Below are 69,102 nucleotides of genomic sequence, written 5' to 3'. Positions count from 1 at the left end.
ATATGGCTCGGACCATCATGAATTGATCGCCTATGCGCACAAATAACAGGGTTAGATCCTTTGTACTTTTTAATAGAATTGAAATGGAGCGAGCGCGCTCAAAAGAGGGTTTGGAAAGAATCGCACGATCAGGTCTCTGTACGGGGAGTTGATCAGTTTATAAGTGTGAGGAAAAGTCTCATCATTTGAGCTAATTTTTGGACGAGACAGCTCCGAAAACCATCCCATAGTCTTGAGCCCCGGCCCCTGTTTGGTGGGGTTCAAGCGTCGAAACACGGCAAACGACCGAATATTCCATGGGCGGGGATTCAATCAAAAATAAAAGAGAGCGAGCAAACGACGACGAGGTCCTTCTAGAATATTCCCAGCAATTGTATATCAAAAGGGTTCGCGTTTTTTTTGCACTTCCATGAATATTTAAGTACTCCTAATTAAGCACGGTGCAACTATAATATATGTCAAGCCCGATTCGCATCCCGGATGATATGGAATGGAAGCCTTCGTTCGCGTGTCGGGGACCGCGGGCGACAGGACCCTCTTTGTTCCATAACGCGAATGATGTTCCCCCCAGCAACTCGCTAAACGACAACACCCCACGCCCTTCGCGCGGGGGGGGCCCTGCCCGATTCCCGCAACGAAAGAGAAGAAGGCAACAAGGGAACAGCAATCGCTGTCCGTTCGCGTACACCACGTAGGTTGGCTAGTGGCTGCCCTGCATGTGCATGTGCATGTGCATGTGCATGTGGTGGTGAATTTTCTAAAGGGGAAAAGGGAAAATTGAGAAATAACCCCTCCGGAAATCGACTGGAATTTCCGTCTCTTCTCTGCTTGGTCGAGAACTTGGGTCCCCTCCGGAAGGGGAAAAAACGTATTAAAAAAAAGTTCTAAACCTATTATATTAATATCAAATTAATTATAAACTTTGTTTGATATTAATTTAATCATAAATTTTTTTTTATGTAAAGCCAATTCAGTCCTGTAGGCTAATTTTAGCCGGATATTATCGATGTAAACGCCGACCCACTTACGTGGCACGACCGACGATATCGTGGATAACTTTTAATGTTTTTTGGAATTTTTATTTATTTATTTATTTTTCTTTTTTTTTTCCTCCCCTCGCTTCTTCCTCCAACTTGCCCACCGACTAGAGGCCGGGGCTGACAAGGTCGCCCTCGTCGCTAGCGAGCCTCGCCATGGCCAGGCGAGGCTCGACTTGGCCCTCGTGGCCATCCGGCGAGGGCGAGCCTCGCTCGTGGTCGGTCGTTGAGGTCCGGTGACAGACCGGAGGAAGAAGGGAGGGTAGGAAAAATGAAAAAAGAAAAAGAAAGGAATAAAGAAATAAAAAATTCAAAAAATATTATTAAAAGCTAGCCGTCCGGCGTCCACATTAGCAATATCCGGCTAAAATTAGCTGGAATGACTGAATTGGCATTACGTCAAAATATTCATGACTAAATTGGCACAAATGCAATAAGTTTAAGACTTTCGCGAGACTTTTTCCCCCCTCCCAAATGCACTTCAGCCAAACGTTCAGCACTTTCGGTACACCCTTCCCTGTAAAACCAAATGCCTCCAAGACACCAATTAAGTCAACTAAAAACAAAACTTACCTGTCTCAAAAATTAATAAAAATTACTCGCTCCAAATTATTTCGAAATCGTAAGGACACTATTTCAGCATCATCAATCAATCGCGTATCCCTCGCTTGTAAAACAAAACAAAGAAATAGAAAATTGCCCTTCAACTTCTAACTTGGGGAAATGTGGTGTCTGATGCACGATACACAACACAACTTGCCGTTGCGGGACCACGTCTTCGACAGAACCCTACCAAAATTCACATGCTCTGAAGAGTCATTTTCGCAAATCACCCTCATCATGAGAAGCGGACAAGTTCCACCACGCCTTCCTCCTCCTTTGGAGTTACGTCTCCCTCTCCCTTTTCTGATTTGTAGGTGAGGATCGACATCGTTTTGTTCATGGGAAAACATGGGGGGCTGGTGTGGTCCTGATCTTCTTTTTCACTAATCTCTCGTCTTCTAGTTCTATAGCCACAGCTTTTTTTTCACGTGTTGGGTCCTGCCTGGTTGAGATTTTTTCATGGCGATTGCAGTGTCATCTGTTGATTTTTAGAACGACAAGCTAGAAGAAGCGTGAGGGCCAGAACGATTCCTGCTAAAGCAGTCAGTCCAATCTCCCGTTGCTTTCCATTGGCGCTCAGGCTCTAATAGACGGCCACAAGGGACGTGCCTCTTGGCTCTAGCCTTGAGTCAGGTCGTGTGTGGGCCGTACTTGTCGCGGTCGGTGCCTCGATGTCGCCCATGCGACGATCATGTAGCGGCAGGGGCATTATGCATGTCCGATTGTCCGCATATCCGTTCTATTACACATAATTATAATTGAAATCGTGGGAGCGTTCGCCCGTGTGATCGTTGCGTTACGCTTTGGTTTATCCAAAAGCAAGACATACGGTGCCAGTTTGATTGCATGTCCGCCTATCCGGCTCTAAAAATGTCATGAAGCCTGATACGAGCAAAGGGATGGATACTTGTATGGGATTTTAGAGAAGCTTGGAAGCTTTAAAAGCATTTTATAGGTATGCGTAAGGGAATGCACAAACAAAAAGAATAAACTAAGATGTGAGTGCGGATTGATACACGCCATTTGTTTGACCCTACCACCCGAGTGCAAAAGCTCTCATGTCTGAGCTAGGTTGATGGTACATTTTATGAGCCCGAGATTTATTCACAAGGCTTTCTCGCCCTTTTAAGAAAAAAGAACGTACGAGAACCGGGTGTATCTTAATTTCCTATTAATAGATACTATTGTATTTCCGAATAAAAATGCCTTATACCTCCACCAAAATGAAGTACATGGAAAATGTTAAGAGGATAAGTGGGGTCGATAAACTCACCTAACTGCTCTTACTCTAGCATAAATGCGATATCAAAATACTATTATTAACAGTTCAAATGAACAGAAGAGATACAGCCTGCCTCAGGATAAAGACTTTGGAATATATAATAAATTATAGTTATAGTGGAATGCAATTATTGAGCTCCATGTGCGTCACCATAGCGGGTCAAAAGAAGAATAGTCTCACAGTCAATTTCATCCACAGCCGCAATCCCCCGCCATGTAAAGACAATAATAGAGTGTGAATCATAAGGAAGTGCTTAGTTAATCTTTGCCACAAGCCTTAGGTTTGATCTTACACTTTAGATGACATGGACCGCCGCATGGTACCGGCCATTTTGATGATAAGAGGAAAGGAAAAATAGGTGCCTCAATGTGTCGGTGTGTTTTTTGGTTAGTGGCAAGGCGATTGATTCTCCGAGTCTTGATTTTCGCGAGATGGCCCTTTTGTACTTTCTAAATCGACCGGGAAGACCCATTTGCTAGGTTGTAAAATTGATATCGTCGATGCTTGAAATGGATGGAACTAGCGGAAACCTCTGGTAAGAGAATATGGCTCGAACCACCACGAATTGATCGCCTATGAGCACAAATAACAGGGTTAGGGTGTCCGAATCTGTGATGATTGGCCGTTCAATGCTTATCGACTGGTTGAGGGTCGCTCAACCCCATTGGCTTAGTAGTCCCGTGTGCCTGATGACCGTGCTTGCAAGATTTCGCAAACAGCCAAAGAGTCTCTCCACTCGAGACATGTCGTAATTATGTAATGCATCACAAGCCATTCAAACTATCCGGAAGTTCGGTCACAATGGAAACCGAACTCCCGACCTTGTGAAAGACAGATGACCCATTCATAGCGAGATAAACCGGTATAAACCTACCAGTTCGATCACGCATGCTAGATCACAACACTAAATATCAACTTCAAAACACGAAAGAGTAGCTGCTTGGGAATTCCAATGACAACTCTATATTTGGAACGAAGCTTTCAATGTCAACAAACATCTTATAATCACCAATCCTCAGAACACGCAAGGGGACTATCCCATGCAAAGACGCAAGAGATCCATCACTTCGCATTCGAATTCTCCAAATCACCCGGCAAAACCTATGCGACTTTTGCGAAAGCTTTGGGTTTCTGTCTTGTCTCTTTCGTAATTACGATTATTAGCATACCGATGTGGAAAAGGGATCGACGATTGTTCACTAAAACGTGCAAGCAATGACAATTGATTCGAGCCATTTCAAGTAATGAGCAGTCAAAGGTCGTATCCAGACGTGCGGGTCAATTCACCGTTAATCTCTTCGTTGACGTCGGACCGAGCACGACTTTTGCTCCCACGTTTCATGGTCGATTTCGCACGCGACCGATGCAGTTGATTTCGTGTTTTGACCAAACTTTCAAAAGGCTAGACGAACCCTCACCTGAAATTAACGAAGCATGTCGTGGACTCCGACGAACGCTGGCTATATCGACGTATAGATTAAATAAGGAGCGAGCGCGAAAACATGACTTGATTTTAGGTCGTCGGTCGATTAAGAACCCGAGGCCCTGTTCGGGATTAATCAAGAACTCAAGAAAGGGTTCCCAAAGAGCCGCGCGACCAGCTCTCGAGCTCGCCCGTCCGGCGGGATCCGAGTGATTGGAACGCAGCGCATGCGGCAAACGACCGAATATTCCACGGGGCGGGGATTCAATCGGGATAAAAGAGCGAACATACGACAATGACCTCCTTCTAGAACATACCCAACATGTGGATACGAGAGGGTCCACGTTCTTTTGCACTTCCATGAATATTGAAATACTTCTGAGGATGGTGTAGTTATAATAATATCGAAAGCTTCGATTCGCATCCGGATGATATGGAACGGAAGCCTTAGCTTGCGTGTCGGGGGACGGGGGACGACAAAACCCTTTTTTGTATCTTTCGTAATGCTTTACGTTATTGCTCCCCAAGCAACTCCCTAAACGACAAAACCCCACGCACGTTCTCGCAATGAACGGGAAGGCAGCAAGGTCAATTACTGTCCGCTCGCGCACGCCACGTAGGTTGGCAACTTGGCATGCGTGCTGAGCGAATTGGAAGAAAAATCGAGTCGTGTTCGGGGTGATCGAGTTGCTCGATCAAGAAGATCGGTCGCATCTCGATTTCTTTCGTCGGCAGCAAAGATTAGGTTTTGTGGTTTCGGGACATGTATCGAGGAAAAAGTGTCGCGTTGTTCCCGTCGGTCCGTTGGCGACGAACCAAACCGGCCGTCACTAGACTCTTTTCTTTTTTGAAGTGATCAGTGAATTTTTAGTACATGTTCAATTCAATCCCTGAACTATATGAAAATGTTCAATGCAGTCCTTTCCATTAATTTAAGTTCAGGGACTACATTGAACATTTTCATATAGTTCAGGGACTAAATTGAACATGTACCAAAAGTTCAGGGATGACATTGAACAAATTAAAAGTTCAGGGACCACATTGAACATTAACTTAAAGTTCAGGGACTACATTAAACAAATTAAAAGTTTAGGGACCAAATTGCACATTGGGCCAAAGTTCTGAGACTGTTTATGTCATATCCCTTATTTTTTTGAAGTGATTAGTGATGCTGCGGCTTTCGGATCCGGCTATGAAGAGCTCGACGTGTTTAGGGTTAGGGATTCGTCTGTTGTGGCGATAGGATAGCTTACGAACAACTATCGATGAAGTCTATCGATTTTCACATGTTTACTTAGGTTCACGCGACTATGAAGGGAGTTTAACTCCTCTCAACTTTGAGTCTCTTCTCATGCCCTAGTCCTCGTCCGCGGCCTTTTGCTTTTCGCGAGTCGCTTCCTAATTGGTTTGACGAATTAGGCATTTGTTTACCTAATATAAGTATGTGCCACGGGAACAATCACTTAATAGGATCTGGATTCAATCACATCACTCCATTCAGCCTCATTTTGCCAAAAATGTTCTTACACTTGTGAAACAATAATATTTGCGCGCTTAGCATCCTAATTCGAAAAATCCCTTTCTTTTCCCTTGCCGGTTTGCACCTCCCGCGCTCCGTTGCGCCTCCTCGCCACGCCTCCCATTGCCACCACCTCCATCCGTAATCTCTCTCTCTCTCTCTCTCTCTCTCCCCGCACAAGTGTGTGGGAGAGAGAGAAGCGATAAAGGTACAATTACTCACTTCCAATTGAAAATTTTACAAGTTTTGAATCATATATTTAATAAGACCTAACAAGTATGCCAAGGACACTCTTTCGGCATCATCGATCAATCTCATATCACTCACTTGTAAAACAAAACGAAGAATAGAAAATTGCCCTTCAATTTCAAACTTGGGGAAATGTGGCATTCGAGGCACGATATGCAACACATCTTACCGTTGCGGGACCCCATCTTTTGTCGAAACCCTACCAAAATTCACATGGTAGCGAGTCATTTTCACAAATCGCCCTCATCATGAGAAGCAGGCAAGTTCCACCATGCTTCCTTCTCCTTTGGAGCTATGTCTTCCTCTCCCTTTTCTGATTTGTAAGTGACGATCGACATCGTTTGTTCATGGGAAAACATGGGTGGTGTGGTGTGGTCCTGATCGTAGCCCAGATCGATTGCTTCGTTTTCACTACTCCCTCAACTTCTAGTTCCAGCCACAGCTTTTTTCACACGTTGGGTCCTGCCTGGTTGAGATTTTTTTATGGTGATCGCAGCGTCATTCGTTGATTTTTAGAGCGACAAGAAGAAGCGTGAGGGCCGGAACAATTTCTGCTTGGCTGTCAGTCCAATCTCATGTTGCTTTCCATTAGTGGTTTCACGTAGTCACATGTATCATGTTTTTGAAAGTTTTGGAACTTGATTGCACTTTCGTGACAAGTTTTAGCATTCGATTGCACTTTTTGAAAGTTTTAGCACTCGATTGCACTCTCATAACGAGTTTTAGGGCTTGATTGCAATTTCTAAAAATTTTAGGATTCGATTGTACTATCGTGATAAGTTTTCGCGCTTGTAGTGCACTTATCCCAAAAAGAAATTGCCGGGGGACGAGAGACACAGAAAGAGAGAGAGAGAGGGAAACTGAGCCCACCGGGCCGTGAAGATCCGGGCTTTTTCCATGTCGATTCGCGTCGTTGGGGATGACGGATCAGGACGACGTCGAGAGCCCACACGGCGGCGAGGACCTGCGGTACTCCGAAGCCCATCTCTCAACTCGAAAGATCAGCCTGGCCTCTCGCCGGCGTGGATACGTCCTTCGGTGTCGTGGGGTGTTGTGGGGAGGGTCGTGAATGTCGAGCTTGAGGATGTGCCGTGCAGTGGGCCTTCCTCCTCCTCCTCCTCCTCCTCCTCTGCACCTCAACGGCAACTCCTCTTCGAGCGCGAGCGACAGCGTCGACATGGTTTGCTCCCCTCTGGCTCTCTCTTTCTCTCTGTAGCTCTGTGCCCGTGCGCGCGCGCGCGCGTTGTGTAGTATTGTACTGCATGTGCATGTGCATGTGCATGTGCATGTGGAGGTGATATTTGGGTGGTTTTTTGGTTGCCAGGCGAAGCCGAGCGTGGCGGGGCACAAGTGGCGTCTGGTGATAGCGTACGACGGCACCCGCTACGCAGGTCCCCATTTTCTTGCCTCCGAAGTGTTTGATGTTTTGTCTCAGTGATAGTTAGTGTCGATATATATTGCTTATGGCGTGTGTCTGTGTTGTTCTCGCTGACTGGCTGTTGGCTCCCCGTGCACTTTTTTATTTTGTGTGACCGTGCGACTGGAGCAATTGTACAAGGTTTTGGCTTTCTTCTTGCTTTGATCATAGTGAACAATCTGGGTATAATTGGCTGTCCTTCGATGTTGTTCCGGGTGTAGTTTGGAGGGTATAAGCAATCACGTGGAATAAAGTTATGGCACTTTTATGCTGAGATATCTAGTTTCGCCATCCTGAAGATTCGATTTTGTGCTAGCACACCCAGTTGAGCTCATTGAAAACTTTCAAGAAACAGAATCGGCAGGAAAAGTGGGAAGCTTTGAGGAACTAAAATGAGGATGCTATTAATTTCTCCATTTCCGCGAAGCCTAAGCTTTTAAAAGCGTTGTTGACAATTTTTCCATATTCTTTCATTAAATTGGAGGAGCCATCAACCTATATTTTACATTTCGATGCTTTAGCAGTTAATCACCGTTATACTTTTATTTTAGGTGATAAAAAATCTTGGTGTGGGAATATTTCTGTGTGGAGTTGGTTTCATGTTTTTAGATGTTGATGTTAGAACGCATCCATCGCAATGTTGTTAAATTCTACACCAAGTAGTATCCTTTTGGGGTAATCGAGAATTTACGCAGGAAATCATGCGACTGTGCGAGCTCCGCATATTAACACCTATAAACTGTAAAATTTTAGCATTTTCTGAGATGGCTATTTAGCTCGTTAAGTAGATCTCCTTCAAGAGATAACTCAACATTTGAATTCTTGCATTCTGTCTCTCCAACTTAAGAGAGAAACTTTAAAAAGTATCTAAAAGCCTGATAAATATTCTACGACAATAACTCTGAGAAAACTATGGCAAACAACAAATTCGCAATTGTGGTAATGGAAAACAAAGCTTAAAAATGCCAAAGACCATAGATATGTCGTCATTTTTTAAAAGCTAGTGAATAGGTTTGGAAAGAGAAAGCACCACTGCAAGACGACGCTGCTGATTGTGTCGAGCAGACAAAGGGGATGGCAATTCGTTGACAGCCTATGTCTTTGCTTGTTACAGCAGTCTCAGTCAGCCTCTCATGATCTTACCAGTCGCCACTAGGAGAATATGTTATTTTGATTAACATGCCCTAATCTGTCAATGTTGCCCTAAGAATGGTCTCAAGCATGTAAGGGTGTTGATTCATAAGAAATTGGGCCTAACTTTAGTCAAATGTTACTGAGAAAGCCTAATTTGAAGCCAAGCAATTTTGATCGTGCTCAATCCTTCCAGATCCCATAACCTTGCTCTTGATTCTTGTCAATTCCAACTAACATATAATTCTGAAGCTACTAGGCTTTTTCATGGCTAGTTGAATGTAGGATTGGACAGCCTTACAATGAGATCTGTAATTTTGGCTAACATGATAGCCCATGAGAACCTTTTAGTCAGTTATACGCATTCTTACTTGACTATATCAGTGAGTGAACTTGATCTTTCCCTCGGTGATTCTTTCACTTATGGTACTGTTACTTTACTATCAGGCTGGCAATATCAGCAATCTCCACCCACCATACAATGTATCATGGAAAAAGCTTTGACTCAAATCACAAAGGTGGAAAGGGAGGATCTCCATCTGGTTGGTGCAGGCAGAACAGATGCAGGAGTTCATGCCTGGGGTCAGGTCAGGCATTCTTGTGTTAATGAAGTTTAAACACGATCCACCCATCAAAGTTCAAGGACAAACTTTCTGGCAATTGATTTTTCAGGTAGCACACTTTGTTACACCTTTTAATTATGACAGCTTGGATACCCTCCATGCTGCTCTTAATGGTCTTCTTCCATCTGATATCCGTGTAAGAGAGATTAGCCCTGCAGTCCCTGAATTTCATGCCAGATTTTCCGTGAGAAGCAAGATTTATCACTACAAAATATACGATGATACTGTCATGGACCCGTTTCAGCGGTATTATGCTTATCACAGTGCTTACAGGCTAAACCCAGAAGCGATGAAAGAAGCTGCTAAATATTTTATTGGAAGACATGATTTTTCTGCTTTTGCAAATGCATCACACAATGACCGAGCACCAAATCCTGTAAAAAATATATTCAGTTTTGATGTCATTGAAAAGGTAATATATAGTTATCTCATTTAGATTTCTGCTGAGCCGGTTGGGTATCAATTATCCGAGAAAGCATTTGTATCTCTTTACAGCAGTTTTGTGCCCCGTTATCATTTCTTTTACCTTTTCATTTTTCAGGATAGTTATTAATCTGTGAATATTTTGTTAGGGAGCTCTTTTACAGATAGAGGTTGAAGGTACTGGATTTATGTATAGACAAGTGCGAAACATGGTAAATGAAAGTGCTCCCTATTCCAGATTTAAATATTTTGTTCTAGTACATTCGCCATATAGCTGAATCTGTGAAACGGTTCAATAGAATTGAAGGACAATGACCATAAGTTCAGCAATTTATACAAATAAAGAGTAGCTAAAATTAGCTTTGTTCATGGAGGTTGGGATGTGCATTTCTGAGTCCTTATTATTGATTGCATGTGAAGGTCGCTCTGCTTATACAAATTGGAAGGGAAGCAATACCTCCTGGTATCGTTCCCATGATTTTAGCATCTCGGGACCGGAAGGAGTTAGCCAAATATTCGTTGTCTGCCCCACCTCATGGGCTCTGTCTTGTAGCTGTCAACTACATCGAACAGCATATGCAGCTTCCATCAGGTTGCCCTCCTAAGAGTTTGGGAAGGAGTCGTACCGTGAGCAGGTGCAAGCTTCCGTGCTACTAGAGGAGCCAGATTTTTTGTTCGATTGCTGGTTTAATCGGTGACAAGCAGACGGTGATTCGTGCGTCAAAATGAAAATTTGAGGTCTTGTCAGTTTGATGCCAGATGTTGACGATTGAAAGATGATCTCCTGTAGGTCTTTGGATATGGCCTTGGGGATGCTTGATTACGTACAGGTTTGACAGTTATCATTCCGACCGCCAAGTTCCGAAGTTGTGACCGTTTGCTAGGATTAACTTTGCTTCACATTCAAGTTCCTCAATCATTGCTACTGGGGATTCTGAAAGCAAACAATGTCGAGCGATGACTTCTGATTTATTCTAGAATTCTGTTCATGTAATTGAGAGAAAGAGGGAGAGAGAGAGAGTTTGATATTGTATCTGTACAAGAATGCCATCCTATTATGTATCAGAACAGAGATATTCAGTTCATCAATATCATTGTGCATGGTGGAGGAGGAATGTGGTTCTTTTTTTCATTTACCAAGATATGGAATTTCTATAGGCTTCATTGCATCCGTTGAGATTTATCTTGGACTTGCCACTCGACTGTGATTACATGATATTAGGATTTTCTACTTTGTCAAAGATTGAAATCGGTTCTGCACAGGTGTGAAGAAAGTGGCCAGGGACGTCAGTATCGTGGCGGTGGTTATAAATAGGCGTTGTTGGCGATCTGCAAATGTGAGGCCACTCATTTCCTCCACAAAAGCCCTTGTTTCGAGTCCTGACAGAGAAGGTAAAAGGTGGTGGAGCGAGAGTTCAAGCAATTACAGTTTCTGAAGTTTGACAATAAATTCGTTTTTTCACATTAGGAAAGAGCAAATTAGCTTTTGACCAAGATTGAGGCACTTGTGAGGCATTCTCTTCCCCTGGCCATGAGCCTGATATGAATCATTCTTATATTCAGCTATAAGATCAACCTCGAGCTGACAATGGATATCTCCGAGCAAATGCTTCTAGGTTGGACTCAGCATCATCATGTTCATTTCATGTTGCAGAAAATCACCATGAATGAAACAGGAGCTATCCCATAAGTGCTACAACCATCTAATGCAAGAGGAAAAGCAATCACTATAGTTAGGTCTCAAAAAACCGAAGTTCCACCATGAACTCCTGTTGCTTCGGAGCGTACCAAGCAACAGCCTTGGCAGAACCAAGAACCTGTAGAGCGTATTCAATGGCAAACACCGAATCATCAACACGTACAGGTCGGTCCCGGTCCTTCAAGTCAACTGAGACCCTCGAATCAACTCTGACACTGAAAGGTCCACCAATCTAGGAAAAGCAAGTAGAAGGTGTCAAAAACAATATAAAGTTACTAAGTGTGGTTTCAAAAACGGTCGAGATTGTTATTAGTTGATTTCTTCAGGATTGTAATAACAAACTTCCCACAAACATTTACAAATAGAAGGTGTCAAAAGCAATGTAAAGTTGCAAAGGGTGGTTGTAATAGGTGACAGCTTTCTCATTAAGCGGTCGAGACTGTGCTTAGGTTGTATACTTCAAGATTGTGATACCAAGGTTCCTCCAAACATTTTCCTTGAACTATCTTAAGCTAACTCATTGGAAAGAACTAATTGCGACCAAGAACATTTAAATACCTTTTTTTTTATCCAGAACCAGGACTAGATCTAATGGACCCCTCCGCCCAAGTATTCACTCTCATATAAGAGGAGTTATCTCTTGTACAGACTTTTGCCCCCCTTCAATACACATTTAAGACTTCACACAGCACATCTAAAAATAAATTCACTCCTAACTAAATGAACAAGTCAAGAATTTTGTAAAAATAAGCCCCTCCTCTACGCCGCTGACAAAGTGTCCAAACACAAAGTGTCTGTTTTCCCAAGCAGAAGATGACAGACGACGAGAAAAAGGTATGGGAAAGAAGATGACAAAAGTATTGGAAGTACAAAAAAATCTTCATGGTCAATTTCAGCTATCTTGCATACTAATGGCTAAATAGTTCATAAAAGGAATGCATGTACCTGCTGCTGAAGAGAAAGGGTTGCATTAGGACAAATTGCCTGGAGTGTCTCTAGGTTTGGCCTTTGAGAATTTAGAAGATCTTGAGCTAAAAGCACAGCACCAGTTAGAAACTTGGAACCAGAAGGAAAGTCTAGGCAGGCGTGGAAACGGGTAAGATCTAAGAAAAGCCTCTGGAAGTTGCCGAGCTGAGCAGTAAATGCAACAGCTGCAAAAACATCGCCTCTGAGGGCGGATTTAATTGCAGGAGCATTAAAGCAGATTCCCGTATTATTCTGTGATATATCTGCTACATGTGACTTTACCGCATTATCCCCGAAGGAGGCTGTCGCGGCAGCACCTGTTAGAATACAAAACCAAGTCTTAAGAAATAGAATACAACTTCAATCAACAAACAAAGAAGATAACCTGATCATAAAAAGATAGAAGATATAACTCCAAAACGCTAATTTGGTCCCAAATCTAACATATGGCATGACTATACTCCACATATAACTTGCCCTTATTGGATGAATAATATGGAGAACGGACGTAAGATAAACAGAACTACCTCAACTTAACATGCCACAAATATCTGACCCAAGGCCTGACAGAAGTTGGATGAAAATGGTTTTTGAACTGCATGTGAAGTACAAGGACTTCGGTTGGGTAAAAAAAAAACTATGGAGGGGTCACCTTGCGAATGACCCAAAGAAAAATGCTTGTGCAACGTCACCTTGCAAATGATTTGAAAAATATGGCAAATGCCAACATTTTTTTCTGAAGAACATAAACATCACTAATTCATACAATTCTTTAAAGAAAAAAAGTGCACTCCACACCAACTTGATATTGCAGGTAATCAATCTCACTCACTCCTCTTTTGCAAAGGGGAAAGATCAAACTGACAGAACATAAAGAAAGGACAGATGATCAGATAAGTCTGATTTAACAGGCTAAAGACAGTATCTCACCAACAATTCCTGATGCAGTAACGTGGGGATTTGAGAGGAACACATCATATGGTTGCACTAGCTTCAACTTTGGGGCTTTACTTCTCCATAAATCAATGTTCTTCTTGAAAGAATAGGCACCTTTAAGGGCCGTTCCAGGAAGAAGTGTAGCAGGTACTTCGCGAGTAGGTATTATTTCATTATTTTCACAGTGCCTCAATGAGCCCGAGTTATGGTGCATCGATAGATGATAACTGGAACCAGAGTCAGAAGCAATAGATGCGAGATCACAAGCAATTGAAAGCGGGACATCCCAGTAAGTACCATCCTTACTAACAAAAAGTCCTGGGGAGAATGCCTCTACCAGCAAATTGTGATGTGGAAACTGCAAACAAAATGTACTACCACCTCAGATTGCCTTGTATTTAAAGTATATTACGCATTCCACAATAATTTTGGCACTTCCCATAACCTTAAAATATGAAATGATCTACTACTCACAAGTCAAGAAAATATAATTTCCATTTATAATAGAGAGTTCTATTTGACAACTAAAATCTCTAAATAAATGACTAAGTTGCTCATTAAACTTGCCTTGTGATGAAAAACTGCCTTCCTGCGAGGCGTCCTCTCGTCACCATACTCTTCTAAGCTAACAAGCAGTGTATCTTCAGGTGTTAACAGCATCTCTGAGCAAAAATTCAACGCGTACAAAGATTTATCCCGTAGATGCCTCCCAATGCCTCGCCACCAAGTGGAGTCCTGCTCTTGCAATAGCCCCTTTTCTTTAACAGACGATACAAACTTCTGAAGATTGAACTGACCTAATAAAGTAGCAAACCTGCATAGCTTTAAGTTCCGAAACATCAGTCAACACAAACATCTGACCGCCGAAATCATCACCAAGCAACAAGACGCCATCAAGATTGACACAAGAAGCACAGGTGATACCTTGCAAGTAAATTACATGAAATTGGTGGCATGCAATTAGATTACATATTGACCTGTTCGGACGCTAGAATCTTTCTCCTCTTCTGATTTGTGAAAAACCTAAAATGACCATATCCTTACTATCGCATCCAAAACATCAGTGGATCAGGTTAGGGGGACGGAGGAAATGATTTATGCGTGGTTCAGGCGTGTAGCAGAATATTTGAAGGACCCAAAATTTAATCACCTAAAGGGACCTAATTGTCATAGAAAAAGGGACTACTTGAAATTGGTACCTGGCATAAAAAAAGAACCACTTGGAAACTAACATCCGTTTGCAAAAACTAGTTAAAACTTCGAATCATGGAACCTATGATCCCATCACAAATGCAGCTCAACTCACTACATAATCCAATCAAACATGAAGCTACAAAAGTAACCACGGATTCCCAGTAGCAATTCCTGAAAAGAAGCTCACTTTCACCACAAGCACTACCCAAATATGCCCACGGAAAACGAGGCGACAACAAACGACCACAATCTTTGCTCCATTTCATTACCAATTGAAACAGGATAAGACGCATATCATCAGCAAGAAAGAAAGAAAATATTACCAGTTCTCCCCAAAGGGAATGGTGAGAACCCTCTGGAGAGAGAGCCCGGACCCGCCGCGACCCGGGTCGCCGGCGAAAGAGGGGATGAAGGGGGCGGTCATGAAACGCTGCATGAAGTCGATCTGCTTGGGCCGGGAGAGCCGGGTCCCCCTGGATAGGCCCAGGGGGAGCGGGTTCCCGGGCACGGGTCGGGCCAGCCCGTCGAGGGTGGCGGGCGTGGAGACGTCGAGGTCCCAGAAGCCGCCGTCCGTGGCCCACCGGAGCTTCTTCACGGCCGTCGTCATCGCCGCGATGGGGGGGGGGGGGGGTGTGGATCCTTATCTTCTTCCGGCTCTTGAGGAGGTTGGTGAAGGAGAAGAAGAAGAAGAAGAAGAAGAAGAAGGCGAGGAGGAAGAAGTGTGGGTGAGGGGAGCGCTCGTACGCGCACTCACACTCTCACAGGGAAAAGGGGCATCTTGGTCCTTCCTTCCTCGTCTCGCTGCCATTTGAATTTGGTTTGCGGTAAATGGATTCTTGAAACCGAACCCAAGAAGAACAAGAAGAGCAAAGTTTCTTACAGTGCAACTTTGTTATTAAGGTTTTGGCAAAGTTTTTCAGACACCCTCTGCACAGTACGTGAATAGCACCAAACGTATCGTGTGCAGATTAACATGATCTTTTTGTCAAAAACGAACCCGTTTGGCTAATCTTCAGATTTATTTATACGCATCTAAACACAATTTTATGCTGGAGCCCATGTAAAAAATGCGTGGAAGTATCATTTCGTACGATCTTTTACATGAGAACATCCTATTTAGATATCAAAGTTCTAATACGACTGATAACACACTCGATACTTATGATGGACCTAATTCGATACAACACGGTTGTGACACGAGGCACGAATCTCCACCGACCAGTGACGTATGGTAAATATGATTGTACGGTCTAGAGGCAACCGACCAGTGCTTCGGGATGCCCGCGACATCCGCTCCGGCTTACCTTGAACTAGACGCCGGCGCAAACTTCTGTAGGCGATTTTTCTTACGGCGGATGAGCATGGACAGCAGTAGGATTTTACTTGGATTCTGTCGAGGTTTTAGGTCCCTAATGACCTTTTGAACACTTCTACTGTTAACCCCTGTAAATTGGAGTCTGTACCCTTTTTGACCCACATGTTTATAGGGGTTTCGATGTAAATGTACACTTTTGAATCAGTACTTAGTACGAAAGGAGGGGCTCCCACTCTTGCCGCCGACACTTGCAAGCAAAAGGAAATAAGCAAAACGTTTATCAGACGACTACACATTTTTCACCCATTAACATGTTATTTTTTTTGTCAAAACAACACGTTTGGTTAATCTTTAGACTAATTTACACGCATCTAAGCACAATTTTATATGATCATACACGGACTTCATAATATAAATGTGTTAGACGTATTGTCTCGTATAATCTTTTGAAAAAAAAAAACGTCGTATTTGGATATTAAAGTTTCGATACAACTAATAAACATGTGGTACTTAGGATGGATTTAACTTGATACAATATAGTTGCGACACAAGGCACGGATCGCGCCCCCCGCCCCCCCATGAAATATTTTAAATATGACTGTAGAGCCTAGAGGCGATCGACCATTGTGTCGGAGTACTCGCAATATCCGCTCAAGATTCCGTCGAGGTTTTGAGGCGCCTAATGACCTTTCGAGCACTTTTACTGTAGCCTCTGCAATTGTCTGTAACCTTTTACCCACTTGTTTTCCCAAGTGTTTCGATATAGATGTACACTTTTGAATCGGTGCTCAGTACGAGAGGAGTCGTACTGCCGACACTTAGAAGGACATAAGCAAATATGAGCACTTTTCGAGCTCCTTTGTGTGATTTCAATTTTTCGCGATCTCCTAAGTTTTCTTCGCATTTTAGATTCATGTGAATTCGTGCCTACGACGCTCCGGTCTAACTGCGAAGGTCCCATATGCAGTCGCACCCGTGTCGGATTCCGAGACACTCGGGTCAACACCCAGAGTTAACGTTTGATCTCGGTGACGAGCTCGCCCTGTGAGCAGTATGTGAAAGTGCATGTCGAGCTACTTGCTCGACTTTCCCATTCATGCAAAAGATGGGTAAACCATTTGAAATTGATGGAAGAAATTTTCGCTATGGCAGATGGCTCGAGTGTAAGTGGTGGTGAACTGGTAATGAGAATCGAGATTTTACTTGTATGACTTCTCGGCCAATTAGGATTTGAGTAATCTTCAAATTTCAGGTCATCCGTTCAATTCATATCGGCGACTTTCGACTATGGAGAAGAACCTCGTTTGATTATGGCCAAAGCATGCTTAATTTCGTGATTACGACCCCAATCTAGCAGTAAACGTCATTGACAGTGAGATTAGGATTTTATAATGCCCATTTCAAAAGATCTATAACTCAATTGATAAAAATAATATGTATAGGACTCAATCAACTAATGGTCCACACCGTTTAGGACTCTTGTTACATTTTTTTTTTTTTTTAAATTTGAACTATGGAGCACGACCTATGCAAAAAGGGAATTTGCGTAGAAATCCTAAACCCTGTGTATGTTAGGTCATAAAATCTTCAATTAAATCCCTATTCCTTTTTGTCAAAGAAGCAATCAAGTCATTCCGAATCAAACTCCCTCCATTTTACCTTGGTGGCACTGTCTTAGGTAGCCACACAAGCTTTCGAAAGTCCGTGATTTGATTGCACCAATTAAAAAGATCGAGGACTGAATTCTGTACAAGATTAATGACTACTAGTGCACTTTGCTAATGCAAAAAATGTCACTTCAATGCTGGAAGCAGAACAAGAAGCCTGGCCGGGACGAGGCAGTGGGCATAGGAGCTGCAAGGACACATGATGCAACAGACAAATGTAGAAGAGAGGCCGTCTTTTGGCCTCTTACTTAGTATCAGATTCCTTCTTCACCTAATCGATTTTATATATTTTGACATACGACAACATGCAGATAGTGATAAACTTTTGAAGTTTAGTCTCACCATCGAATCTGCATAAAATCAACTTAGTTTGATCCTATGGAACGAGACAAGGTTAGTACCTATTCTTCTTCCTTTGACCGAAGGAAGGAGAATCTTGATTTTAAAAGAGGGCATGGCTATCACTTTGTGGGGCTGATGATGATCACAGATCACTTTGTTTATTCCAATCTACGATGTTTGTTCCAACATGAGTCCAAATGTTTGAATTTTTTAACAGTACAAGAGTCTCTCTCAGAATGGAGTAGGTAGCATATGATCTGCATCAACCAATAAATATCTCCCGGTCTCAGATTGTTTCGAGTATGAAATGTTCATGGTTGTAGAGTTAGCTATTATCATATGACCCAGCGAGACGTAAATGATAATGATGTGTTCGTTGGCAAGTGGTTGTCACGCCACTTCACAAGGTTGAATTTTAGCAGAGAAAAAAGTAATGCCATCTCTTTGGCTCAAGAAGTTTGCCAAAAAATTCATCTAGTACTGGCTCGAGATTTATCGATGTGATTTGGAGGATCTATGTCGTCGAGATACTTTGATTTCTGAGCGTAATCATCTCAATTATAAGTCTGGACCACCCTCTCGGATAACCAAGAAAATGAAAGAACAATTTAAAAAATAAACTGCATTATCACTGTGATAGCTTCACAATGTCTCTCTGCTGAAGTTCAACCGTCCACTATAAAGTTCACATCACGCTGTTGATAGCATCACATGATGCTCTGGTGAGTCTAGTTTTGTTGCATTGCTGAAGTAGTTTCTCTCTCTCTGTCACTATAAGTTTCCGTGAAGCAAGAGCCGAGTACGCTGATACTCTCTGTAGCAGAAATGCACACTATGGACATCCTTGTTAAACTTCTAGAGATCCTTTTCCTCGAGTTCGGTCGATCTTGAATTTCTGAATCTCTTTGTTCTCTGATACATACACTCTAAACTTTCGATCAGGCATTACTGATTGTCTTAGTGTCAGTCCTGATCTAAGTGCATGATTTCCTCTGTTTTCTTGTATCAAACCACATTTTGTGCCTACAAGCAGTTTATTAGTGGTGACCAAATATACCTCAATCCTTCTAAAGTTTCGACCCTCTTCCTTGGTTACTGATTTGGCACCATCGTGCTTCTGAGAAGAGTTCACTTCCGCAGATTTCAAGGTAAACCCAGTTTTGTATTAAGGCATGAACCACCCTGGTAGCTTTTCATACAAGTTCTCATGCAAACAGCTGATTTTCTTGTTACTGAAAGAGATCAACACCTTCTTGTCCATCAGTTGTGGCCAATATGGCTGAGGAAAGCAGCATGGATTCTGAAGCGAAGATCCCACAGGCTGCTGTGCCAACAAGCTATGCACTAGAGGTGATTTCAGAGGGAGTGCCACCGCAGCAAAACGGCAGTCTGGAAGATGCCAAAAGGCGCGCCAGGAAACAGGAACGTGCCTTGACAGTGCCATATCACAAGCTTTTCTCATTCGCGGATTCCACCGATTACCTATTAATGTCAGTTGGGACAATCAGCTCCGCTGGAAATGGGGTCACTATGCCTCTCATGACACTACTCTTTGGATGGCTCGTCGATTCTTTTGGAAAAAGTGCGAACCACAAACTCGTATTGCATGGTGTTTCCGAGGTACTCTATTGTAGGGTTTGTACTTATGGAGCGAATTCTTTCCCTCGGTGTCTGGATTGTAAAGCTCAATGTTGTGATGAATTGCAATTTTTCCTTGGCGTCTAGTTTATCTATGTAAAGTTTAGTTGGAGGTTCATTTTGAAGAAACTGTTATAATGCATTTCGTTTTACCAAGAAAAGCTCTCATTGTTTTCTCGTGTTAACGTTTTGCTATAGCTCAGTGATCTTGATGAGATTGACTTAAGGTCTAAATTCTCAGGTGTGTCTGAAGTTCATTTACTTGGCTCTGGGGTCGGGTGTGGCATCTTTTTTGCGTAAGTGCATTGGGCTGCTTGCATCAGTGAACCTTAACAAATGCTTTTTTAAGAATTATATGATGCTTAACTGCACGAGCCTTCGCTTTTTCTTGTCATTGTTAGAATTTGCCTGCTGGATGGTAACTGGAGAGAGACAGGCTGCACGGATACGAAGCTTATACCTTAAAACCATTTTGAGGCAAGACATTGGCTTCTTCGATGAAGAAATTAACACCGGCGAAATAATCGGACGGATGTCTGGCGACACCATTCTGATTCAAGATGCCATGGGTGAGAAGGTAATTATGTAGCAGAACAAGTCAAACATCGTCGGCTTGTTCTTGTTCTCCCTTTCCTTGGCAAATTCACCTATAAATGCCTTGAACAGTCTGGTTTTGGAATTGACAGTGTCCCCTTAATTCTTGATGCACTTTGCTTCAGGTTGGAAAGTTTATACAGCTGATCGCGACATTCATAGCAGGTTTTGTCATAGCTTTTGCCAAGGGATGGCTACTTACCGTAGTCATGTTGTCTTCAATCCCACCCCTCGTCATCTCTGGTGCGATTATGACCATCATCATATCTAAACTGGCTGCAAGTGGACAAGCAGCTTATTCAGTTGCAGCAACCGTGGTAGAACAGACAATCGGGTCGATAAGAACTGTAAGTCAAATCGTGTAGGGTAGGACTATCCTTCTTTTCGATTTGCTTGCTATGACTATAATTGATTTATGTCCCAATATGGCAATACCTCTACAGGTTGCATCATTTACTGGAGAGAAGCTCGCTATAGCCAGATATAACAAATCACTGACTAAGGCTTATAAGTCGGGTGTGCAAGAGGGTTTAGCCACGGGGTTTGGTTTTGGGGTGGCTACGTTCATAATGCTTTGCACATACGCCTTGGCTCTCTGGTTTGGGGCGAAAATGGTACTCGAGAAAGGATACTCGGGAGGAGCTGTCTTGAACATCGTTTTTGCAGTGCTGACCGGGTCCCTGTATGCAATTGCTTCTTTTCCCTGGAATATTGAATGTGATTCGGCAAATTGTTCATCCCAGATAGATTGATTTGTTTAGGCTTTACTTCTCAGGTCTTTGGGTCAGGCATCTCCATACCTCAGTGCATTTGCCGCCGGACAAGCTGCTGCATTTCGGATGTTTGAAGCTATCGAAAGAAAGCCGCCGATAGATTCATATGACACCAACGGAAGTATGTTGGAAGATATCCGGGGGGACATCGAGTTGAGGGACGTGTACTTTAGTTACCCCGCGAGGCTTGAGGAACAAGTATTGAACGGGTTTTCTATCTCAATAGCATACGGTACTAATGCAGCATTTGTTGGGGAAAGCGGGAGCGGAAAATCGACGGTCATAAGTTTGATCGAGAGGTTTTACGACCCTCAAGCCGGTGAAGTGCTCATTGATGGGATCAATCTGAAAGAGTTCCAGTTGAAATGGATTAGGCAGAAGATTGGCCTTGTGAGCCAAGAGCCTGTATTGTTCACTTCAAGCATTCGAGACAACATTTCTTATGGAAAGGACGGCGCGACCGATGAAGAAATTTGGGCTTCTGCCAAACTTGCCAACGCTGCTAAATTCATCGAGAAACTACCCCAGGTTCATGGCTCATTTTCTTTGATTAGGATGATTTGCTTCTCCTACTTCTTCTCACAAGATGGCACTAGTCTGTTAAACCTTGACATTTCAAGCTCTTGCTGTTCAGGGGCTAGATACAATGGCTGGTGAGCACGGAACTCAACTATCCGGGGGTCAAAAGCAGAGAATTGCAATCGCCAGAGCGATTCTCAAAGACCCGAGAATTTTACTCCTCGATGAAGCCACGAGCGCCCTCGATGCAGAATCTGAGAGGATCGTGCAAGAGGCCCTGGACAGGATCATGGTCAACAGAACAACCATCATTGTGGCTCATCGCTTAAGTACAGTGAGGAATGCCAATGTGATTGCCGTGATTCGTCGAGGAAGGATCGTTGAGAAGGGTTAGAGTTTCTGATCATTTTAAAGTCTTATGAATTATATCTTACCTGAGACGTCTGAAAACATTACTTCTAGCATAACCATTTCAATCATCAAAGCCTTGATATGCTGCTATCCAAGTATTAACCACCTATTCAGGACTGCATTGTAACTATTTTTTTAATGGTCAGGTCCACATTCCGAGCTTATCAAGGAACCTGATGGAGCGTATTCACAGCTTATACGGTTACAAGAAGTCAACAACGGACAATGTCCACCGCCCGATCAAGACAGGTCAGAACTAATAGTGAACTCGGGAAGACATTCGAGCCGGCGCATATCCTTCATCCGATCCATGAGTCAGGGGTCATCTGGCATTGAAAACAGTTCCCGCCACTCATTTTCTGTGTTTGGCGTGCCAACCGGGATAGGCCCTGAGGACACAGTGCCAGCTGATTCCAGCTCTCCTCCTTCAGAAGCACTTCCAGACGTTCCATTGTATCGCCTGGCTCAGCTGAACAAGCCGGAGATTCCTGTCTTACTTCTAGGCACTATAGCCGCCATAGCCGCTGGGTTGATAATGCCAATTTTCGGGGTTTTGCTGTCATACATAATCAAAACCTTCTATGAGCCGCCTCATAAACTCCGTGAAGATTCGCAGTTTTGGGCATTGATGTTTGTCGTTCTTGCACTTGTGTCTCTGCTGGTGCAACCATTGAAGTCCTACTTCTTTGCGGTCGCCGGCAGTAAATTGATTCAGCGGGTCCGATCCATGTGCTTCGAGAAAGTGGTTTACATGGAAATAAGTTGGTTTGACAGAGGCGAAAACTCTAGCGGTGCAATAGGCGCGAGACTTTCTTCAGATGCTGCTTCTTTCCGCGGTTTAGTGGGAGATGCTCTGAGTTTGCTCGTTCAGAACATTGCCACGACCATTGCTGGCTTAGCTATTGCTTTCGAGGCGAACTGGCAACTGGCCCTTGTAGTCCTCGCATCGCTGCCCGTGATGGTGGCAAATGGTTTTGTCCAAGCGAAGTTCCTGCAAGGATTTAGCGCTGATGCAAAGGTTTGACCAATCGTCCCTACTTTATACAACTTGTACATGATCTGAGACCCGTTTTGCGACTACCTACAAAACGTTTTAATTGGTCCCTTGTAGTAAATAACAAAATCGAAATTGGTTACAGAAACTGTACGAGGAAGCGAGTGAAGTTGTGGCTGATGCGGTGGGAAGCATTAGGACAGTGGCTTCATTCTGTGCAGAAGATAGGGTGATGGAGCTGTACAAACAGAAATGTCGTGGCCCGATTAGAACAGGAATAAAGCAGGGCCTGATAAGCGGGATCGGGTTCGGGACATCATTCTTCTTGTTGTATTCTGTGTATGCCGTCAGTTTCTATGCCGGAGCACGACTTGTTGAAGATGGAAAGACAACACCAGCCGCCGTTTTTCGTGTACTCCGTCCTCTCCCTAAGATCACTCCGATTACCTACATGATTTGACAGTTGAGGCCATAACTAGGTCCATGCTAATGTGGATATTCTTGTACCAGGTTTTCCTCGCTCTTCTTACGTCGGCGTGGTCGGTGTCTCAATCCACTTCCCTCGTCCCCGATTCTAGTAAAGCGAAGAGTTCTGCAGCTTCCGTATTTGCCATCCTCGACCAAGAACCGAAAATCGATGCGAGCAGCAATTCCGGAACATCACTCGAAAATGTCAAGGGAGAGATTCACTTCGAACACGTCAGCTTCAGATATCCCGCTAGACCCGACATGGAAATATTCCGAGATCTTTGCTTGGCAATCAAATCGGGAAAGGTATGACACATTTTAGGCTTCGAAGTGCTCCCACGTGATTATGTTAACAGCTCTATAGTGTAGCATCTAACAAGGAATACACCGAACATGCTAACGTCAGACAGTTGCGCTGGTCGGGGAAAGCGGCAGCGGGAAGTCCACTGTGATCTCACTGTTGCAGAGATTCTACAGTCCAGATTCAGGACACATCACATTGGACGGGACAGACATAAGGAAACTGCAGCTGAAGTGGCTGAGACAGCAGATGGGCCTGGTGAGCCAGGAGCCTGCGCTGTTCAACGACACGATCCGAGCAAACATTGCCTATGGAAAAGAAGGAAACGCGACTGAAGCGGAGATTGTCGCTGCAGCTGAAACCGCAAATGCTCACAATTTCATCAGCAGCCTACAAAATGTAAGACTCCTATTGCCATTCATGTCTTGAGCGTGTACCTGTCTAGGACTAAAAGTTACTTGTGAAAAAGGAATCATATTTTCTTTTCCAATCCACCAGAAGAGTCCGAAAATTGACAAGATCACATATTTCTATTGGGTGATGAATAACTAGGCGATCTTAGGTCGGCCGCGTCGTGAAGTCGTTCTGTGATTGACTTGTAGAACGATTTTCCCCAATGAAACATTAATAGAATTGCTTCCAACAGTGTGGGAACGGAACTATCAGTCCAAATGAGTAATGGTAAATCACTGAAATAGAGTTTATGCCCTGCAGGGTTATGATACAATGGTCGGCGAGCGTGGTGTGCAGCTCTCAGGCGGACAGAAGCAACGGGTGGCGATCGCGAGGGCCATAGTGAAGGCCCCGAAGATCCTGCTCCTCGACGAGGCCACGAGCGCCCTCGATGCCGAGTCCGAGCGGGTCGTGCAGGATGCGCTGGACAGGGCCGTGGCGAACCGGACCACGGTGGTGGTGGCGCACCGGCTGTCCACGATCAAAGGGGCGGACCTGATAGCGGTGGTGAAGAACGGGGTGATTGCGGAGAAAGGGAAGCATGAGACCTTGATCAACATTGAGGATGGTATCTATGCTTCCCTGGTGGCCATGCATTCCGGCACATCATCCTAGTGAAACTTATGTAAATTTTGGTCGAAGTGTTTGTCTGTTTTCTGGGGGTTAGTTCCTAAATATGGTTTTGGTACGATTGTATATGTACTTAAGAGGGTCTACCTCTTTCTTGATTGAGAAGCCTGGACTGAACAATAATGGACACTTTAAAAATTTTCGATGAATGATCGATATTTATTCTTTTCGAGTCTGATTGGTTTAGCATTTGAAAGCTGCTTTGGGGGTCTAGTCTCTTAAGCAAATGCAAAGTTGTTTGGCAAGCTTTGAGGATATGCAATTGCATCTCCAAAGCTTTCCAAGTACCTTTGGCTGCTGACCAAAAAAAAAAAAAAAGTACCTTTGGCTGAATGAAGCTCATAAGGAGCTTTGGCAAGTTGTATTTTCGAAATGCAATCGGGCACTATTCATCGTCACTGTTCATTCTCTTCTCGAGCCGCTGGTCTGGCAGCCGGCGACCGCCGCCTGGGGATCGCGCGACCCTAGGCGGCGATCGCCAGGGTCGCGCGACCTCAGGCGGCGGTCGCCGGGGTGCTAGCCCTCAGGTGGCGGTTGTCGGCCGCCAGACCAGCTGCTCGGGAAGAGGATGAACAGTGACGATGAATAGTACCCGATTGCATTTCGAAAATGCAACTTGCCAAGGCTCCGCCGCCTAGGGGTCGCACGACCCCGGGCGGCAGTCGCCTGAGGTCGCGCGACCTTAGGCCGCCTCGCTTGAGGTCAGGCGAGGCTAGTCGACGACCAGATCTGGTCGTCGACGATTGGCCGGCTAACAGATTTGGCCGGCGGTGGTGGTCGGTGGCCAGCTTCTTTTTTTTTTTTTTAAATATCAGCAAAAGTCTTTTACAAATAATTCTTACCAAACAGTATTTAGGCCAAAGTTGCTTTCAAATGTAATTTTAAAATACACATTACCAAATACTACTTGCATTTCGAAAAACCTTTTTAGCTCAAACGTCTTTGTATTTTGCCAAATGCATTTCCCAAAAAGCTAAACCAAACATGCCCGTAATCGGTTCTCGAGAGTTGGCAGTCGTTTTTTCTTTGAAAAATCCGATTGATTATACGAGAAAGTTATCCATTGAGGATATCTTGATAGTTCGTATGAACAAAAATTTCACCAGAAACTCGTAAATATTATGTACCTAACACGATGTGATCGTAAATTCATTTAATTAGCGTTATCAAATTCAAATTTTTTGTCCTATTGCGCTTGTCCATCAAGATTGCACTTTAACCTAATGTTTAATATGATCCCTTAACTTTTAATTTATTCAATATGGTCCCTGAATTTTTTGTACATGTTTAATATAGTCCTTGATCTAATGAAAATGTTCAATGTAGTCTTTCCATCAATTTAAGTTCAGAAACCACATTTTCCATCAATTCAAGTTTAGGTACTACATTGAATAATTTTACATAATTTCAAGGACTAAATTGAACATTGACCAAAAGTTCATAGATGACATTGAACAAATTAAAAGTTTTGAGACTATATTACACATTGAATTAAAGTTTCGGGACCACATTACATATTATACCAAAGTTCAAGGACTGTGTATCAGGAGTGAGCAAGATGAACTGTCCAAACCAGGACCGGACCGAACCTACCGGTTGGATCCGATTCTCAAGAATATCGGTCCGGTTCCCGGTTCCTTAAAGTGGAACCGGTTTCCGGGCAGTCCGGTTCTCGGTTCTAGGGTGGGAACCGGATCGGACCGAATCGATAAATATATATTTTTCTATTTTTTTCATATAAATATATATTAAATATTATATATATGAAAAATATTTAATATTGGTCCCATTGGAACCGATTGTTCAATTTTTTCATATATTATATATATTTCCAATTTTTTCCATGGCCTTATTAAATCAAAACTACAAAGAAAAGAACGGAACAATTGGTTCTCGATTCACAAATAATATTTAATATTGATTTTATTGGAACTGGACCGGATCATCGAATCGGCCCATGATCCTAAGACTAGCCGGTCCGGTCCCCGGTCCTAAAAATTGGAAATCGATCCTCCCGATTCAATTTCTGGCTCATGAGTTGGATCGAACCGGACCGGGAACTTCGAACCCTTACTGTGTATCATCTTCCCAAGTAAGTTTTACTAATCAGAAAGGTATCATCTTTCCCTCGCTGCAAATTCGATAGGAAGCTGAAATGAGTTCACTCGCTCGATCACTCGGGCGAGCCGCTTCGTCGCCGTCGTCCGGCGCCGCCGTACCGACACTGCGGCGCCTCTGCTCCTCGTCTTCTTTCGACCGTCACTGGACCGCCTCGCCCGCCGTGGCATGGAAGTCCACCGCCACCCCCGCGGCCGAGTCCGCCGATAGGGCATCCGGAGACGGCGGTTCCGGTCCTTCCGCCGCCACCGCCGTCGATTGGCCGAGGCCGAGCGAGATACCGTTTCAGGCCAAGGTCGCCAACTCCGTCACCCTGATCGGTCGCATCCGCATGCCGGTTCAGTCCCAGGACGGTCCCGACGGCAAGCTTTGGGCGGGCACCGTCGTCACTCGCGACAAGTCTCCGGACTCTCCGCCGCTCTGGTTCGTTCGGCCATTCTTCGTTTTTGGGTTTCTCCTTTCTCAGATACTAGCTAAAGAATGTGCGCGTGGAGAAGTGAAAGCAGTTCAATTTATGTAGAGAAAGAGAAAATGTGTGATGATTCTCGTCATTTAGGGGCATGAATTTCGATGGTTGTGGGATCACTTAGCAATTATTCCGGCATTCCAATATAGAAGTTTGTCCATTTATGTATCGAACCACGATTATAATTTATCTTGATAGTATGCGTGGCCTCTCGAAAATTATGTGGAAAGATGTATTGGGTTTGCTTCATGCTGAGTAGACATGCTGTTCTTGGAATGCTAGTCGTGAGTATTCCACCGGGAGCATTTTTGTGAATCCTTTCGACTTTCTTCTTAACAGGATTCCCGTCACATTTGAAGGTGATTTGGCTCATGTCGCGGCTTCACATCTGAGAGAAAATGATCATGTCTGTATTGCTGGACAACTGAGTGCAAATCCACCCCCATGGGACGTTAACCAGGGTCAGACCAAGGTCCAGGTAATTCTCTGAACTGTAATTTTGATGGCACAACATCTTTGGATTGTGGGTTCCTCTTTACTTCTTTGAGTGAGCTGCTCTGGTTGTGTCACCCTTTCTGGGGTTCTAGTTGAAACAAATTATGTATCTGTTAGTACATTTAAAAGTTTTTTAGTCAGCGAATTTTCTTTTCAATCTGCATTGACGTGTTTAAATTGCTTTGCTTTTATATAGGCATAAATGTTTTGAGATATAGTGCTTGATAGAATGGATGGTGAATCCTACAAAATTTATAAATACGATATTGATAAATAGATTTTTGTACTGAGCCACCTGGTGAAATCATGCAATTCAGGTATCAAACCGTATGGTTCTGTTGGATCCATCTTCGAAATGATTTGACATGAATATGTGGGGAAGGTGAGCCAGAATCATGTGATCGACCAAGATTCTCGATTGCATTTAATTCTTTCCTCACAATCAGTCTCTATCCTCCGCAGCAGTATAACTCGCTAAAAACTCAATATGTGTGACTTTCATAATTCATCAAAAATTTAATTTTTAAAAGGGACTTAAACCTAGTTTAGTGATAAGATTTTGAGTTACTTTTACAAATACTAATTGACAGAACAACTAGATCAATGCAAAAAAAAATTGATCGAACAATTAGATCAGCATTAAAATGCTCCTGTTAGAACATTAGATACGTCAACTCATTTAAGTGCAATAAGATAATCCTATAACCATGCTAGTTTACACTAGACCTTGTCATCCTTTTTTCTTTCATTTCCTTCTGTTTGTAGAAGTCTAAATCTAAAAACGAGGCAATGTGAGCTAGAGAGAAGTGATCCTTAACAACTACATTGTGTAAGATCTCAATTTAATAACGTTATTGACATCAATTTCCTTGTTCTATTGAAGGAAAATGTGTAGGAGAATGCTAGTTTTGACAATGCAGAGAAAGAGGGGTGGTTGAGCATTCTAAATAATAAAGAACTTATACTTGGAGAACTTGTTCTCTATTTGTGAGGTAATATGATTGACTATGATAGATAACTCATATTTCTCCTGTAATATTCAAAAGCCCTACCGATAAGACAGTGCATTCATTTGTTATCCTTGATTCTTTTGCAGAATGTTTGGAATAGGGTAGACCTGTAAAAGGCGTGTTAAACTTGGATCTTCAGTATATTATTTAGCGTTCAAAACAACTTGGATCTCCAGTTTAGATCTAAATCAAACATTTTCTTGTTATCACAAGTATTCAGTTAAAGTAGTACTTCTTCTAGAATCCTAGGTTAAAGGTCCATTGGGAGTTTTATGGGTTGCCTTTTCCTTTTTCTATTATGTTCCTTATTCTATTTGAAGTTGGTCATTGTGCTTCTTATTTGGAGGTTGCTGAGTTCGATATGACTATAGAGGACACAATTGATTCTTCTATAATTAATGAAATTCATTGAATCTTGGGTAATCTGAGCTTGCACCCCAAAAGTCAGCAAGGACTTACCTGTTGATCCCATTATCCAAAAGGACAGATACAGCATAAGTTGGTTTTTAGTTTTGGTAATCCTTGCAAGTAACATCACATACTTTTAGGATAGACATCTTTCTTACTGAAATTATATCGACATCAGCGAATATCAGTAGCCTTTCAAAGCAATCTGCCGAATACCTGCATCACGAGCCTAATAACCTGAAGATGATGGATCACTTGTCGTAGTACTCTGGATCTTGAATGCTAGGGATCATTCAGATGACCTATTTATCAAAATGGAGTAAGATGTTATTGAGGTACCCTGCTGGATCCTATTGCACATCCGAATGCCAAATCTAAGAAATTACAAATATTACTCTAAGGCTTACCATAGCAAATGTAAGCATCTATGCAAAATGTTGGGAATGCTACAGTTTTCTGCACTTTATGCAGTTGTACTGTATATCCTAGAGTGACACCAAAACATATGTAAATCAGTTCTTGTCCATGAGGTTATTATGGTATATAATGTTTATTGCACAACTCTTCAACCTATAAAGTCTGTGTTTCATTGCCTTCGGTCTTATGATCTGAGGTTAGAATATTGAAGCTGGATGATCATTTCTATTTTACTTTGTTATTGACATCTTACATGAAGTCCGGAAATACAGTCCAGCTTTAAAACAACTTGCCATTGTTTAGGTATTTTTCTAACAGAATCTTTGACCTTTGGAGTATGTGTTATGGTTTTTGAATTGATCAATTGTGCTTCATGAAATAAAACATTGGTGTGCAGACCCAAAAAAAAAATTATTACATTGGTGCTAGAAGCAAAAATATGGTCTGAAGCTTGCAAGCTTCTTAGGGAGGATCAACAGGGATGTAACTTTGTAAATAGGGGCCGGAAATTCTGATGCATCTGTTACGGCGCTGTTAATGAGTCCCACAGTTATCTTATTAGCCTTAGCACTCTGGAATTTTGGATACAGTTTTAATTTTTCTAGTCACGGATGAAATCATTGCTTTATAGGGTTTGAAATGTTTGAAGGAGAAGAATATGGCACATCTCTTTCATGATTTTTTTGTTTTGTTTTTGTGAAGTAAAGTAAATTATAATGCTTATTAAGGATTTAGTCACCCACGTTTCTGTGGAGCAATCAAGGTTTCATACTTTGGGTATTTAGTTCACAGCACAGCCTTAACCTGATATACACTGTTACACTTGCAGATATCTTGTATATAACTTGATTGTAGCTTCGGGCAGTACAGGTTTCTCTTGCTTTTTTTATGTCTAATGATGATGATAATTTTATTTTTACTTCTCCAAAAGTTATGAAGAGAAAACGGGTTCACTTCTGTTTCTTTCGTTGTGCCTTCAGTCTGTCCACAATTACATTTTCACTCAACAATTAACTAATTGAAGCTGATTTTGATACTTTGGCTTTACCAGGTGATGGTACACAGCATTAACTTTGTTGAAGGATCTTCTCAATTGAAAAAGAGCTCTGTCTCTTATAGACATGAAAAGTCTTCTAGCAGTGGTGCTGGTATGGCCTTAGATCTGTGGTCTTCAACTATGCTTCCTTACCCCATGGAAACACACAAGTCCATTTTGAGACCCTTAAGCAGTCATTTCTGCTTGAATCTCAGTGGTTCTATCTTTGTTTAATTTATGGAGACCTCTTTGCATCAATTAACATCCCATCATCTTAGTTATTCTAGTGAAGCTAAACTTCAGACACATGCCCTGACAAATTTTGGGTGAATTATGCCTGATTGGCGATTACATTATAGTTCACATGCACAAGCTCCTATGGACAGCATGCATATACGCAGACAAACAACAAATTTAGGCAAATAACTTGCATGTTTGTAGTGAAAATCTGGTGGAGCTGCATTTCTTCTTCTTCTTCTATGCCGTTTTTTTTACCTACTTTTTTTCAGTAGTGTCTATGCCTATTAGTCCAAGTTCACTCCTGGTCAGGTTGGGCTAGGAAAGACTGGTATTTAGCTCTTATACCGATGTAAACGATCTTCCAACATCGTTTGACACCCATATTGTACATCAACTATGTCTCTTAAGAAGGACATACAATTCTCCTATTGTTTGGGGGGGGGGGGGGGGATGATGATGATACACCCTCTCTTGTGATAGTTATAAAATGTAAGGTATATGATTATGTTTAGGTCCCTAAACTTTAGGAACAATCTTTTAGATTATGAAAACCCTCATGTGTTGGAGGATCTTCTAGGTAGCACTTGTGAATGGTGGAACTAATGATTCCAAAAGGTCGATATCATTGTGACAGTCAGTAACCTTTTGTGTGAAAAGTAAAAAAATCTTTTACCTAATGTCTTAATTTGAGATATAATTGAAGACTTCATACAAAAAATCTTTTACCTAATGTGTGCTACCCTACATAGTGGGAAAAGGCTTAACTCTTGTTAATATTTTAGCTAACATGACTATTAGAAGGGTCCATAATGTCAACAAGAAAAATCTGAAGGAGTTGCTCTGAATATTAAGTCAGCCATTAAATGGATACTAATCTGAATGAAAAATGCCCACAATCAGCTAAGAAAGGACTTTGATCTTTTGGCGAATCTCATCGTTCCCTCCTATTTAAGTTATTACATGGCTACTATTGGTTACATTCTTTTGAATTTCTATGGTCATTGTCACTATCATTCAGTTACTCAAAAGTATGAGGAAGGCCCGTGGAAAGACCTCATTGATAATCCGACAGACTGGTGGGATAACCGTGACAATAAGCACCGTGGATTGGTGATGACCGTTCGCTGAGACTTGTTTCTTTCATCTGATTATTCTAACTTGTCTAATTCAGATGTCTAATGTTTTTTCAGGTGAGTCCTAAGTACCCAGATTTTAAACGGAAGGATGGTACTGTTGCTCTCTGGCTTGGTAAAGCACCCAAGTGGGTTTTGCCAAAGATTGAAAACCTTCAAATTGACACTCAAGTTAATGGAGCTAAAATTGCAAAGGAGCAAAATGGTTAGTCGTGGTTTATTTCAGTGGTATGCATGCTTTTCATTTACACAATATGATGATTCCCAGATTATGAGGGGTGAAGATCCTCTACCCCTCAAGAGTCTCCTCTTGGTACCTCGATAAATCTCAATCATTGATAAAAATCTCGTTTCCATAAATCAATTGTTTAAATCCATCAAGACACCAAGAGGAGCACCATGCGAATGGACAATTCATATCCGATTTTAAAAAGAAAAATTAGTCAATAGTTCCTTTAGTTTTCTTTGGGGGTGGGGGATTTGGAATGTGTCGATATTGGATTGGGTTGCTTTTCAACTTCTCATATACTCAGTGCAATACATATATGAACAGATTCAATTTTAAACATACTCTACTGCAATCACTTGTCATTATCTGCCTTGGACTACTAGCAGGTTTCAGCCGAACTTTGATAGAAAAAATAATATATTTTACGTCTTTTTCCCTTGAAGAGAAGCTCCTCCATGAACAGGATCATTTGGAGACCTTCATCAGAAGTAAAGAGTTGCATTGCGATGTAACTTCAGCAGAAAATTGAGAAGTAAAACCATCAGGACCTGATGATTTGCCCCCTCATTTCCTGAAGGACCTTATCTTCCAGAGCTCCAACTGTTCAATCAATAGCTGCTTCTGAAATCTGTTAACTTGAAACCGCACCCAATTCATTCCTCCTAAAAGTTTTACCCGAGCAATTCACATCAGGATCTAGGAGCTTTGATAAAGCTTGATTGCATCCTGAGCTACATTGACATGGCCATCAAATCTTTGTCCCTTCTCAGATTAAAGGCTCTAATTGCTTCTTCCCTACTATAACAACCCTGAAGATGGGTTCAGCTTTAAGTTGCATCCATAAATCTTCCTCTCTCCACAATTACCTGAGCTGTATAGGACAGCCAAAGGAAAGATCATTTCTCATTAATTGAGCAACCATTCTGTTGACTGTCAATAAACATAAGAGCTAACCTAAAATTTGAAGTCAAGAGAATCAAAATCCTGCCAGACCTATCACAATTAAAGTTGTGATCCATTGACCTATTGAAACTGAGTGAATGATTTTCAAAGCTCTAGGCTCTAGAATCTAGTTTGTAACGGGCAAAAAAACATTAATATCATGATGAGAAAGAACTAAGAGGATCTACATATTTGCACAGATTCTTACTAAATGGAACACTTGACATCAAGTGTCATAGTTTTGATAATGTACAGCCTCCGTTGGTTTTAGGTGATGATTCCTGGAAGAGCTTGTTGGAAAACCCAGAAAAGTGGTGGGACAATAGGTCAAACAAGGTAATACATTGACTTCTGAGGCATCAAAAGGAAAAGTAACTAACCTTACCAAAAAAAAAAAAAAAAAAGGAAAAGTAACTATTATAAGCCATGATCCCTGTTTGTTTTCTTACAAGTCTCCGTTGTGGTTCTTCATTTTCACAGCTCAAGGAAAAGTCCCCTGACTTCAGGCATAAAGAGACCAGGCAAGGACTTTGGCTGGATGGCTTGCCCTCTTGGGTGCTAGCCAAGTTGCCTCCTATTAAAGCTCATGAAGATGTGGCTAGAAACAAGAGTAATAGCGTGCTCTCTTGATCAATGCAAGTAAGGAAGAAATTCAGGAGGTAGTTGAGTCTGATGACTTGATTCTCAGTTAGTAAGGCATACAAATTGTCAAAGGTTGCTTGGATCTTGAGATACTTGTGTTTGATAGATTTGGCCTGTCAGCATTGCTTGATCCAGAAGCCGCATTACAAGTTTTTTGAGGAAAATAAGAGTTTTTTGGCTGAAAGCGTGGAAAAGGTTTGAATCGTTGTAGACTTGGATGTGTAATGGTGATCGAAACTTTTAGCTTCCTAGTGAACCATAGCATTTCTCTTTTCTCCTCTTCTTTTTTTTTTATTTGATTTTATGTTCTTTGCCTATCGTGTAGATTTGGTGAATATATTGATTTAAAGAGACAATTACATTGGTGAATAAGCATGATTCTGGAGGACTATCAATCAATTAGCAACGTGTATAATGTGTGGCAATATGACGACTGAGGACAACTGGGAGCCTTCTTTAGTCCTTTTGCATGTGTGTTTTTGTGGAGACAGGACTTTATAATATCTAATGCGGTTGTTGGGCTAGACTTTTATGAGTTCGATATCATTTTGATCTTTAGGATGTGACTATCCTATGCTGGAATCGGATGAGGGGTTTTGGATTAAGTTTTGAAGCATAGTATGTGCAGAAAATTTGAACGGCTTTTAAAAGTATAAGTCGAGTCGTTATCAGGATCTACCTTGGGGTTACTGTCTTGGCATGTAACATATTAGTTATTATTTTAGGTATATTGATAAGTTTGTTTCTGATTCATGGTTGGGGAACATTGGTGTCGCCAACTGGTGCAGGACGTGTTCTGTATTAGAATCAGTCAAGTTCTACAGCATCGAAAACAGTCGTCATAAATTGAGGACTGTTTCCGAATGAAAGCTATAAAAGCTTTGGAGCAGAAGCTTAGGAGTTTCGATTGTGGAGGCTAATTCTGATAAGGCTCATGGAGGAAGTTGGGAGGTTGTACATGTCCCTCTCATTTCATCTTCTGGTTGGTCACTAAAAGTAGATTACCTACGAAAGATCGATAGATTATCATAATGGGTACCGACCGAGACTCGATACGAAGCGCAAGAACCATGCCATGATCTCCTCTTTGGTTGTCCCTCTTATGCTAAAACATGGTCCAGATCCCTTCCACGGAGTGGAATACACAGAAATCCCGCTTCGTGGCACACGGAGTTCAAGTGGGCAAAGAAGTTTCAAGAGAAATGCTTTGCCAATCTCTTCTGCACCAATCTGGTTCTCGTACCCATGTTGATTCCACTCTTCATTCTATTGTCTCTAATATGTGATTCAGGTTTAGTTTTCACAAGGAGTATAAAAGGAAGGCCAGTGATGTAAATGTGACAGGATATAAACAAGATGTTACCATGAATTCAACTCAAATACGTTTTAACAAAAGAGAACCGACGTATTAGACTGTAAATTGAAAAAAAAAAAGGTAAAGTGAATTCTTTTATTATCTTAGTATTGATTCTTTTGATGCAAGAATGGGACGACACTGGTGGTCGTTGAACTTCACCTCATCGCCTGGTAACATTTTTTCGTTCAATGTAGTTTTCAAACTCTCAAAGATCGGCTCAAATCTAGTGCTTTCGTAAATAAAGCTAAACGCGGTGCGTTTCACTTGTTCAATTGACAGTCCAAAATGCTCTCACGTTACCCCTTTTCCCTTATTCTTGCAACGACTTTCATTTTCTCGTTAAAAGAATCTTTCCGGCGGCCTTGTCAACGTCGCCACTACCGCGGTTTGCCACCATCCAAGGTCAAACACCATTGCCGCCGCCACCGAACCCGGGCGCCGCCGCCAATCACGGATGACGACGGGAAAGGAGGAGGAGGAAGAAAAAACTTATCCAAACAAGGTGACGAGGTCTTAATTCCGGTCACGAGGCACCGGACCGCTGCAAGTACGTCACGAATTTTAACTTTTCGAAATTACCGTGTAATTATTATTATTGTTGTCACGATATTCATAATTTCGCAAATTGTATATTTCCAACTTCTTTTTTATCCTTCTCTCGAGCATCAGTTTTGGAGTGGCTACAATGTTGAGTTGCTAAGAAGATGATGGTGCATTATCCAAAGTTAAAGGACTCGTCCTACGGACTATGAGATTGGAGTGATTGCTACTAGCGTTTGAATGAAAGAAGGGCGGCCGATGTGGAATGAACAAGCTCAAACATTTGTCGGGCAAAGGCTTGACGCCCTCAAAGCCGCCGCCGCCGCCGCCCGTCGCCGCATCTCCGACGCGTTCGCGCAACGCCGCCATCAATCGCCTATCATCACAAGGGGCTCATCGCGACGTCCTTGTCGCTTTCTCCTCCATGCGCATCGACAGAGTCCCTCCCGATCCTCACACGTTCCCGAGCGTCCTCAAAGCGTGCGCTCATCTGGGCCTCTACCCACTCGGTCTCTCGTTTCACCAGTGCCTAATCGTTCATGGGTTTGCTTCGGATGCTTATATTGCCTCTTCTTTGATCACGTTCTATGCGAAGTTTGGCCAAGTGCGTAGTGCTGGCAAGGTGTTCGACTTAATGCTTGTGAGGAGCGTCGTTCCTTGGACTGCCATAATCGGATGTTACAGTAAGGCAGGTGATTTGGATGCGTCGTTTAATCTGTTGAATGATATGCGTCACGAAGGAGTGGAGCCCAGCTCGGTGACATTGTTGGAGGTGCTTGCCGGAGATTTGGAGCTTACAAGAGTGCAATCTTTGCATTGTTGTGCACTGTTATATGGTTTTGGGTCGGATGTAGTCTTATCGAATTCTTTCTTGAATACTTATGGTAAATGCGGAAGCATTGATGATGCAAAGGCTTTGTTAGAACTTATGGATCAAAGGGACATTGTCTCGTGGAATACTTTGGTCGCAGCATATGCTCGAATTGGTAATTTTGGGGAAGTAATGCAGCTCTTGACTAGAATGAAAGATGAAGGTGTGGAACCAGGCCAGCAGACTTTGGCTTCTTTATTGTCTGCAATTGCAGCACGTGGTGATCTTTACTTGGGAAAGTTGGTGCATGGGCAGATTTTAAGAGCCGGACTCGAAGTGGATGCTCACATTGCATCAATTCTTGTAATTATGTACTTAAAATGTGGTAACTCAGATGGCGCATTTCGAACATTTGAGCTGGCCCCTGATAAGGATGTTGTTCTATGGACTGCGTTGATTTCAGGGCTTGTACAGAATAATAACGCTGATAAGGCACTATTGGTCTTCAAATCCATGTTAGAATCCGGTGAAACTCCCTCTACTGACACGATAGCTTGCACCCTCGCAGCTTGTGCACATATGGGTTCCTATAGTTTTGGAACCTCCATTCATGGTTACGTGTTGAGGCAAAGAATTCCTGTAGAGCTTGCTGCACAGAACTCACTAGTTACGATGTATGCAAAATGTAATCATGTAGTGCAAAGTCGTGCTGTTTTTGATAATATGGAGAAGAAGAATTTGGTTTCTTGGAATGCGATTATAGTTGGTTATGCTCAGAAAGGCCAGCTATCTGAGGTATTCACTATGTTCCATGCTATGAGGGAGGCCCTTCAATTACCTGATCCAATTACTATTGTATCTCTTCTCCAAGCTTGTGCTTTAGTGGGGGCACTCCACCAGGGAAAATGGGTCCACAGTTTCGTCCTAAGGAGTTGCTTTGGACAATGTATCGAGGTTGAAACTGCTTTAGTGGACATGTACGCTAAATGTGGGGACCTGGATAATGCTCAGAAATGTTTTGATAGAATGTCACAACATGATCTTGTTTCCTGGGGAACAATCATTGGAGGATATGGATCTCATGGGAAGGGTGAAACTGCACTGAAAATGTATTCAGAGTTTCTTCATAGAGGTTTTCAGCCAAATGATGTGATTTTCCTCTCCATACTCTCTGCTTGTAGTCATACTGGGCTTGTCAACCAAGGGCTCAGCTTATTTAAATCAATGACCGAAGATTATGGTATTGTACCTAGACTTGAGCATCGCACTTGCATAGTTGATCTTCTATCTCGAGCTGGCAGGGTGTATGAGGCATATTGCTTCTACAAGAGTACATTTCCTCGACCTTCATTTCATGCACTGGGCATACTCATTGATGCTTGTCGAGTTAGTGGCGATGTAGAACTTAGTGAAATTATTGCTGGAGAGATGTCCATACTGGAACCTATTGATGCTGGATGTTACGTGCAACTGGCGCATAGCTATGCATCATTGAATAGATGGGATAATGTGGGTGAGTCATGGGCCCAAATGAGGTCTCTTGGCTTGAAAAAGCTCCCTGGATGGAGCTACATTGAGCTGTTCGGGAAGGTCACAACATTTTTCAAAGATCATGTTTCACATCCTCAGTTTGAGGAGCTTGTGTGGTTGTTAAAAACCTTGAGCTGGGAAATGAAAAGGGACTGCAGTTTAAAAGTTGCAAGTGATTCTCAGCACATCTTTGAGAGTGCTAGGTAGACTTTATGGGTGGTATTAAAGAATATTTAGAAATTTCTCAGAACATAAGAAGCCTGAAGATGTCCCCCCACATCCCTAATTCAGCTTAGATTCTATTTGGCATCACTATGCCTAAGAAAGCTTGTATATCAACTGTTGCATTCTTTTCCAAGATGCATCTCAAGCTTTTTGGAGCTGGTGACACCTAGTAACTATTCAAACTGTGTAGCTTTATGTCACCAGACAACACCTAATTGGAGAACCAGTCACGAGCCATGGAATTTTGTGGGCATAAGGTATTGTGGACTATTAGGGAAAGAACTGTAGGAAAGTGTAATACTTTTCCTTCAGTGCAGATTAGGAGAATTTGCCCCTGGTAAACTTTACTGATTGGATCCAGTGGAGTGGAATGTCACCTTATAGTAAAGATCATTTAATCATTCCCCAATCACGGGAATGGAATCAGCCTACTTGGCATGTGTAGTTCATTCGAAGCGTCAAGATGTATCCTTATGGAACAGATGCTGCGGCAAGTGAACAAATATGGGCCCTGCTGCTGAGCTTGCAAATGCTTCTAGTCTGATTGAGAAATTACTGCAGGTTCCAAGTGATTCTTCGTGTTTTTTGTCATTGGGAGTGCAGTTTCTGTAAATATAGTACATGAAAACTGTAATTTCCCTAGCACTAGATGCAGAATGCCTCTGACTGAACCTTCATTTTATCATTGTTCTTCAGGGGTTTGTCAAAATGGTGGGTCAGCATGGCAATCGGCTCTTGTGGGGACAAAACCAGCGAGTATTGAGTCTTAACATCTAGGTCGGTTCTCAAGGACCCGAGACAGTTAGTTCTGGATGAAAGCATGGATGCTCTAGATTGAACTGAGACGACTGTGTTCTAAGCTCTGGACTAAGTTACGTAAAACCTAACAACACATATTGTAGTTTATCTCCTAAGTGCAGTGAGGGAGCAGTGAGGGATGAGATGATACTGCAGTGATTCCTAGTTGATAAAGGTAGATGTTATTGCCCTTTGTCTTACCAATCGATGTCAACCGAAAAGCTGAATGCTCTACATTAACGAGAAAGTGCTTTATGAACAGGCAGAAGCAAAAACTTTTAGATTTTTGATGCTATCATATATTCTAATGTCAAAATTATTATCAGGGGCGTTGTTTCTATCCCTCCCAAAAATAAAAAAGTTACAGATTGTTAGCGTCTCGTCACTATATTTCTAATATTGGCAATTATACGAATTATTATGGTTCATGATTGCATTCTAAGTCTTGGTCATTGCACAGGTCCTAATGGAGTGTCTCCACTCATGCCGTTACAAGGACAAAATAATATCTCTACAAAGCGCAGCACAGGATCAAGACAGGCCAGAACCTATTATGGACTGAGGAAGGCATTCAAGTTAGCGCGTATCGTTCATCCAATCCAAAAGTTGAGGATCATCAGGCTTTGAATCCTGTAGCTGTCCCTCGCTTTCTGGAGTTGGTGCGCCAACAGGAATTGGTGGACCTTCGGGAGTACTTCCAGAAGTTCCCTTGCATCATCTGGCTATTGGAACAAGCCGGGGACATTATCGGGTTATATTATGCGCAAATTCATTCTGTTGGGTAAAAAGAAAACACATTCTAATACATCTATTGCAAGATCTGTATATCTGAAGTCATGGAAAATGGAATGTTGACTCGGTTCAAATTGTGTCTTGGGTAATGAACTCTTGAATAAGGGAAAACTGCTTTCTTCACACGACCTACAGGGGATCTTGCCTGGATAATTGCTATTGCCAAATCATAAAACTGCAATAATTGTGAATGCACGACGTTATGGCGATCCTACGAAGTGAGTGATTAACAGCATGGTATAATTAAGGATGTGTTTTCATGAGTATCAATCATAGGATTACAATTGACTAATCACAAGAGCATGTTAAAACCTCTTTAATCTTTGCCCCCTTGGCTCAAGAAAAGACTCAATTACTTGATTTTTGGAAGAAATGAACATAGGTAAATCCAAGATGATTAAAACAGTTTGACAAAATTTGAGCACTTCTGCTTCTGCGCAACTCAAGAGAAAAACGTTAAAGAAACAAAAATTTTAAAAAAACTTAAGGTCTGTGAACATTCCAATGGTCTTCGAATGTTCCTCTTTGACTCTATAAATGATACCGTCATGATACCCTAGTCGGCTACTTGGCTGAATGCAAAAGCTTTTTCCTAGAAACTTTCAAGATCCTCTCTTTTACGCTAAGTCCACTAAGAAAAAGGCAGAGGGAAAGGCAAAGTAGCAAGGTTCATTGGTCCTAAATGCCAATCTCTTTTTCTAAGTTTTATCAAGTAGTAATTTTTCCCCTCAATTTCTTTCCTTTTCACAACTTGCTTTCATCCCCCCATAAAAACCTCTAGTGTTGGCTAATGGTATTCACTCTCTTCTCTGGAATAGTTGTGACTGTACACACTCCTTTGAAGTTCACTCCGCTTGTAAATTGTTTGACAAAAATGAGGTGAGAGTCATGAAATCAGCTTCCTCCTTGTTTCTGCTTGATGGGTCCCCTTTTCTAGCATCCCTCTGTTAAGTCTGTATGGTTTTCTGGTTTGCTGTTTGTTCTGCTATATCATTGATTACAGTCAAATTCTACTTCTCAACATAACCATCAGACTTTCGCTTACAAATTTCGTTACTTCTAATGCAAATGTTCTCTAATATTATGGACCCCAAGAAGAAAAACACAAAAGAATTGTCATGTCAATGTGGCCAAAAAGTTCATGTTGGTGCTATTTCATATCGCGCTGATCAGTTCATGCATAGATTTGCATATCCATATCTGAACCTGTTTTGGAATTAGGTTCTCCTTCATTTCCCGCCATATACAAATAACCAGTTGCTCACTCTACTAAAGTTCTATTGTTCAGGCATTTTAATTGGTAAATTATAGCAGAAGATTTCATTCTCTACCTAGACAACAATGGCTAATGAGAAAGACGCAGATGAACACTCGCGAACATACCTAATAGATGAGCTCACAAGTCGATCCCCAGTGCTGGAGACAGCAAAACAAGATTCAAGTGATTCCGAGGATAAAGAGGATCTCTTCCCTAGAGTACCGTTTTACAAGCTTTTCTTGTTCGCAGATCCAGTGGACTATGTTTTGATGCTCGCCGGTTCTATTGCAGCTGTTGGGAGTGGCATCAGCATGCCCCTCATGACTCTATTTTTTGGACAACTGGTCAACTCTTTCGGTGACACCGGAAATACCAAAGAAGGGGCAAATGCAGTTTCCAAGGTTATCCCGGCAATTCTCATGACACAATGATTGTATTTACATAAAAGTACTTCCTTAGAATTTTGGATTGACTTGGTCATAAAATGGTCTATCTTCTTTGCAATCAATGCATCTTGTTCTTTATTCTCATTAATATGTATGGTCTGCGACAAATTTTGTACGAAAAGGTAGCTTTGACAAAGCCCTTCCACGAAAACTTTTTCAGGTTTGTCTGAAGCTTGTTTACTTGGCTGTTGGATCCGGTGTTGCAGCTTTCACACGTAAGTTCTGCTAGTCTGCTCCCTGACATATAAAGTTAGGTATTTGTTCTCGAAGTGGTTCAACATTTTCTTTAACTATGACACCAGAGGTAGCTTGTTGGATGGTCACTGGAGAGAGACAAGCTGCAAGAATAAGAAGCTTATACTTGAAGGCATTGTTGAGGCAAGAAATTGGCTTCTTTGACAAGGAAACGAATACGGGTGAAATCATTGGAAGGATGTCAGGCGACACTGTTCTTATCCAAGATGCCATGGGCGAGAAGGTATAATGCCCAATGTGTTACACAAAATGCTTCGATCACGATATTTTATCGTATTTCTTGGAACTTTTTCCTTCTAATTGTGTGGTTTTCAGGTGGGAAAGTTCATACAGCAAGTTGCCATATTCTTCGGAGGCTTTGCTATTGCATTCATCAAAGGGTGGCTTCTCACGCTAGTTATGCTAGCTTCAATCCCTCTCCTCATCTTGTCCAGTGCCGTTTTTAACAGAACTCTTGCAAAGCTGGCTTCTCGTGGGCAAACCTCATACTCACAAGCAGCAGCTGTTGTAGAGCAAACAGTCGGATCAATAAGAACTGTATATTTATCTATAACAGAAACCTATGTCCTTAGTTCTTAAATTCAAATATTTCGAATCAAAACTCCGATGATTTTGAGTGAATGAGAAGTTGCTTTCCAGGTCGCGTCGTTTACAGGAGAGAAGCAAGCTATTGCTAGGTACAAAGAATCTATGACTAAAGCCTATCAATCTGGCGTGCACGAGGGCTTGGTCTCAGGGATGGCATTTGGTACACTTATGTTCGTCGTGTTTTGCACTTATGCGTTGGCGGTTTGGTTCGGTGGGAAGATGATCCTTGAGAAAGGGTACACAGGGGGGGACATTGTCAATGTTGTTCTCGGTGTATTGTCTGGATCCACGTAAGCTCAGTTCTCCTAACATCTCATCTTACCTAACTAACTTAAATAAGAAAGAAAGGGTAATACTTTTTCCTAATGCATGCCGAGCGACTTTGTATTGTCTCGCTTCAGTCCTCAAGTTCGTAATTGTGTTACTTTTTTATGAGCTGTCAAGTGTACATAATTCTTCCGGTCCTCAAGCCCATCATCCCGTCGTTCTTTTCATCTATTAGAGAATGGTCTGGTACGCAGCATATACTGGAAGGGATTTGTACAGTTGCATTTACACTGACCCTTGGAGTTTTTTCAGGGCCCTAGGACAGGCATCTCCATGCATGAGTGCATTTGCTGCGGGACAAGCAGCGGCGCTCAAGCTGTTTGAGGCAATCAACAGGAAGCCACAGATAGATGCTTACGATCCTTCAGGACGAACACTAGACAACATTCATGGTGATATCGAACTAAGGGATGTGTATTTCAGTTACCCTTCTAGGCCAAATGAACAAATATTTAGCGGATTCTCTCTTTCCATACCTAGTGGTACAACTACTGCTTTGGTTGGAGAGAGTGGAAGTGGGAAATCAACCGTTATCAGCTTGATCGAGAGGTTCTATGACCCGGATGCTGGAGAAGTTCTTATGGATGGCATCAATCTCAAAGAGCTTCAGCTCAAATGGATTAGACAAAAGATCGGGCTTGTCAGTCAAGAGCCGGTGTTGTTTACATCTAGCATTGGGGAAAATATTGCATATGGTAAGGAAGGCGTGGCTGCCGAAGAAATTAGAGCAGCTGCTGAGCTTGCAAATGCCACTGAATTCATTGACAAACTACCTCAGGTTACTTTTGCTCATCTAATTGTCATTCATGTTGATACGCAGATTCTCCTTCTATATTTCTGTATTCATATGCTTTTTGTTCTTAAGGGAATTGACACAATGGTTGGCGAGCACGGAACTCAGTTGTCTGGAGGACAAAAGCAAAGAGTAGCAATAGCGAGAGCAATTCTAAAGGACCCGAGAATTTTGCTTCTAGACGAAGCCACGAGTGCCCTGGATGTAGAATCCGAGAGGATTGTGCAGGAGGCACTTGATAGGATCATGGCCGACCGGACAACTGTCATAGTAGCCCACCGACTTAGCACAATAAGGAACGCAAATACAATCGCCGTGATACACCATGGCAAAATTGTTGAGAGAGGTTAATCTTAATTTACTGGAAGTTCTATTATTGATGGCAAGTCTTCAGAGGTTTGCCATGGCAGCTGTGCAAATCCTAATCATGGAAAAAACATGACTATTTCTCTGTTGCATTTTAATTTATCAGGTTCTCATTCTGAGCTGGTCAAAGATTGCAATGGAGCATACAGCCAGCTTATACGACTGCAAGAAATTGCCTCTGTGTCGGAACAAAAGGAGACGGTCAATTTGGGTGAGCAGGAAATAGCTGGTGATTCCTTGAGAAATTCAAGTCGAAGGATGTCCTTCCGGCGTTCAATCAGTCAGGGATCCTTGACTGGAAGTACCAGTCACCGCCTGTTTTCAGACAAACTGACTAATAATTCTTGCTCGGAAACAACGAAAAGCCTTCGGAATGTTTCTCTCCGACGAGTGGCTTATCTAAATAAGCCAGAAATCCCAGTTTTAGTGCTGGGAACTTTAGCAGCTGCCGCAAGCGGAGCAATATTTCCCATGTTTAGCATTCTCATCTCTGGTGTAATTAAAACTTTCAACGAGCCACCACATGAGCTCCGCGAAGGAACAAAGTTTTGGGCTTTGATATTCCTTGCTCTTGGTTCGGCGTCCCTTTTGGTCCATCCGATGAAATCCTACTTTTTCACCGTGGCCGGGTGTAAATTGATCGCACGAGTCCGGACTATGTGCTTCAAGAAGGTGGTTCACATGGAAATAAGTTGGTTCGATGAAGTGGAGCATTCAAGTGGTGCCATCGGTGCTAGGCTCTCTGCTGATGCAGCCGCTTTAAAAATTCTGGTTGGGGATGCGCTCGGTCTGATTGTTCAAAATATTGCAACTGCCATTGCAGGTTTTGCTATTGCTTTTGTGACGAATTGGCAGTTGGCTTTTATAATTCTCTCCTTGTTTCCTTTCTTTGGAATCAACGGTTACGTTCAAATGAAATTCATGGCAGGGTTTAGCACAGACGCGAAGGTAATTTCCGTATTGCATACTTCTTATGGCATGAATGAATAGATTATAATTGATTGAGCAGCTCATGCCATGCGAGGTCATTATCTCAGACCAATGGTTTTAACTGATTGATTGATTAGTAACTTTCTTGTGATTACTCTTAGAAAATGTATGAGGAAGCAAGTCAAGTTGCGAATGATGCGGTGGGAAGTATCAGAACAGTTGCTTCTTTCTGTGCTGAAGAAAGGGTGATGGATTTGTACCGGCGAAAATGTGAAAGCCCGATGAAGAAAGGAATAAGGCAGGGACTAATAAGTGGGATAGGATTTGGGTCGGCCATGTTTTTCCTTTACGCAGTCTTTTCATGCAGCTTCTATGCCGGAGCCCGGCTAGTCGAGCAAGGCAAGATGAAGTTCTCTGATGTTTTTCGCGTAAGGTTCTGCCTATAAACAAAAAACGTCACTTGATCCACTATGACACCCACTTGATATGCAGTTGCTTGATGCTTTACCTGCAGGTTTTGTTTGCTCTTGAAATGGCATCAGTCGGAATCACCCAGTTGAGTTCTATTTTTACGGATGCTGCCAACGCAAAGGGCTCGGCTGCTTCCATATTAGAGATCCTTGATAGGAAATCCATTATCGATCCTGGCGACGACTCGGGAATAACAATAGAAAATCTCAAAGGAGAGATCGTGTTCGACCATGTCGGTTTTAGCTATCCCACCAGGCCCAATGTCCAAATATTCCAAGATCTTTGCTTGGCAATTCCTTCCAGCAAGGTACCATCCTATGAAACGATTCCCTGTAAATAGAAAGAGAGTTTGCATCTAGTAAATTCTGGAACCCGAAACAACTAACAGCACAGACTGACCAATTTTTATCATCAGACGGTTGCGCTTGTTGGAGAAAGTGGGAGCGGAAAATCTACGGTTATCTCGTTGTTGCAGAGATTTTATGACCCTGATGCGGGTAACATTATGCTCGATGGAATTGAAATCCGGAAACTGCAGCTGAAATGGTTGAGGCATCAGATGGGCCTGGTAAGCCAGGAGCCCGTGTTGTTTAACGACACCATTCGTGCCAACATCGCGTACGGGAAGGAAGGGATCGCAACGGAGGCTGAAATCGTAGCTGCTGCAGAATTAGCCAATGCAAATGGGTTTATTAGCAGCTTACAGCAGGTTCGAACCACAATCTTTTGTTCCGCTTTTTTAATAACTTGCCATCTTTCATTCTCATTGCAGTCGAAATTTTGAAATTCGTTCAGGGTTACGACACGATAGTAGGCGAGCGAGGGATCCAGCTTTCTGGTGGACAGAAGCAAAGGGTGGCCATTGCGAGAGCCATAGTGAAGGCGCCAAAAGTGTTGCTACTTGATGAGGCGACGAGTGCTCTCGACGCCGAATCGGAACGGGTAGTCCAGGATGCATTGGACCAAGTCATGGTGAACAGAACCACCATCGTCGTAGCCCACCGCTTGTCCACGATCAAGGGCGCCGACATGATCGCCGTGGTGAAAAACGGAGTCATCACGGAGCAAGGGAAGCACAAAAGTCTGATTACGATAAAGGATGGTGTGTACGCTTCGATGGTGGCACTGCATTCGAGTACTTCATCCAAGTGAGCAGATTGTGTTGTTCTCCTAATTTTCCCGGATTCCTTCCCAGCTTATAAACTACAGATTGAATGTTTAGAGTACATGAGAAAGTTCTCGCTCTTTGATGCACTTCTCTTCGCCGAAAACTTGTGGTAACTCTCTGCAAATGCATGCTATCGGTGCTATGCGGCAAGAAAGCACAAACTACAGATCAAACCTACCGTCAGGAATCTCACTAAAATGGGCCAATCCTAAAAGTCACAATACCAAGAGAAGTTGGGAACCTTCCATTAGATAGAGAAATCATGCTTGCGGTTCCTTCACCTTCCCTAGAACAAGTTAACCGGCATTATCCCTGCTGAGATCGCCACCGATGTGAAACCTATCGACCTGCCTATGTATAATCCTTACTGTCACTATTCAACAGGGTTCATTGGGCGGTATCTTTCATCTAGGACTCTCTAGCAAATTAAGAGTGGTCAGCTCATCGTCATCAGAAAACATGCTAACTAGAAACTTTTTCCCGGCACGTGCGTCGGAATTCCAAACTGATTTTGCTGAAGTTGGGGGGTTTGAACTTTGCTAACATGGAACATTCCTAGCGGAATAGCGAGCAGCGAACCACTCGTGCAGCTTCTGACTTGCTCGAAATCACTTTATGAATTGGTAAAAGTAAAAGCTTTTAGATTTTCGATGCTTTCATATATTCTAAGGTCGACATTAATATCGGGGGCATTGTTTCTATCCCTCCCAAAAATAAAAAGTTACAGAGATTGTTAGTGTCTCGTCACTACGTCTCTGATATTGGCAACAATAGGGATTATTATGGTTCATGATCGCACTCTAAGTCTTGGTCATTGCACAGGTCCTAATGAAGTGTCTCCACTCATGCCGTTACAAGGTCCAAACGAATATCCACAAAGCGCAGCAAAGGATCAAGACAGGCCAGAACCTATTATGGACTGAGGAAGGCATTCAAGTTAGCGCGTATCGTTCCTCCAATCTAAAAGTTGAGGATCATCAGGCTTTGAATCCTGTAGCTGTCCCTCGCTTTCTGGAGCCGGTGCGCCAACAGGAATTGGCGGACCTTCGGGAGTACTTCCAGAAGTTCCCTTGCATCATCTGGCTATTTGAACAAGCTGGATGCACAAATTCATTCTGTTGGGTAAAAAGAAAACACATTCTGATACATCTATTGCAAGATCTGTATATCTAAAGTCATGGAAAATGGAAGGTTGACTTGGTCTGAATTGTGCCTTTGAATAAGGGAAGACTGCTTTCTTCACACGACCTACAGGGGCTCCTTCCTGGGTAATTGCTATTGCCAAATCATAAAACTGCAATAATTGTGTATACGCAACGTTATGGCGATCCTACAAAGTGAGTGATTAACAGCATGGTATAATTAAGGATGTTTTTTCGTGAGTATCAATCATAGGATCGCAATAGACTAATCAAAACAGCATGTTAAAACCTCTTTAATCTTTTCCCCCTTCGCTAAAGAAAAGACTATCAATTACTTGATTTCGAAAGAAATGAACATAGGTAAATCCAAGGTGATTAAGACAGTTTGACAACGTTTAAGCACTTCTGCTTCTGCGCAACTCAAGAGAAAAACGTTAAAGGAATAAAAAATTTTAAAAAAATTTCAGGTCTGAGAACATTTTAAATGGTCTTCGAATGTTCCGCTTTGATTATATAAATGTTACCATCATGAGACCCTAGTCGGCTACTTGGCTGCATGCAAAAGCCTTTTGCCAGAAACTTTCAAGATCCTGTCTTGTATGTTAAGTCCGCAAAGAAAACGTCAGAGGAAAAGGCAAAGTAGCAAGGTTCATTGGTCCTAAATGCCAATCTCTTTTTCTAAGTTTTGTCAGGTAGTAATGTTTCCCCTCAATTTCTTTCATTTTCACAACTTGCTTTCATCCCCATAAAAACCTCCAGTTTTGGCTAATGGTATTCACTCTCTTCTCTGGAATAGTCGTGACTATACACTACTCCTTTGAAGTTCATTTCGTCTTTCTCTTGCTTGTAAATTGTTTCACAAAAATGAGGTGAGAGTCATGAAATCAGCTGCCTCCTTGTTTCTGCTTGATGGGTCCCCTTTTCTAGCATCCCTCTGTTAAATCTCAAATGCTTTTCTGGTTTGCTGTTTGTTCTGCTATATCATAAATTACAGTCAAATTTTACTTCTTAACGTATCTGTCAGACTTTTGTTTATGAATTTCGTTACTTCTGATGCAAATGTCCTCTAATATTACGGACCCCAAGATGGAAAACACAAAAGAAGCAGTTGTCATGTGGATGTGGCCAAAAGGTTCGTGTCGGCACTATTCCGTTCATCATGCTGATCAGTTGATGCATAGTTTTGCATATCCATATCTGAACCTGCTTTGGAATTTGGTTCTCCTTCATTTCCCTCCATATACAAATAACCAGTTACTTACTCTATCAAAGTTCTATTGTTTAGGCTTTTTAATTGGTGAGTTTAGACAATGATGGCCAATGAGAAAGACACAGATGAACACTCACAAACGGAGCTAATTGATGAGCTCACAAGTCGATCCCCGCCGCTGGAGACAGCAAAACAAGGGTCGAGCAATTCCAAGGATAAAGAGGAACCCTTTCCTAGACTACCGTTTTACAAGCTTTTCTCGTTCGTGGATTCTGTGGACTATGTTTTGATGCTCGCCGGTTCTATTGCTGCGGTTGGGAGTGGCATCAGCATGCCCCTCATGACTCTATTATTTGGACAACTGGTCAACTCTTTTGGCGACACCAGAAATACCAAAGAAGTGGCAAATGCAGTTTCCAAGGTTGTCCTGGCAATTCTCATTGGACAATGATAGACATAAAAGGTCTTCCTTAGAATTTTGGATTGACTTGGTCATAATATGGTCTATATTCTTTGCTTAGTATGTTCATTGTCATTGTTTAGCAATCAATGCATCGTGTTCTGCATTATCTTTAATATGTATGATCTGAGACAACTTTTGTACGAAAAGGTAGCTTTTTTTTTTGTCAGAAACAAAAAGGTAGCTTTGACAAAGCCGTTTCACGAAAACTTTTTCAGGTTTCTCCGAAGCTTGTATACTTGGCTGTTGGATCCGGTGTTGTGGCTTTCACGCGTAAGTTTTGCTAGTCTGCTCACTGACAGAAAAAGTTAGGTGTTTGTTCTCGAAATAGTTCAACATTTTCCTTAACTATGACACCAGAGGTCGCTTGTTGGATGGTCACTGGAGAGAGACAAGCTGCAAGGATAAGAAGCTTGTACTTGAAGACATTGTTGAGGCAAGAAATTGGCTTCTTTGACAAGGAAACGAATAAGGGTGAAATCATTGGACGGATGTCGGGCGACACTGTTCTTATCCAAGATGCCATGGGCGAGAAGGTATAATGCCCAATGTGTTATGCAAAATCTTCAATCATGATCTTTCATCGTACTCCTTGGAACTTTTTCCTTCTAATTGTGTGGTTTTCAGGTGGGAAAGTTCATTCAGCAAGTTGCCATATTCTTCGGAGGCTTTGCTATTGCCTTCGTCAAAGGGTGTCTTCTCACGCTAGTTATGCTCGCTTCAATCCCTCTCCTCATCTTGTCCAGTGCCGTTTTTAACAGAACTCTTGCAAAGCTGGCTTCTCGCGGGCAAACCTCATACTCACAAGCAGCAGCAATTGTAGAGCAAACAGTCGGATCAATAAGAACTGTATATTTATCTATAACAGAAACCTATGTCCTTAGTTCTTAAATTTAAATATTTCGAATCAAAACTCCAATGATTTTGAGTGAACGAGAAGTTGCTTTCCTGGTCGTGTCGTTTACAGGAGAGAAGCAAGCTATTGCTATGTACAAAGAATCTATGACTAAAGCCTATCAATCTGCCGTGCATGAGGGCTTGGTCTCAGGGATGGCATTTGGTACACTTATGTTCGTTGTGTTTTGCACTTATGCGTTGGCGGTTTGGTACAGTGGGAAGATGATCCTTGAGAAAGGGTATACAGGGGGGGACATTGTTAATGTTGTTCTCGGTGTATTGTCTGGATCTACGTAAGCTCGGTTCTCCTAACATCTCATCTTACCTAACTAACTTAAATAAGAAAGAAAGGGTAATACTTTTTCATAATGCATGCCAAGCGACTTTGTATTGTCTCGCTTCAGTCCTCAAGTTCGTAATTGCATTACTTTTTTATGAGCTGTCAAGTGTACATAATTCTTCCGGTCCTCAAGCCCATCTTCACGTCGTTCTTTTCCTCTATTAGAGAATGGTCTGGTGTGCAGAATATACAGGAAGGGATTTGTACAGTTGCATTTATACTGACCCTTGGAGTTTTTTCAGGGCCCTTGGACAGGCATCTCCATGCATGAGTGCATTTGCTGCGGGACAAGCAGTGGCGCTCAAGCTGTTTGAGGCAATCAACAGGAAGCCACAGATAGATGCTTACGATCCTTCAGGACGAACACTAGACAACATTCGTGGTGATATCGAACTAAGGGATGTGTATTTCAATTACCCTTCTAGGCTAAATGAAGAAGTATTTAGTGGATTCTCTCTTTCCATACCTAGTGGTACAACTACTGCTTTGGTTGGAGAGAGTGGAAGTGGAAAATCAACCGTTATCAGCTTGATCGAGAGGTTCTATGACCCAGATGCCGGAGAAGTTCTTATGGATGGCATCAATCTCAAAGAGTTTCAGCTCAAATGGATTAGACAAAAGATCGGGCTTGTCAGTCAAGAGCCGGTGTTGTTTACTTCAAGCATTGGGGAAAATATTGCATATGGGAAGGAAGGCGCAATTGCTGAAGAAATCAGAGCAGCTGCTGAGCTCGCAAATGCCACTGAATTCATTGACAAACTACCTCAGGTTACTTTTGCTAATCTAATTGTCATTCATGTCCATACGCAGTTTGTCCTTCTATTTGTCCGTATCCATATGCTTTTTGTTCTGTACGGAATGGACACAATGGTCGGTGAGCACGGAACTCAGTTGTCTGGAGGACAAAAGCAAAGAGTTGCAATAGCTAGAGCGATTCTTAAGGACCCGAGAGTATTGCTTCTAGACGAAGCCACGAGTGCCCTGGATGCAGAATCCGAGAGGATTGTGCAGGAGGCACTTGATAGGATCATGGCCGACCGGACCACTGTCATAGTAGCCCACCGACTTAGCACAGTAAGAAACGCAGATACAATTGCGGTGGTACACCGTGGCAAAATTGTTGAGAGAGGTTAATCTTAATCCAATGGAAGTTTTATTATTGATGGCAAGTCTTCCAAGATTTGGCATGTCAGTTGTGTAAATCCTAATCATGGAAAAAACATGACTATTTCTCTGTTGCATTTTAATTTATCAGGTTCTCATTCTGAGCTGGTCAAAGATTGCAGTGGAGCATACAGCCAGCTTATACGACTGCAAGAAATTGCCTCTGTGTCAGAACAAAAGGAGACGATCGATTTGGGCGAGCAGGAAATTGCTGTTGATTCCTTGAGAAATTCAAGTCGAAGGATGTCCTTCCGACATTCAATTAGTCAGGGATCCTCAACCGGAAGTACCAGTCACCGCTCGTTTTCAGTCGCATTTGGTTTGCCTGCCGGGGTTGGCATCCTGGAAATGGAATCTGACAAACCGGCTAATAATTCTTGCTCAGCAACAAAGAAAAGCCATCGGAATGTTTCTCTCCGACGAGTGGCTTATCTAAATAAGCCAGAAATCCCAGTTTTAGTGCTAGGAACTTTAGTAGCTGCCGCAAGCGGGGCAATTTTTCCCATGTTTAACATTCTCATCTCTGGTGTAATTAAAACTTTCTACGAGCCACCACACGAGCTCCGCAAAGGAACAAAGTTTTGGGCTTTGATATTCCTTGCTCTTGGTTTGGCGTCCCTTTTGGTCCATCCGATGAGATCCTACTTTTTCGCAGTGGCCGGGTGTAAATTGATCGCACGAGTCCGGACTATGTGCTTTGAGAAATTGGTTCACATGGAAATAAGTTGGTTCGATGAAGTGGAGCATTCAAGCGGTGCCATCGGTGCTTGGCTCTCTGCTGATGCAACCACTTTAAAAATTCTTGTTGGGGATGCGCTCGGTCTGATCGTTCAAAATATTGCAACGGCCATTGCAGGTTTCGCTATTGCTTTTGTGGCGAATTGGCAGTTGGCTTTTATAATTCTCTCCTTGCTTCCTTTCTTTGGAATCAACGGTTACATTCAAATGAAATTCATGGCGGGGTTTAGCGCAGACGCTAAGGTAATTTCCCTATGGCATGAATGAATAGATTATTACTGATTGAGCAGCTCATGCCAAGCGAGGTCATTATCTCAGACCAATGGTTTTTAACTGATCGATTGGTTAGTAACTTTCTTGTGATCACTCTTAGAAAATGTACGAGGAAGCAAGTCAAGTTGCGAATGATGCAGGGGGAAGTATCAGAACAGTTGCTTCTTTCTGTGCTGAAGAAAGGGTAATGGATTTGTTCCGGCGAAAATGTGAAGGCCCGATGAAGACAGGAATAAAGCAGGGTCTAATAAGTGGGATAGGATTTGGGTCGGCCATGTTTTCCCTTTACGCAGTCTATTCATGCGGCTTCTACGCTGGAGCCCGGCTAGTTGAGCAAGGCAAGATGACATTCTCTGATGTTTTTCGCGTAAGTTTCTGCCTGTAAACAAAGTCACTCGATCCATTGTGACACCCACTTGATTTTCAATTACTTGATTCTTCTCCTGCAGGTTTTCTTTGCTCTTGAATTGGCATCGGTCATAATCACCCAGTCAAGTTCTATTTTTACAAATGCTGCCGACGCAAAAGGCTCGGCTGCTTCTATATTCAAGATCCTAGATAGGAAATCCAAAATAGATCCTGGCGACGACTTGGGAATAACAATAGAAAATCTCAAAGGAGATATCGAGTTCGACCATGTTGGTTTTCGTTATCCTACCAGGCCCAATGTCCAAATATTCCAAGATCTTTGCTTGGCAATTCCTTCCAGCAAGGTACCATTTTGTAAATAGAAAGAATGTTTGCATCTAGTAAATTCTGGAACCCGAAACAACTAACAGCACGGACTGACCAATTTTTATCATCAGATGGTTGCGCTTGTTGGAGAAAGTGGGAGCGGAAAATCAACGGTTATCTCGTTGTTGCAGAGATTTTATGACCCTAATGCGGGTAACATTATGCTCGACGGATTTGAAATCCGGAAACTGCAGCTGAAACGGTTGAGGCATCAGATGGGCCTGGTAAGCCAGGAGCCCGTGTTGTTTAACGACACCGTTCGCGCCAACATCGCGTACGGGAAGGAAGGGATCGCGACAGAGGCTGAAATTTTAGCCGCTGCAGAATTAGCCAATGCTAATGGGTTTATTAGCAGCTTACAGCAGGTTCGAACCACAATCTTTTGTTCCGCTTTTTATTTACTTGCCATCCTTCATTCTCAACGAGATCGAAGTTTCGAAATTTATACAGGGTTACAACACGATAGTAGGCGAGCGAGGGATCCAGCTTTCTGGTGGACAGAAGCAAAGGGTGGCAATTGCAAGAGCCATAGTGAAGGCGCCAAAAGTGTTGCTCCTCGATGAGGCGACGAGTGCTCTCGACGCCGAATCAGAACGGGTAGTCCAGGATGCCTTGGACCAAGTCATGGTGAACAGAACCACCATCGTCGTAGCCCACCGCTTGTCCACGATCAAGGGTGCCGACACAATCGCCGTGGTGAAAAACGGAGTCATTGCGGAGAAAGGGAAGCACGAAAGTCTGATCACGATAAAGAATGGTGTGTAGGCTTTGCTGGTGGCGCTGCATTCGAGTACTTTGTCCAAGTGAGCAGATTGTATTGTTTTCCTACTTTTTCCGATTTCTTTCCCAGCTTAAAAACTACAGATCGAGTGTTTAGGATACATGAGAAAGTTCTCGCTCTTTGATGCACTTCTCTGCGCCGAAAACTCGTCATCATTCTCTGCAGTTGCATGCTATCAGTGCTATGCGGCACGAAAGAACAAACCACAGATCAAACCTACCGTCAGTAATCATTGAAATGGGTCAATCCTAGGAGTCACCATACCAAGAGAAGTTGGGAACTTTCCATTAGGTACAGAAATCGGGCTTGCAGTTCTTCACCTTCCCTAGAACAAGTTAATCGGCGTTATCCCTGATGAGATCGCCGCCGATGTGAAAGCTCTCAACCCATCTTTTTATAATCCTTACTGTCACTATTCAACAGGGTTCATTGAGCGGTATCTTTCATCAAGGACTCCGCATTCTATAGCAAACGAAGAGTGGTTGCCTCATCGTCATCGGAAAACATGCTAACAAGAAACCTTTTCCCGGCACATGCGCCGGAATTCCAAACTGATTTTGCTGAAGTTGGGGGGTTTGAACTTTGCTCACATAGAGCATTCCTGGCGGAATAGCGAGAAGCGAACCCCTGATGTAGCTTCTGACTTGCTTGAAGTCACTTTAGAGCGGCTCTTCCAACCAGCTCGCGGAACAGGAAATTGCAGCGATTGGACGTGATTGCCAGTGAAGTTAGGACTTAATCACACAGATTTTCAAAGGTCTAGGACTAGAGTACGCTTACATTCAGGACTTCATTGCACTTCGTACAAAATGTCCAGAATTTTGCGTGTAATTCTCCCTAAAAATTATACCGCCCTTTGTAATATACACAAAAAGAAACGGGATTAGATTTGAAAGATATTACAGATTGCCGGCATTACTATAATTGTCCAAACTTTCCAAAAACTTGAGAACATTTTCACTGTAAAAAATGAAAAAGTTGAAAACTCAATTGCTTAGACCGAAAGTTAGAGGACTTAATTGACCAATCGTAAAAAAAACAAAAGTAGTGCTAGTGATCTTATCTCATTGCATGAAGAAAGGCTTTAGCGTTATTTATATTCACCGTATCAATTATAGAAGAGAGTTAGAACAAGCCAGAATTGGCAGAACTTTGGGAGTACTTCCCGAAGTTCCCTTGCATCATCTGGCTATCTGAACAAGCCGGAGACATTATCAGGTTATATTATGCACAAATTCATTATGTTGGGTAAAAGAAAACACATTCTAATGCATCTATTGCAAGAACTGTATATCTGAAGTCATGGAAGTTGGTTGTTGACTCGGTTCGAATTGTGCCTTAGGTAATGAACTCTTGAATAAGGGAAGACTGCTTTCTTCACACGACCTACAGGGGCTCCTGCCTGGATAATTGCTATTGCCAAATCATAAAACTGCAATAATTGTGAATACACAACGTTATGGCGATCCTACGAAGTGAGTGATTAACAGCATGGTATAATTAAGGATGTTTTTTCGTGAGTATCAATCATAGGATTGCAATAGACTAATCAAAACAGCATGTTAAAACCACTTTAATCTTTTCCACCTTCGCTCAAGAAAAGACTATCAATGACTTGATTTCGAAAGAAATGAACATAGGTAAATCCAAGGTGATTAAGACAGTTTGACAAAGTTTAAGCACTTCTGCTTCTGCGCAACTTGAGAAAAACGTTAAAGGAATAAAAAATTTTAAAAAAATTTCAGGTCTGAGAACATTTTAAATGGTCTTCGAATGTTCCGCTTTGATTACATAAATGTTACCATCATGAGACCCTAGTCGGCTACTTGGCTGCATGCAATAGCCTTTTGCAAGAAACTTTCAAGATCCTGTCTTCTATGTTAAGTCCACAAAGAAAACGGCAGAGGAAAAGGCAAAGTAGCAAGGTTCATTGGTCCTAAATGCCAATCTCTTTTTCTAAGTTTTGTCAGGTAGTAATGTTTCCCTCAATTTCTTTCATTTTCACAACTTGCTTTCATCTCCATGAAAACCTCTAGTTTTGGCTAATGGTATACACTCTCTTCTCTGGAATAGTCGTGACTACACACTACTCCTTTGAAGTTCATTTTGTCTTTCTCTTGCTTGTAAATTGTTTCACAAAAATGAGGTGAGAGTCATGAAATCAGCTTCCTCCTTGTTTCTGCTTGATGGGTCCCCTTCTCTAGCATCCCTCTGTTAAATCTCAAATGCTTTTCTGGTTTGCTGTTTGTTCTGCTATATCATATAAATTACAGTCAAATTTTTCTTCTTAACGTATCTGTCAGATTTTTGTTTATGAATTTCGTTACTTCTGATGCAAATGTCCTCTAATATTACGGACCCCAAGAAGGAAAACACAAAAGAAGCAGTTGTCATGTCGATGTGGCCAAAAGGTTCGTGTCGGCACTATTCCGTTCATCATGCTGATCAGTTGATGCATAGTTTTGCATATCCATATCTGAACCTGCTTTGGAATTTGGTTCTTCTTCATTTCCCTCCACATACGAATAACCAGTTACTTACTCTACTAAAGTTCTATTGTTCAGGCTTTTTAATTGGTGAGTTATAGCAGAAGATTTCATCTTCTGCCTAGACAATGATGGCTAATGAGAAAGACACAGATGAATACTCACAAACGGAGCTAATTGATGAGCTCACAAGTCGATCCCCGGCGCTGGAGACAGCAAAACAAGAGTCGAGCAATTCCAAGGATAAAGAGGAACTCTTTCCTAGACTACCGTTTTACAAGCTTTTCTCGTTCGCAGATTCTGTGGACTATGTTTTGATGCTCGCCGTTGCTGTGATTGGGAGTGGCATCAGCATTCTTTTGGCGACACCAGAAATACCAAAGAAGTGGCAAATGCAGTTTCCAAGGTTATTCTGGCAATTCTCATTGGACAATGATAGACATAAAAGTACTTCCTTAGAATTATGGATTGACTTGGTCATAATATGGTCTATCTTCTTTGCTTAGTATGTTCATTGTCATTTTTTAGCAATCAATGCATCGTGTTCTGCATTATCTTTAATATGTATGATCTGAGACAAATTTTGTACGAAAAGGTATAATGCCCAATGTGTTATACAAAATGCTTCGATCATGATCTTTTATCGTATTTCTTGAAACTTTTTCCTTCTAATTGTGTGGTTTTCAGGTGGGAAAGTTCATACAGCAAGTTGCCATATTCTTTGGAGGCTTTGCTATCGCCTTCATCAAAGGGTGGCTTCTCACGCTAGTTATGTTAGCTTCAATCCCTCTCCTCATCTTGTCCGGTGCCATTTTTAACAGAACTCTTGCAAAGCTGGCTTCTCGTGGGCAAACCTCATACTCACAAGCGGCAGCTGTTGCAGCGAAACAGTTGGATCGATAAGAACTGTATATTTATTCATAACAGAAACCTTCGTCCTTAGTTCTTTAATTCAAATATTTCGAATCAAAGCTCCAATGATTTTGAGTGAAAGAGCAGTTGCTTTCCAGGTCGTGCCGTTTACAGGAGAGAAGCAAGCTATTGCTATGTACAAAGAATCTATGACTAAAGCCTATCAATCTGGCGTGCACGAGGGCTTGGTCTCGGGGATAGTATTTGGTACACTTATGTTCGTTGTGTTTTGCAATTATGAGTTGGCAGTTTGGTTCGGTGGGAAGATGATCCTTGAGAAAGGGTATACAGCGGGGGACATTGTTAATGTTGTTCTCGGTGTATTGTCTGGATCCACGTAAGCTCGGTTCTCCTAACATCTCATCTTACCTAAATAACTTATATAAGAAAGAAAGGGTAATACGTTTTCATAATGCATGCCGAGCAACTTTGTATTGTCTCGCCTCAGTCCTCAAGTTCGTAATTGCATTACATTTTTATGAGCTGTCAAGTGTACAAAATTCTTCCGGTCCTCAAGCCCATCATCACGTCGTACTTTTCCTCTATTAGAGAATTGTCTGGTACACAGAATATACTGGATGGGATTTGTACAGTTGCATTTACACTGACCCGTTGAGTTTTTTCAGGGCCCTAGGACAGGCATCTCCATGCATGAGTGCATTTGCTGCGGGACAAGCAGCGGCGCTCAAACTGTTTGAGGCAATCAACAGGAAGCCACAGATAGATTCTTACGATCCTTCAGGACGAACACTAGACGACATTCGCGGTGATATCGAACTAAGGGATGTGTATTTCAGTTACCCTTCTAGGCCAAATGAACAAATATTTAGCGGATTCTCTCTTTCCATACCTAGTGGTACAACTACTGCTTTGGTTGGAGAGAGTGGAAGCGGGAAATCAACCGTTATCAGCTTGATCGAGAGGTTTTATGACCCGGATGCTGGAGAAGTTCTTGTGGATGGCATCAATCTCAAAGAGCTTCAGCTCAAATGGATTAGACAAAGGATCGGGCTTGTCAGTCAAGAGCCGGTGTTGTTTACTTGAAGCATTGGGGAAAATATTGCATATGGGAAGGAAGGCGCGACTGCTGAAGAAATCAGAGCAGCTGCTGAGCTCGCTAATGCCACTGAATTCATTGACAAAGTACCTCAGGTTACTTTTGCTAATCTAATTGTCATTCATGTCGATATACAGATTCTCCTTCTATTTTTCTGTATTCATATGCTTTTTGTTCTGTAGGGAATGGACACGACGGTCGGCTAGCATGGAACTCAGTTGTCTGGAGGACAAAAGCAAAGAGTTGCAATTGCTAGAGCGATTCTAAAGGACCCGAGAATTTTGCTTCTAGACGAAGCCACAAGTGCCCTGGATGCAGAATCCACGAGGATTGTGCAGGAGGCACTTGATAGGATCATGGCCAACCGGACCACTGTCATAGTAGCCCGCCGACTTAGCACAATAAGGAACGCAAATACAATCGCCGTGATACACCGTGGCAAAATTGTTGAGAGAGGTTAATCTTAATTTAATGGAAGTTCTATTATTGTTGGCAAGTCTTCCGAGGTTTGCCATGGCAGCTGTGCAAATCCTAATCATGGAAAACACGACTATTTCTCTGTTGCATTTTAATTTATCAGGTTCACATTCTGAGCTGGTCAAAGATTGCAATGGAGCATACAGCCAGCTTGTACGACTGCAAGAAATTGCCTCTGCGTCGGTCAATTTGGGTGAGCAGGAAATAGCTGGTGATTCCATGAGAAATTCAAGTAGAAGGATGTCCTTCCGGCGTTTGATCAGTCAGGGATCCTCAAGTGGAAGTACCAGTCACGGCTCGTTTTCAGTTGCGGTTGGTTTGCCTACCGGGTTGACATCCTGGAAATGGAATTAGACAAACCGACTAATAATTCTTGCTCAGAAACAACGAAAAGCCTTCGGAATGTTTCTCTCCGACGAGTGGTTTATCCAAATAAGCCAGAAATCCCAGTTTTAGTGCTTGGAACTTTAGCAGCTGCTGCAAGCGGAGCAATTTTTCCCATGTTTAGCATTCTCGTTTCTGGTGTAATTAAAACTTTCTACGAGCCACCACAGGAGCTCCGCAAAGGAACAAAGTTTTGGGCTTTGATATTCCTTGCTCTTGGTTCGACGTCCCTTTTGCTCCATCTGATGAGATCCTACATTTTCACCCCGGCCGGGTGTAAATTGATCGCACGAGTCCGGACTCTGTGCTTCGAGAAAGTGGTTCACATGGAAATAAATCAGTTCGATGAAGTAGAGCATTCAAGCGGCGCCATCGGTCCTAGGCTCTCTGCTGATGCAGCCGCTTTAAAAATTCTTCTCGGGGATGTGCTCAGTCTGATCGCTCAAAATATCGCGACGGCCATTGCTGGTTTCGCTATTGCTTTTGCAGCGAATTGGCAGTTGGCTTTTGTAATTCTCTCCTTGTTTCCTTTCTTTGGAATCAACAGTTACGTTCAATTGAAATTCATGGCAGGGTTTAGCGCAGACACGAAGGCGATTTCCGAATTGCATACTTCTTATGGCATGAATGAATAGATTATAACTGATTGAGCAGCTCATGCCACGCGAAGGTGATTTCCGAATTACAACTGTAAGTCTTAGTAAACACACGGAAACCGAAGACAGATAATCCAAAGGGACACATAAGAAAACCAAAGACCAGGACCCTGAATCTTATAGATACGATTCATGTCTTATTCGAACTAATTACTGTAAAATAATCTCGCTTTAAATCCCCAGTTGGTTGACCACACCTACGGACACCCCAATGAGCTCATACACTATAGTGTTCCCATGTGCCAACGGCGACATGCCGGCAAATTTCCTCTCGCACACAGCTGCAGCACGGTCCCAGCCCTTCAGAGGCTTTGGTTGACTTCTCTGAATTGGCCCTAGTGCAGAGCCATGATCGTGAGGGCGAGAGTCTGACTCACCATTGGAATGTACAGCATGGAGCAATAGACTCACCATTGGAATGTACAGCGTGGAGCAATAGTAGAGTGGTGACGCTTCTCCAGGGCCCGCCTACCTCAAGAGCGCCATTATATTGGTCAGCACCTCCATCGCTTTTCAAGTCGTCGCATTGACGATTATGACGGCAAGTCCCTTGGGATCCGCCGTTGCGCTCTGCTGGTCCATCTGGAAGGACTCCACGCAGAGTTGGTAGTACGGAGTCTATCGTCAGGTGCTCTCTATCAGGTTTGCAGCCCCAACCGGTAGGATCACGACAAGGGGAAGGAAGATAGGACCTCTCTTTCGAATCATACTCTGTATCGATAGCTGCTTGATAGTCTTGTACACCTCGCTATTACTCATCTTGACATAGCCTACGTTGTTCACATTGTCAATTAGTTCATGTATACGCAATACAGACAATTTTGAGAGATACAAAAAAATCAACAGAATTATAAAATATCTCTAACATGGTATCAAAGCTAGTGTTATCCCATTAGTCAAATTCCACGTGCCACAATCGAAATTTCATTCCACATGCCATTCGTAATCTAGCTTGCATGTAAATTGCACATGAGAGAGGGTGTTGGGACATTATGATTTGGCTTACACGTGAAAGAGAGTGTTGAAGTATTATCCAACATCATAATATGACTTGCACGTGAATTGCACATGAACTGCACGTGAATTGCACGTGAGAGACGATGTTGAAATATTATCCTGCATTGCTTGACAATGGGTCTTTAATACTGTTTATATTCATATAATCTCCCTCCACCTATCAGCTTAAGTTTTAAGAACAGTTGGCAGTAATCTCAAATCTCACATGGATTAGGACGAGTGTTAACATATTTAAATATTAAAACCAACCTTCATCTAAAAAGCGGATACATCAGGGTGTTCATATCGGTCAAGGGGGACTTGCCCCTGAATTGCCTCTCACAAGTCTGTGACCCCGGCCGTACGAAGGCTTCGGTCGACATCATTATACCATGGTGAAGACCATGAGCGAAAGTGTCTGCCTTACCATGGTAGTGTATGTAACATCCTCAATTTCGGTCCCTGGGAAATGGCTATGGTTTCAATTTTTACTCTTGTTCTGGAAAACCCAGTTTGGATCCTTTGTACCCCTTCGTTTTGTTATTTTTGTGGAGACTTTTGTGATCCAAATTTCCAAACACTTCCTTCTTGAAAGTTTCTCCAAACATCTTGAAGTTTTACATACTTTAATTTCAGAATTTTTGAACTTGATATGAGTAGTACGACAGCCTAATTTCCGGACCGTGTAAAACTGCCCAGAATGGGTATTTTGGTGATGTTCACACTTTCTTTATTTTCTACAAGATTTTCTGGGCCGATTTTGGAAAAGTTTCCTTCACAAAAGTTGTTGAGAACTTCTTTTTCTATAACATATATAAATTTGGGAATTTTTCGAGATGATTTGAATTCTAAAAAGAGCTTACTTTGAGAAACAAGAATTCTGCTCTAGCGAACTGTTTTTAGTCTGTCTTTGAGCTACTAAAAATTGTGTTTACAGAAAGATTCAAATTTTGTGTTCTTCATGAAAAATGTTTGTTAAGGCCTTGTTTATGACATATTCAAATTTGAGATTTTGGAGTCCATTTACTATGTTTCCAAGTCCGATTTCGTGAACAGTGCAAAACTGTACGGTTTTGTCATATTTCAAAAATTTATCAATTTCTATATGAGAACGTTGGAATCTCGACTTGATGTCTTTTGGTGATATTTGAGGACATTCCCGCGCCGAACCTCGGGTTGAACGAGATTATTATACATGTTTTGTCGTGGAAAACCCTCGGAAATCATGGAATTGATTATGATGCGGGTTTGCGACTTAAATGTCGATTAGTTGTTATTGTGCAACCCGATGGTGCTGAGTTATTGTGAGCCGAACCGACATTTCTAGTTGGCCAAAATAGGCTCCGCGTTTATTTTGTTAGGAAGAACTAGAAGATAAGGCTTTGACATGGTCAAAGCTTCTCCTTCAAGCTTCCTTTATTAAGGTTCATCATGACTAGTATTAATGGGGAGAAGAACAGAAGAAGTGCCAAAACTTGTATACGGCGCTCACTTTAGTGCCAAAAGTTTCTTTTGGATCACTTTAGTGCCAAAATTTTTGAAAAACGATCACTTAAGTGCCAACTCCGATCAATTTGGCCGGAAATCCGACGTGGCATTTTTTTATTAATTTTTTAAGCCGATGTGGCTTGCCGGAGGTTGAGTCAGCATGCTCAGTCAGCATGTACACATCAAAACGACGTAGTTTAGCATGTACACGTGGATTTTTTAAATGTTTTTTATGATTTTTTTTCCTTCTTTTTTTTTCTTTTTCTTTCTTCTTCTTCTTCTACCTTGGGTCACCGCCGGTGACCAGAGGCCGGCCACCGGCCACGGCCGACCGCCTGGCCTCAACGACGGCGAGGTCGGCCTCGACCGGCCATGGCGAGGCCGACCTCGCCGTCGCGAGCCCGGGCAACGGCGAGGTCGGCCTCGCCATGGCTGAGCGAGGCTCGACCTCGCCCGGATCAACGACAGCGAGGCCGGCCTCGCCGTGGCCGGTCGAGGCTCGACCTCGCTGGATGCGGGCGAGGTCGAGCCTCGCCCGGCCATGGCGAGGCCGACCTCGCGATCGCTGGGTTTCGCGACGGCAAGGCCGGCCTCGCCGTGGCCCGGCGAGGTCGAGCCTCGACCGGCCACGGCGAGGCTGGCCTCGGCCGGCCACGGCGAGGCTGGCCTCGCCGGATCTGGGCGAGGTCGAGCCTCGCCCGGCGACGGCGAGGCCGGCCTCGCCGTCACGAAACCCAGCGACGGTGAGGTCGGCCTCGCCATGGCCGGTCGAGGCTCGACCTCGCCCGGGCCGTGGCCGGTGGCCGGCCTCCGGTCACCGGCGGTGAACCAAGGTAGAAGAAGAAAGAAAAAGAAAAAAGAAAAGAAGGAAAAAAAATTCATAAAAAATATGTAAAAAATCGAAATACACACGTGGAAAAACCACGTAGACCAATTTTTTTTAAAAAATTCCAACTCGGATTAAATTTTTAATTATAAAAGCCACGTATTAATTTGGCCGGAATTTCTCGCCGTTGGCACTTAAGTGATCGTTTTTCCTCCGATTTGGCACTTAAGTGAGCCGGCGAAAACTTTTGGCACTAAAGTGAGCGCCGTACACAAGTTTTGGCACTTCTAGTGTTCTTCTCCCAGTATTAATGGCCCTTGACTTAGAAGCCCCCTTCCTGATGACAAGCCTTAATTAGTTGGACTTTGGAGGCACCATCATCATGACATGCATTAATGGCCTTGAATGATGACCAAGTAAGAATGTCTATATATATAGGAAGAGAGAAAGAACCCCACGTGAAGCCCTCCCCTCTCTCTCACGCCATTCTCACGCCACTCTCTTCTCACACACTCGGCCACCCTTCTCTCTTGCTTCCTTGCTTCTTGTTCATATCGAGAAAGAGAAAAAGAGAGAGAGAGCTCACCAACAAGCTCGTGTTTCTCCTTGTTGTTCGGTCAATAAGAAGCCACATCCAAGGCCCGTGTGTTCGTGTTCAAGCCCGAGATTCGCCGAGACTCCCGTGTTCCTTTCTTGTTCTAGTTTTATTTCATAGTGTAAGTAAACTTCCTAATATCGGAAAAGGAAGTTGTGATACGTTATGACACGATTTGCTTGGACCGTTTCTCGGTCGTTTGGTTGGTTGTAGTTGGTTCATTTCTCGATTTAATCATGTTTCGTGTTTGACGTTTGTTTTGGAGATAGAACCGAGACTTGAATGGCAAGGTGCATATGTTATAGCCATGCTTGATGTTCTCTTGTATGAACTTTGCTATTGATCTGCCATCGATGCGGGTGCGGTAAGAGCCGACTTATGCTAACGGCGATCCCCTCGTCCTCACTTGATATTAGTAGGTTTACTTGCTGAGTCTCCCCGACTCATCCCCCATTGTTTCCTTTTCAGGTCCGAAGAATGGCATCTCCCCCGACCCGGTTTGGCAACCCCGTGGAAATGAGAGCCGAAGTGCTCACCGTGATAAATATCCGAGAAGGCCGAGCCTACTGCCGAATCACGACGTATGTGATGGTCGATGAGGGCCTAACGGACTTGGTGCCTCACTCGTACGCAGCATGGCATGGCTACACTGACAGAGAATGGGTTGGACCCCTACGTGGGTTCAATGGACCTTTTTACGGCGCGGGCAGGCCGACTCCGGGGGATGCCACGGGTAGGGTGTAGATCGGCCATGCGGACGGGAAGCGGGGAGGAGATGTGGATGGAGTTAAAAGCGAGAAGATGAAGTAAAGGGGATAGAATCACCCAAGCCGAGTTTTACTATTCATAGTCGGCTAGGAACGGATGAGCCTCTAGAATATGCATGTGAAATGTGTTATTTGCCATGGCCCGAAGGGCTTGTTAAAATATATTTGCATGCACTGTAAACATAAGGTTTGCCCATGATGCTGCTTGTCTAAATTCCGTTGTTGTTCTGAATATGATTGTCCCGAAATTATGCTTCCGCTTGTGTGTAAAGAAAGATAACAATGAACGGGACGTCATGTTAATGACCCCGAGGTGGGGGCGTCACAGTGTACCTCATGGCGTAAAACTGCAGCGGTGGCTCTTCTCTAGGGCCCAACTACTGCAACAGCTCCATTATGCGGCTTAGCGTCATGGCCGCTTTGGCTGACATCATGTCGAGAATTATAGTCGCTGGTCCCTAGATATCTGCAATCACATTGCGCGGGTCCATATGGAAGGTCGTCAAGCAGAGTTGGTTGAAGGTCGTCCGCTTGCATGTGTTGTCTATGAGATTGCCGGCGCCCAACGGCGGCAAGATTAGGAGGGAAACAAATACGATGACAAGGCACTATGCGGAGGATGGAGACATTGCTCAGAGAATGATTCTGTGTGCTGCATTTGCTACGGCTTCTCGCTTTTTAAAGTGATAAATCGCATGAACAATCAAACCACTCGAATGAATGCTAGCCAAGAAGATCCGGGATATGTTGATGCAAAACTGGGTTAGTGTTAATGAAGTCTTGCTAAGCAGGATTCCACTCAATTAAGAATTTATAGAAACTTACTTTGGTGAGAGTTTGTTCTGCCCCTGATTTCCTCTTTAAACCGAGACATACTATTAAACCTGAGAGTTCGTTAAAATTCCCATTTATGTATATGTTTCATTTGATTGTAGTGTGGCTGCGAGTATGCGATTTCAATAGAGGGTGAAGGAGATGGAGGTTAACAAACGGTGGTCCGGTGGCAAAAAGTGATGGCGACAAGGGCCGGCGAAGGGAGGGTTTGATGGTGGAGCATAGAATTCTTTTTCTGATTTAAGCTCTTGTTAATTGATTCATGGCTCATATTTTTCTAGTTCTGAAAAGCCGGTGTTAGTCGAGAGTCTATTCTCGAAAGACAGAGCACAAGTAGCTCTCAATCGTGAAAGGCCTGTTAGGCTAGGTTCACTCCCATGTGGAGAAAGCCCAATGTATTACAAACCTAAAAGCTTGAGCTCATATGATCATTCATACGAAGAAATAGGATTTCTCGCTATTTTTATGTAGTAGCTGCAAAGAACATTGGTTGAGATGTAGTAGAAAGAGAGAAAGACAAAGTAGAAAATATGAGAAAGAGTGCAGTATTTGGTCCTCATCAAGCTGATGTTGGAGGTTGATTTGTGCTCCGATTGAGTTGAAATTTTGTCAGCATGCTCGTGACGCATTCTTCTTGAATCTAATCGGTTTGGTTTTCACTTGAAGCTCCCTACGTCATGTTTTTCATGGGTTAAACCGAATCTACGTTTTTGGTGAGATTTATCCTTGATAATTCATTTGTATTGTCAATAATGGTGTTCTTGATGTTGTTGCTGCTGCTATGTGCCTCTATTATTAACTAAAAAAGAACTTTGTTCACCCACTCTTGTTGATAGTGAAGATTTTGGGTGGACTCCGGTCCTGTGGTTTTTTATCTCTTCACACCGAGGAGATTTTCGACGTAAAAAATCGCCTTGTATTTGTGGGTGGCTTGGTGTTTATATTACTCTATTATATTGTTTCCTATTAGGTTTGCACAAGATGGAAGATTATTTTGTTTCACTATACTAATCCGATATTGTTCAGGTTGTCATTGTTCTCTCAACAAAGTGGTATCAAAGCATTTATTCTTGCTTGATTTTTCGGCCTCTTGATAAATGATGGAAACGAATGTGAGTAGAATGGTTACATTGAATCGTTCGAATTATCATATTTGGAAAGGGAAAATGGAAGACATTTTCTATGCGAAGGATTATTATTTATCCGTGCTTGCTGATAAGGAACGTGAGAATAAAACTGATTTTGAATGGTCTATATTTCATTGTCAAGTGTGTAGTTATATTAGGCAGTGGATGGATGATAATATTTTGAACCATATCATTGAGAAAACACATGCACACAGTTTGTGGAATAAGCTCAAACAATTGTATGCTCGAAAAACCGGGAATAACAAGTTATTTTTTATAAAACAAATTATGGCTTTGAGATATCAAGATAACACTCCTATGACTGACCAAGAAATTATAAATCAGCTGGTTGCAATGGGAATTGAGTTTGATGATGAGATACAAGCGTTATAGTTACTTGGTATATTGCCGGACTCATAAGAGACGTTTCGAATGTCTTTGTCTAATTCAGCCCTGAATGGTAGGATTAACATGGATAGTGTTTTGAATGAAGAGATGGAAAGGAAGACATATGGATCTTTCTTTTCACGTTATGATGCCTTGGTTGTTGAGAAAAAGGGAAGAAGTAAGACTCAAGGTTTCGAGGAACAGAGATAAGAGCCGAGTCAAAAGCAAAGGTAGATCCAATAAATTTGCAAATGTCGAGTGCCATTATTACCATCAGAAGGGATATATCTGAGGTATTGCCGTCAGTTGAAAAGAAAGAAACAGAAAGAAAAAAGAAAAGAAAAGTGATAATGACAATCGTGTTACTACACTTTTAGAAGACTTTCTCATTGTCTTTAATGGTGATGCAGTGAATTTTGTATATCATGAGACCAGTTGGGTAATCGATAGTGATGCATCTATTATGCAATGTCTCGTAGGGATTTCTTTACATGTTCCAAGTCATGTGACTTTGAATTTGTGAATACGGGAAACAATGAGTTGGCTGAAGTTGTAGGCATTGGTAATGTGTGCCTAAAGACCAGCAATGGCACGAGGTCATAATGTTAAGCATATACCTGATATTCGTTTCCATTGTTTAACACAAGGCAAAAAAATCGAACAATAACCAATGCTCTTTTACCACTTTGTTGGGAGAACAATGACAAACAGTGAGGTAGGCTTCATTTAGTTTAATAAACTTTGGGTTCATGTGGGTTTAATGAGTATGGGCTTGATTTAGGCTAAACGAGTTTGGGCCTGATTTGGTTTAGGAAGTTTGGGCTTAGCCTAGTATATGTTGATGCCGCTTGATACGCCGCCGAGGCTCCCACAGGACAAGTCTTCGCACGAACTCGCGATCGACGAAGAAGAGAACTCCAACTCGCAATGGGAACTACAACTTTGTGAACTCCAAATCACGATGGGCGTCAAACTCCAACTAGAGAGGGGAGCCAATCACGATCTGCATCGGCTTGATTTGAGGGTTAGGGTTCAAAGGGGATACGAGTGCTATTTTGCTTCAAAGGAGGAGATGACATTTAGTTTGTGGAAGAGGCTTGATACGACACCGTTTTCGATTAAGTAAATGGTCCAAAATGGCGTCATTTTGCACACGTGGTCCTTTTCACTTAAGCTATTTGCCACGTAGAAGAGAGAAATTATTAAAATAAGCCATGTCCGCATTTCCAGTTAGCCAAATTGGACGGACTTAATCACACCAACTTGTCAAGTTTTAGGATTCATTTGCACTTTTTGCAAATTTTAAGATTCAATTGCATTTTCGTCTTAAATTTTAAGACTTTCAATACATTTATCCCAAAGATTTAGAATTATAGTGCACTTACATTCAGTACTTGATTGCGCTTCGTACAAGATATCCGGAATTTTGCATGTAATTCTCCCTAAAAATTATACCGCCCTTTGTAATATACACAAAAAGAAACAAGATTAGGTTTAAAAGATCTTACAAACGCGGGCGCCACTATAATCGTCAAAACTTTCTAAAAACTTAGGGTGCGAATGGTAACCATTCTGCTCCAGAAATCAAATTCTTGCCAGAAATTTATTTCTGGAATTCTTGCCATAAATTGATTTCTGGAGGAGAAATCTGTTTGGTAAAACATGACTAATTCTGCTCCAGAAATTGATTTATGGAACATAAATCTGTTTTAATTTGTTGATTTTTTTGCACCTAAAAAAATTTAAATTTTACTCAAAGTAGGTGGTCACATGTATTATAAGCCATTCTGTAAAGTTTTGAAATTTTTTATTTTTTTAATTTTTTTTGAGCACCTAAAAAAATTTAAATTTCACTCAAAGTGGGTGGCCACAGGTATTCTAAGCCATTTTGTGAAGTTTTGAATTTTTTTTTTTTTTATTTTTTTGGGCACCTCAAAAAATTTAAATTTTACTCAAAGTGGGTGGCCACATG

General features: G+C 42.4%; 6 protein-coding genes and 2 pseudogenes across 12 annotated transcripts; 7 read left to right on the top strand and 1 right to left on the bottom strand.

Moving 5' to 3' along the window:
- Positions 1 to 6,974: 6,974 nt before the first annotated feature.
- On the top strand, positions 6,975 to 10,822 carry LOC115687452 (uncharacterized). 2 transcript variants are annotated; one of them, XM_030613032.2, is made up of 6 exons: positions 7,104 to 7,293; positions 7,438 to 7,504; positions 9,109 to 9,248; positions 9,334 to 9,696; positions 9,857 to 9,919; positions 10,128 to 10,822. In XM_030613032.2, the coding sequence occupies exons 1-6, from the start codon at positions 7,183 to 7,185 to the stop codon at positions 10,362 to 10,364; spliced, it is 981 nt and encodes a 326-aa protein (XP_030468892.1). In that variant the 5' UTR covers positions 7,104 to 7,182; the 3' UTR covers positions 10,365 to 10,822. The 2 variants fall into 2 exon arrangements, with proteins under 2 accessions (XP_056165459.1, XP_030468892.1); XM_056309484.1 differs by lacking the exon at positions 7,438 to 7,504 and having other exon boundaries at positions 6,975 to 7,293.
- Positions 10,823 to 11,245: 423 nt separating this feature from the next.
- LOC115687449 (protein TRIGALACTOSYLDIACYLGLYCEROL 4, chloroplastic) lies at positions 11,246 to 15,427 on the bottom strand. 2 transcript variants are annotated; one of them, XM_056309483.1, is made up of 6 exons: positions 14,826 to 15,427; positions 13,876 to 14,122; positions 13,303 to 13,666; positions 12,352 to 12,689; positions 11,496 to 11,638; positions 11,246 to 11,410 (listed from the first exon to the last, which is right to left on the bottom strand). In XM_056309483.1, coding segments are annotated over exons 1-6 (1,377 nt in total). In that variant the 5' UTR covers positions 15,110 to 15,427; the 3' UTR covers positions 11,246 to 11,409. The 2 variants fall into 2 exon arrangements, with proteins under 2 accessions (XP_056165458.1, XP_030468890.1); XM_030613030.2 differs by having other exon boundaries at positions 11,246 to 11,638.
- Positions 15,428 to 18,461: 3,034 nt separating this feature from the next.
- On the top strand, positions 18,462 to 24,770 carry LOC115687462 (ABC transporter B family member 11-like). Of its 2 annotated transcripts, none has more exons than XM_030613045.2 (13): positions 18,462 to 18,548; positions 19,091 to 19,446; positions 19,706 to 19,760; positions 19,866 to 20,041; positions 20,184 to 20,405; positions 20,502 to 20,740; positions 20,834 to 21,359; positions 21,466 to 21,739; positions 21,908 to 22,779; positions 22,901 to 23,167; positions 23,266 to 23,529; positions 23,630 to 23,923; positions 24,239 to 24,770. In XM_030613045.2, the coding sequence occupies exons 2-13, from the start codon at positions 19,102 to 19,104 to the stop codon at positions 24,590 to 24,592; spliced, it is 3,888 nt and encodes a 1,295-aa protein (XP_030468905.2). In that variant the 5' UTR covers positions 18,462 to 18,548; positions 19,091 to 19,101; the 3' UTR covers positions 24,593 to 24,770. The 2 variants fall into 2 exon arrangements, with proteins under 2 accessions (XP_030468905.2, XP_056165457.1); XM_056309482.1 differs by lacking the exon at positions 18,462 to 18,548 and adding an exon at positions 18,599 to 18,974.
- A 1,911-nt stretch (positions 24,771 to 26,681) lies between these two features.
- On the top strand, positions 26,682 to 34,115 carry LOC115687450 (protein OSB2, chloroplastic). Its single transcript, XM_030613031.2, has 7 exons — positions 26,682 to 27,148; positions 27,531 to 27,669; positions 30,573 to 30,669; positions 31,816 to 31,907; positions 31,988 to 32,135; positions 33,373 to 33,437; positions 33,582 to 34,115. Exons 1-7 carry the CDS (start codon positions 26,763 to 26,765, stop codon positions 33,729 to 33,731), a joined length of 1,077 nt encoding a protein of 358 aa, XP_030468891.1. The 5' UTR covers positions 26,682 to 26,762; the 3' UTR covers positions 33,732 to 34,115.
- A 1,241-nt stretch (positions 34,116 to 35,356) lies between these two features.
- LOC115687468 (ABC transporter B family member 3-like) lies at positions 35,357 to 46,484 on the top strand. Of its 4 annotated transcripts, none has more exons than XM_056309351.1 (13): positions 35,357 to 35,602; positions 39,465 to 41,455; positions 41,661 to 41,715; positions 41,803 to 41,978; positions 42,071 to 42,292; positions 42,395 to 42,633; positions 42,923 to 43,448; positions 43,536 to 43,809; positions 43,936 to 44,777; positions 44,921 to 45,187; positions 45,274 to 45,537; positions 45,646 to 45,939; positions 46,026 to 46,484. In XM_056309351.1, the coding sequence occupies exons 2-13, from the start codon at positions 41,138 to 41,140 to the stop codon at positions 46,380 to 46,382; spliced, it is 3,834 nt and encodes a 1,277-aa protein (XP_056165326.1). In that variant the 5' UTR covers positions 35,357 to 35,602; positions 39,465 to 41,137; the 3' UTR covers positions 46,383 to 46,484. The 4 variants fall into 4 exon arrangements, with proteins under 4 accessions (XP_056165326.1, XP_056165325.1, XP_030468912.1 ...); XM_056309350.1 differs by lacking the exon at positions 35,357 to 35,602 and adding an exon at positions 38,897 to 38,983; XM_030613052.2 differs by lacking the exon at positions 35,357 to 35,602 and adding an exon at positions 39,039 to 39,179.
- On the top strand, positions 35,644 to 39,299 carry LOC115687469 (pentatricopeptide repeat-containing protein At4g04370). The gene is made up of 2 exons (XM_030613053.2): positions 35,644 to 38,767; positions 38,903 to 39,299. The coding sequence occupies exon 1, from the start codon at positions 35,906 to 35,908 to the stop codon at positions 38,186 to 38,188; it is 2,283 nt and encodes a 760-aa protein (XP_030468913.1). The 5' UTR covers positions 35,644 to 35,905; the 3' UTR covers positions 38,189 to 38,767; positions 38,903 to 39,299.
- Positions 46,485 to 48,921: 2,437 nt separating the features above from the next.
- Positions 48,922 to 54,164, top strand: LOC115687470 (ABC transporter B family member 21-like; annotated as a pseudogene).
- Positions 54,165 to 55,988: 1,824 nt separating this feature from the next.
- Positions 55,989 to 60,089, top strand: LOC115687463 (ABC transporter B family member 11-like; annotated as a pseudogene).
- The last annotated feature ends 9,013 nt before the right edge of the window (positions 60,090 to 69,102 follow it).

The sequence above is a fragment of the Syzygium oleosum genome, unplaced genomic scaffold, assembly GCF_021117445.2.
Source record: "Syzygium oleosum isolate NSW1041296 unplaced genomic scaffold, Sole_v2.1 Sole_v2.03, whole genome shotgun sequence".
Classification (NCBI taxonomy): Eukaryota; Viridiplantae; Streptophyta; class Magnoliopsida; order Myrtales; family Myrtaceae; genus Syzygium; species Syzygium oleosum.
The sequence above is the reverse complement of the archived record's forward strand: the minus strand, read 5'-3'. Positions and strand labels throughout refer to the sequence as shown.

Bases quoted from the DNA above. Each gene is read 5' to 3' on its own strand.
- LOC115687452 (XM_056309484.1), top strand. From the start codon at position 7,011: ATGTCGATTCGCGTCGTTGGGGATGACGGATCAGGACGACGTCGAGAG. The intron at 7,294-9,108 runs GTTTGCTCCCCT...CTTTACTATCAG, and splicing joins CGAGCGACAGCGTCGACATG to GCTGGCAATATCAGCAATCT. The intron at 9,249-9,333 runs GTCAGGCATTCT...TTGATTTTTCAG, and splicing joins GAGTTCATGCCTGGGGTCAG to GTAGCACACTTTGTTACACC.
- LOC115687449 (XM_030613030.2), bottom strand. From the start codon at position 15,109: ATGACGACGGCCGTGAAGAAGCTCCGGTGGGCCACGGACGGCGGCTTC. The intron at 13,667-13,875 runs GCAAGTTTAATG...TTTTGTTTGCAG, and splicing joins AGGCAGTTTTTCATCACAAG to TTTCCACATCACAATTTGCT. The intron at 12,690-13,302 runs GTGAGATACTGT...GTATTCTAACAG, and splicing joins TACTGCATCAGGAATTGTTG to GTGCTGCCGCGACAGCCTCC.
- LOC115687462 (XM_030613045.2), top strand. From the start codon at position 19,102: ATGGCTGAGGAAAGCAGCATGGATTCTGAAGCGAAGATCCCACAGGCT. The intron at 19,447-19,705 runs GTACTCTATTGT...CTAAATTCTCAG, and splicing joins TATTGCATGGTGTTTCCGAG to GTGTGTCTGAAGTTCATTTA. The intron at 21,360-21,465 runs GTTCATGGCTCA...CTTGCTGTTCAG, and splicing joins TCATCGAGAAACTACCCCAG to GGGCTAGATACAATGGCTGG.
- LOC115687450 (XM_030613031.2), top strand. From the start codon at position 26,763: ATGAGTTCACTCGCTCGATCACTCGGGCGAGCCGCTTCGTCGCCGTCG. The intron at 31,908-31,987 runs GTGATGACCGTT...ATGTTTTTTCAG, and splicing joins ACAATAAGCACCGTGGATTG to GTGAGTCCTAAGTACCCAGA. The intron at 33,438-33,581 runs GTAATACATTGA...TCATTTTCACAG, and splicing joins GGGACAATAGGTCAAACAAG to CTCAAGGAAAAGTCCCCTGA.
- LOC115687469 (XM_030613053.2), top strand. From the start codon at position 35,906: ATGAACAAGCTCAAACATTTGTCGGGCAAAGGCTTGACGCCCTCAAAG.
- LOC115687468 (XM_056309351.1), top strand. From the start codon at position 41,138: ATGGCTAATGAGAAAGACGCAGATGAACACTCGCGAACATACCTAATA. The intron at 43,810-43,935 runs GTTAATCTTAAT...TTAATTTATCAG, and splicing joins TGGCAAAATTGTTGAGAGAG to GTTCTCATTCTGAGCTGGTC. The intron at 45,538-45,645 runs GTACCATCCTAT...TTTTATCATCAG, and splicing joins TGGCAATTCCTTCCAGCAAG to ACGGTTGCGCTTGTTGGAGA.